This window comes from Varroa destructor, unplaced genomic scaffold (assembly GCF_002443255.2).
Source record: "Varroa destructor unplaced genomic scaffold, Vdes_3.0 BEIS01000005.1, whole genome shotgun sequence".
Taxonomy (NCBI): Eukaryota; Metazoa; Arthropoda; class Arachnida; order Mesostigmata; family Varroidae; genus Varroa; species Varroa destructor.
Window position 1 is genome coordinate 2,310,586 of NW_019211458.1, and position 72,089 is coordinate 2,382,674.

The 72,089-nt window shown below is 40.1% G+C and overlaps 3 protein-coding genes across 28 annotated transcripts; 2 read left to right on the plus strand and 1 right to left on the minus strand.

The window, feature by feature from the left end:
- Nucleotides 1-13,091: 13,091 nt before the first annotated feature.
- LOC111251946 (pregnancy zone protein-like) lies at nucleotides 13,092-58,939 on the minus strand. Of its 23 annotated transcripts, none has more exons than XM_022809105.2 (27): nucleotides 58,535-58,939; nucleotides 58,207-58,294; nucleotides 42,813-42,945; nucleotides 40,610-40,847; nucleotides 38,327-38,471; nucleotides 37,484-37,704; nucleotides 36,380-36,673; nucleotides 35,988-36,215; nucleotides 35,462-35,665; nucleotides 35,056-35,250; nucleotides 34,534-34,734; nucleotides 32,796-33,064; nucleotides 32,489-32,612; nucleotides 32,112-32,199; nucleotides 26,977-27,102; nucleotides 25,475-25,585; nucleotides 20,566-20,689; nucleotides 19,152-19,380; nucleotides 17,746-18,007; nucleotides 16,756-17,306; nucleotides 16,200-16,437; nucleotides 15,578-15,778; nucleotides 15,251-15,456; nucleotides 14,959-15,071; nucleotides 14,577-14,739; nucleotides 13,858-13,960; nucleotides 13,092-13,427 (listed from the first exon to the last, which is right to left on the minus strand). In XM_022809105.2, exons 3-27 carry the CDS (start codon nucleotides 42,893-42,895, stop codon nucleotides 13,366-13,368), a joined length of 4,779 nt encoding a protein of 1,592 aa, XP_022664840.1. In that variant the 5' UTR covers nucleotides 42,896-42,945; nucleotides 58,207-58,294; nucleotides 58,535-58,939; the 3' UTR covers nucleotides 13,092-13,365. The 23 variants fall into 23 exon arrangements, with proteins under 23 accessions (XP_022664840.1, XP_022664841.1, XP_022664845.1 ...); XM_022809106.2 differs by lacking the exon at nucleotides 58,535-58,939 and adding an exon at nucleotides 58,401-58,464; XM_022809110.2 differs by lacking the exon at nucleotides 58,535-58,939 and having other exon boundaries at nucleotides 26,977-27,072; nucleotides 58,207-58,496.
- LOC111251949 (uncharacterized) lies at nucleotides 51,246-55,663 on the plus strand. 3 transcript variants are annotated; one of them, XM_022809125.2, is made up of 4 exons: nucleotides 51,246-51,786; nucleotides 53,636-53,919; nucleotides 54,386-54,681; nucleotides 54,803-55,663. In XM_022809125.2, the coding sequence occupies exons 2-4, from the start codon at nucleotides 53,649-53,651 to the stop codon at nucleotides 55,406-55,408; spliced, it is 1,173 nt and encodes a 390-aa protein (XP_022664860.1). In that variant the 5' UTR covers nucleotides 51,246-51,786; nucleotides 53,636-53,648; the 3' UTR covers nucleotides 55,409-55,663. The 3 variants fall into 3 exon arrangements, with proteins under 3 accessions (XP_022664860.1, XP_022664859.1, XP_022664858.1); XM_022809124.2 differs by having other exon boundaries at nucleotides 51,246-51,756; XM_022809123.2 differs by lacking the exon at nucleotides 51,246-51,786 and adding an exon at nucleotides 51,796-51,989.
- Nucleotides 58,940-69,137: 10,198 nt separating the features above from the next.
- LOC111251948 (carboxypeptidase B-like) lies at nucleotides 69,138-71,167 on the plus strand. Of its 2 annotated transcripts, XM_086990284.1 has the most exons (3): nucleotides 69,138-69,702; nucleotides 69,841-69,906; nucleotides 70,036-71,167. In XM_086990284.1, the coding sequence occupies exons 1-3, from the start codon at nucleotides 69,138-69,140 to the stop codon at nucleotides 70,740-70,742; spliced, it is 1,338 nt and encodes a 445-aa protein (XP_086846410.1). In that variant the 3' UTR covers nucleotides 70,743-71,167. The 2 variants fall into 2 exon arrangements, with proteins under 2 accessions (XP_086846410.1, XP_022664856.1); XM_022809121.2 differs by having other exon boundaries at nucleotides 69,841-71,167.
- Nucleotides 71,168-72,089: the final 922 nt, after the last annotated feature.

The following is a 72,089-nucleotide window of genomic DNA, read 5'->3' on the forward strand; positions in this document are numbered from 1 at the left end:
ACTCGGAAAATTCGAAATTGTCATCATGACAGACATGACGCACATCACCCTGCCTCTATTTATATTCCTATTACGACAAATGATTAATAATCGGCCATACTAAGCATTGAGTCAAATACATTGTCAGATTACAGAACATACATTCTTGTCGGTGACTCACGTACTCGGGCTATTCCACACGTAGAGATCATTGGTCAGGAACCGTATTGATAGAACGCCCGACTCTTTTAGATAATGGCTAACCGATGACAGGAATTGTGAGGATCCATAGTATGCGTAAACCAAATTTCAGAGCACTCGAACGTGTGCTTTATACTTTATGAGCATTCTGAAACGAACGACTTTCACTTGCCGGCAAATGAAAATAGAGTATCAAAAGAGTATGGCCCTCCACGTTAAAGACGAAATCAGGCTTTTAGTGACCAGGCTATCTATGAGTAAATGCCGACCAATGATCTCGCGACCTTCTGAAGGCAACCCTCGTTCTGGGTAATATAACCGTGCGACTATGCAGCTTATATTGGAGGACCTCTAAATCCTGCAGACGAGGTGGACATTTCACGTGACTCATGTCATATAACTCTGAAGATTATTTTGAAGGGCATAAGGTTCAGAAGAGTCTGACCTTTGCCCAAGAAAACCTTAACGAACTCCAAAAGGAGCCGAAGTTGCTTCAGAGCATCGTTACAAGTGTGTATTTGATACAAGAGTGAACAATGGTGCATTCGATATTACAATAACAATACACTGGCTCACACGTGACCCTTTAAATTAATTTTTTTTCATGGAAAAGCTTTACGCCCTGTATTCATCTATTGTCTCATATATTTTTTTCTCTCTTCAAAGCTAAAGAAACACCGGAAAGGCAAGAGCTTTGCAGCGGTTGAAGAAGTCCAAGAAAAACGAGTGTTTCTACGACTGAGTGCGAGAGCCATTTTGAATGCTGTAGAGACGGTGGTATACCGACCGGTATTGATTTAGCAGAGACATATCTGAAGGCAGAACTGGAACGTGATTAACTGAGATATGCCAGTGGAAATTCTTAATACCTAATATACTCCTACTAGGCTTATACGTGTTAGTGTACGATAAAGAACATGCAATGCTTATAGCCTTTGTTGCCGGGCGGTTTGAGACGTCTGGGCGTAGTAACAGCGCTAACGACCTATCATGCTGAATAACATTTCATAAAATTCGATTAGTATCAGCGCAGAAAGTTTATTATTATTCGTTAATACGTCATTTGATATTATTTTCATTTTTTGTTGCTAATGCCATTGTGACACATATAGGTAAACCTGTGTGTTGTTACGTTTATGTTCAAACCATCAAAATTCCGATTAAACTGGAACTTGTTTGCCTTAGCTTTGATCTGATCTAAAAACTCGGATTGTTATTATTTGGATCCACCACTCGAATGATGGCTTTTCCATCCGTCCTTTATTTCTCCGCGTCAAGGATGAACAAGCCTTACAAGTTGACCTTGGCAATACATATACAAAGTTTGAACTTGCCTAACCACAAACAGAGACGATTGAAATGAAAATGAACTAATTTTATACTAAATATTTAATATAGAACAATAGCGTACACTGCACATAGTACACAGGTCCATTTTACTAAACTTACTTAAAAAATTACTTAACTAAGTAATTGTGTATGTGACGATTCCAGATCTTGTCTGTTTACGTTTGCTAAACAGAATAGATTGAACAGATAATCTATATGGAGCTATCGCACTTTATTCTTCTAAGCAACGTTATTTCTATGCAGATCTTTATCTAGAAGTACAGCGCTGTCTCTTCATTATTCTCTATTGCTGTCATCGCTGTTGGCTTGCTTTTAACAGGTCGCAAAGTACCCACCGCGTTAAAACTTTTTCATGTTACAATCATTAACTAGCTTATTGTAGTTAATAGCTAAATCCTAATCAAGTTTTAAAGAAAGAAAAGACGCACAGTACTTTCGATTTTCTTCGGTGTATCGTGGTCTTGTTGGTTCCGTCACAACCCATTTTTATTGAAATCGATGTAAAATATCACTATCTTAACGAATTATCCTCGATATAGGATGCGTCAGCTTTTAGCGTTTGTTTTAAGTGGCCAATTTTTCAAGGTGAGCTATTGAAGAAAACCCTTTAGGCTTAAGTTAGGTCAAGAGCAATTGTGAAAGCTGATGGTCCTTCAAACAGTAGGGTTGCACTTTAAGTGCTTACTTTGATTTGCATCCGAGGAATTAGGCTTGTTTCTGCACGCAAGTATACAAACTATTTTCCTACGTTTGTCATTTCGAACTAAAAATTAAAAAAGAACGTTTGCCCATACATACAGCAGTATACATACTAAAATAAAAGCACAACTCATATTTTGTAGATAACTAAATATATTGTGGGTGTTGACTTTGCCGTCTCGGTTATGATAAGATCCCTTATTTCTTAAAAAAAGAACTTGAAGCTTTAGAATTTCCCCGAAGGATATTTTCTAATATTAATTTAGTGGTGGCAAAATATATGCTAATAATGGTCGTTTAGATCACTGCAAGTATAATTCATGAATTCGCCTCCGCCTTTAGGCATTGGAATGAAGAAAAATATAATTCAACGTACTCTTAAATGAAAATAGTCTTCTACTGCTTAATCAAAAATAGGGTTAACATAGGGTTAAGTACTTCTGTGCACAAACCATTTTGCCCCTGCTTGCATGTATTAGGTAATCATTGATTGTCTAACTTTGACATTAATATAAATGTATCACATTTTGCTGACTGTGTGCCTTTTCACAAGCCCTGCACATACAGGCCCTATTACATGGCAAGTTACTATAAAAACGATAGATTCAGTTCGACTGACGTTCTTTTATATGCCGGCGGCTGCTGTTTAGTTACGAATAGTTTTCTGAAAACGTATGAAATTCAAGTTAGGGCAAAAGTGGACAGTTTTTTTGGGCTACACGCCATTATTTTCACTTGCTTGAAGTTCATTTTGATGCTATTTTTCATAATAAAAGCCAGCTGCTTGGTACATATACTATTTAGATGTATGTAGCAAGTTCTACAAATAAAAAAACCCAACTTATTTAAAGCAACTAGTTAAGTCGTTGATGATTTGTGATAGAATTTTTAGTTAAGTAAAAAGTTCGCAAACCGTTTCCTTTAATAATGGTAGTAAAGATGATTTACAGAACCAGTCTGTAGAGAGTAAATCACACGCTCTAAAAACGTTACATATGTGACGATTGTAAGGTAATTTTCGTTACCCTCATGCTAACTATATGCACTTAATATACAATATTCACAGTGACCCGTCATTGAGTCCACTCTTTCAACGCTGAACCTGTTATTAGGATGCTTATATTCTTCATTGCCGGTATTTTTATTAACAATTTGACTAGAATTTGTTATAATGTATCTTAAATCACAACAAACTCCTGTTACGAATATAACAATAAAAATATCAATATTTTTCCATAGTGATTTACATTTATCGATATATGGTGCATAAGCATCACCATTATTTATATATTAGCTGCCTATGAAAAGATGATTATTATCACCATTTCTGGCACGCATCTTTTCTTTATATTATAATTATATGGTCATAGGTTGTCTCGGACAAGCTGCTGATTGTGGCTTTTTAGTCAGCTAAAAAGGTCAGTTCACTTAACTGCAAAGTCAAATTGAAGACGGTTTTCGCTTAAATTTCCCACGATTCAAGGTGGAACTAAGCTGTCTAGAATTAAAGGGGCATATCACTAAGGCTTACGCGTTTCACGCTATTTGCCACAATCCCCCCCCCCCCCCCGTAGCCCATTTCAAAAGTAAATTCACCTGTTATAGCCAATTTTAGGAGCATGTTTCGTTGTCGGTCGCTGCTAATAAGGCCATCAGGTCGTTGTCGATCGCCTCGCTGTAGATCAGATACCTCCAACGTTTCTGTAAGAATCACCTGTCGTCCTGTCCTTGGGTCAGGCCAGCCAACTTCGCGTAGAGTACTTTGCGAGAGAAATGACACAACCTTTCACACGTAGCAGTTCCTAGTCTATACCCGCTAGGAGTCTGGAAGTCGTTAGTGTCAACGTTATTTGGCAACGTCAGACAGAAATGTCCCTTTGCATCTTGGTCGTTTGTTTTCGAGAACGAATCAGTTGACCCAAGTCTAATCTACGCAATGTTTCTACGCTTTTGTACTTGCCCTTCCCTCTAGGTTATCGGAGCAGGTCTTAAGAAGTAAGACGATGCAACGAAGTCGTCTAAAATGAATTCGAATGACCACGCCGTCTAGCCAAACTGGAAGGCTCACCTGTATTTATGATCGCTTAAGTCGACGTCAAGGTGCTCCCTTAAAAAAGTGGCATTTCGCCTTATTGATCACAGGCTTTCAAGGGACTAATGTTATGAGGAACAACTTAGCAAATATCACTTTTCTATAGATGCGGTATGTAACTTATTTAATGATATAAATACTGTAAAACTTAGTAAGGCTAATGATTGCAATACGGTACTTTTTAGTCTCGTAGACTAAACACTTCTTTAGTATAGGAACACAAACATTTTTCACTTTTTCAATGCAGCACAATCAAATTGTGAATTAGGTAGGTGAGACAATGCTTCCTCGCGCGCTTCCACAATAACCATCCGTTATACTTTTGAACTTCTATTTTTTTTTTAAAACACTGACAATAATTTTCGCACATTTAGGTCGCGTCCATCGATTACATGACGGCACTTAGCGTCGCTTGATTATAGCTCTGATTTGTTCGTCGTAGCTGTACATCAACGTAAAAACACACAGTCCGACATCTAAAAATGCAAATTTTAAAAATTCAATAATCAACCTTCTACGGTCCAGCCTCTCATTTCATCTATCGCTTTTGCCTCTCATACTATTTCAACTGCACGTTCGAAAAAGCAGGCCCTTGACAAAAGTCTCCAAATAGCGACTACAGATTATCTTTCATTAGAGAACATAGAACAATGCTTTTAAATTAATAAGAAAAACAACGAGGGGCAAAGTCAAATGTAGATATATTTCTAATGCATCTTTATAGCGCTTACTTAGGCCATTTCAATATTTTGATTTGAGCTGCTATCACTCTGATGCTCAGGTCTGCATGTTTTTTCCATCTAGTTGTGTATAAAATGCATAGTGTTGTTTTTTTTTTACAGTGGTTACTAGTTGTTAGACCAGAAATGTATGATTGCTAGGTACTATGCAAAGCTGATGTTGGGTTCGGTGCAAATTATAGGTGCTACTTTAACTGACATTATTTTCAGTCATCAAATATTACTTCTAGATGTATGTGGTCTTATAAACTATTCAAAGCACGGTAATAGTCTACTTAGATTATAAATTTAAGGACGATTTTATAAATCTTAAAACAATCGACGGGCATACGTTTTTTCATAACTAAAACTTCAGTATAGACTATTTATTTTTGTTTTGTTGTGCCGCTAGTTAGAGTGACAATTAAAATTTTAGTAACGGACAAAGTTACATATATGGGCTTCATTAATAAATCACATTTATATTCAATAAACGATTAATTAAACAAATTTATTATTCAAATAGAAAAAGTCGATACACGTCAGCAAAGGCGAAACTTACCTATGGAGGTTATAATGATTTTATACTAGTGAAATATAGGTTAATTTTTGGAAGGAAGGTACCTGCTTTGAATACAGTTAGAAAATAGTAATCACCATTTTTGGGTTGGTGTAACGCCTAAAGCACGATTTTACCGGCGAATATTGAACTACATATCCTGAACCTAGAAGAACGTTCAAACGGGTCCTACAAAAAAGTTATTTTTTGCTCTTTGATATACGAGGACAGTAGCTGAAACAGGCAAGATATTATGCGAGCATAATAGAATATGGCGAGATGAAAGGCTCGTTCCATGGTGGCTTCAACAACCCAACACAGTTTAGGTAAGTTACGAACCTTGTACATCATTCTATCTCGACAATGTATCTACCTAAAATTATGAGGTTTATCAAAATCCGGAATTGCTCTATCAAGCCATCGGTCTGATAAGCAAGTCTGATTTGGAAGGTGTTTTGGAAGGTAGGCAGTCCATTAGCGTATGGCTTCATTGTCTACAAATTTTATTTATTTGCTTGGCGTAACGTTTTTGTAGTAAGTGACTAATGGTCAATGGCCACTATAGTAAGCCCTTAGCACTGTCTCAGGTTTGTATTTACTATCATACCATAAGGCGAGTCGGCCGGTGCTAATCTCATAAATATTTCTTTATTGTCTGCTTCATTCAGTGATGTACCGCGTTTCTCATTATTGCTTTAGGCTGATTTACAATAGTTGTATCACAACTATTCCAAACAAGGGCACGCAAGTGAAGTCCTTTGATTGGTAACAGCCAGCTAGGGGCAACTTGCCAAGCTCAGACACACGGTTTGATCTAGAATCGAACAGACAGACTTCAGCAGTCAGCCGTCTGTTCGAACACCTAACGCCGATAGCGGACGTAAAACTCGGAACGTAGAAGGGCAGTCGCCACAGAGCGTAACATTGAAGTTCGTGCAAGCTAACTATTGTTTGTTAGAAAGTTGCCGCACACTTCTTAAGTCTGTCCGTCGTTATTGGTTGGGCAGAAATTATTCATCTGGCTGCAGTCTCTACCGACCTAAATCATCACCAATTAACCAAACATCGCACTGCGAGAGGTGACGTTTATACCCTATGGGAAGTGCTTCTGCAATTCCTAAAACCCTAAAAAAACCTCTTCCCTAGCCCGATGGTCTTGAGTTCACTCTAGATACGCCAAACCATCGGGAACGAGCGAGCAGACGATGCAAGCTATCATAAGTCAGTTGAATCGTTGTGTATAAGTACCGAGTGCTAGGGACACTATTACAGATATTCTAATACTTCTTGATGGCCCTGTTAGGAAACCAAGCATTCTAACTAGTCCCAAAAAACTGAATTTCTGTTTTTTCTAGAATCGTTATGGAGGTATGTTTACACAAGCTTTGTATGATCTACTTGACGAAAACCAATACATTCTACGACCTAATTTAAAAATTGTTGCAAACGTTTCGATGTGACTCTAGTCGGTGGCCTTGTGGTCGGGCAATGTTCCGGTGCTCTTATGCGATACCTTGGTGCGACAAATGAGAAACTCGAGTTATTTATACTTTTCTACATCGTTTGTACCCATGCCACGAATCACAGATCCGATAATCTTGTACTGTATTATAAATCCGGCATTTCAGAGCTTTCAAAAAAATTAATGTTATAGATAGCTTCGAACAGGTGCCTACTAGGCCTTCCGGTGGATGCATGGGGCTCATGTAAATCGAAAATAGAGTAAAGTCGTGATTGATCGAGAATAAGATTAAAGTTATTCTAAGTTTGTAATGTATATCGTCTTTGCTGAAAATGTGTGTGTTTGAATGATACATAGTGAAAGATGCACATCGAAACAAACACCGACATGTCTAAAGCAATAGAACAGAACTTGGTATAAATATTAAAAGAGTCTAGACTATAGCTTGATACCAAAGCTTCTAAGACTTCTTTAAAAAATCTAGTCGATTTTTTAGGCCAAAGAAACAGGTGATATATATATATATATATATATATATATGTATATATATATATATATATATATGCCGCCAGAAATATATATTATCCTATTAAGTGTATTTTTAATCTCAATAAGCGATGTATATACAATACCCAGACTCAACGTCACTGTTTCAATTTTTGCTAGTTACGACACAATTCAAGGACATATGGACGATCTAATCTTCCGCCTTGTAGAAAGTCTACGTCAAATCGGAAGGGTTAAAGTCTTGGCCTCTAACAGCAATCGTACTGCCAAGTGGTTAAACGACACGACATTCATAGCTACAAACCGCAGGTAGAAACAGACGCATAAAGCCGAATCTACATGGCTCGACTTTAGCATAGTGTGATAGAAGGGTCGAGGACGGAAAAGTTACACAAACGCTCAGAGGAGATAAGCTGCTCGGAAGAGTTTTCAAATGGTTAAAGATGGGAGCTGACGTCGAGGGCCTTTATCAAGGTTAGGCTGCATCTCATGTCAGCTCGGATGTTTCGACGAATCTGACCGTAAGGGACCTGGCGAAGCAGGGTGATGAATTTGGGCACATATTTGAAAAACTGCGTAAGCTGCCTGTAGAGTATCTCGTCAGTCACCTTTCCTTGTACACATTGCCGCGATGAGTCGCGTCGACGCACTGTAAAGAAAAAAACAACAGATGTTAGACGATTAAACCCTCCTCCAACTCGTGGGTTTCTTCTGTCGTTCTGATGAAGAAAATCGGTTTTTTTATTGCCATGGATCCATGATGCCTTGGACGTGTAGGAGGGGCCAGGTGTTGTCCACCTTATACATGACAAGTAGTTATTGGCAGATTCCCATGGAACTCGAAAAGCAGAAAACCCCGTGTTGTGAACCAAACGATCTATAAGGAATAAAACGTATACCTTGCGGGTTAGCAAATGCTCCGCAACGTTCCAGAGCTGATGAACTTCGGTATGGTATCAGATAGCATCACTTCATTTCAATGAGACTATCTTATTCTCTTTGGGGGCCGAGAAACATTTACACTCCCTCCAGAAAGTTCCGCTTTAGTGCCCCAGGTCTACACCTTAAGGCATTGTATTCCTCGTTTATACGCTCTGACAAGAAGTGATTTGTCTCGATCCAGAAAAAGTTGCCGTGGTAGACGTCTTAACGCCAAAACCGTTACTCAATTTGTCAAAAGAAAAAATCCCGTTTGATGGGTTCCGCCCCATTAGAAAGCATTTCTTGTTTTGAGAAGGTCATTACGAGCGGGCCTATGCTATAACATTTCCGGACGATCAAAATAGAAATAGACGCGGGTCACGCCGGCTTGAACCTAGTAAGGACATGGAGCAAGTGGTAGCCTATGCAAGAAAGCGTTTCGCGGTCCAAAGGCAAGATAGAATTCGTCAGAAGCGAAAGGTATGTCTGTTGTTTAAGTCGTAAAATGTTACCCTTACCGGTATAAATGACGGGTCATGGTGACCATTGACAGTAGTGCTTTACCTTTAGACAAAAGACTTTTGTCCCAAGCTGGCTTGGTTCGCCCCGGAGTTGTTTGAATGATTTCGACATGTCAAACCGTAACGTGAACGCGTTGTTGCGGCGTTATGTTAGGGCGCTCTGGGAAAGGATAGCTGCGTTTGTATCGTTTGCAGCATATCAGCTAGTGAGCTTTTTGCCACCACGGCCATTCAGGCAAAGGCTGCCCGCTAGCTGATATTTTCTTCGTTTTCGGAGTAAAGCGTCTGGGTAAGGATTCGGAAGCACGTTCTCAGCTCTGGCATTTGTCAGCAAAGCCACAAGTACCCTCTAATCTAAACGCATGTGGAATCCCCGATGCGCCCTTTCGGAAAAACAGGCTTGGTTTTCATTGATTTTGCGCTGAGAAGGCGTCTCTGTGAAAAGGAGTAAACTGTAGTGTCCACGCTGCAGTAAAAATCCTTTTCACTCTTCGAAGCTGGGACGCCATGAATGCAGAGTAAAAAAGTTACTTCGGGTCTGTATGTCCGGCAGTATCCAATGTATTCTAGCAGTCGCTATGTAAGGAGCGCCGTAACTCAGTTGTAAGCGAACGAAGTGGCGGAGCAAACGATCCACACGGTCACACAACGCCTGATGGCGGGACTGCTAGAAGCTGGCAATTCGCATATCTCTGCGTTGTTTCTTGTCGCTTTCGCGGTGAAAAAAACGGCCAGCGACTTCCTGGGCCCAACTCCATTACATTTACTTAACGGATTCCACCTCGTGCTGCATAAGGAAACGTCGGAGGCGTGGTCAGGCCAAACGCTTAGCCGTTTTTAAGCTCCAGAAAAGCTTACACTTGGCTTTGTCGGTGGAAGCAGATCCCCGCGACGGCATTTCCCTTCCACCTTTCCACCCTTTCAGGCCCGGAAAGTCCTTCATCATGTGCCTTTAATACCAGCGGTGCAATACGTTCCGGAAGCTGCTGCCGAAGTTTAACCTGGATGAAACTTCAACATGTTGGTATCGGTAAGCGGTACACCTATCGCTTACACAATCCAGTACAAGGGTCACCCCCCAATCTGCGAGACGTCAGAAAAAGTGTGCATCGGGATGGATATACTTGATAGTGGGATGAAATGTGTTATCGGTTCCGGCCGGTGATGGCTTTCAGCTGTTAAGTGCTAGTCGGTGGCGATCCAACCTCAATTGTTACTGCAATATTTATCTTGGACATAGAACAAGCTGACTAGGATATCGGTGTCCCGCCTCTAGCATTATGCTGATTCACCACAGCAGTAAAAATGACTTTAGTTCAAGTGAAACAACGACCCTTACTAACTTAGCATGCTGATAAGAACGCTTTTTTTTGCTATACGAGTGTAGCACCATTCGCGCGTAGCAGTTTTTTGTTGACAAGTGTACAAAGGTTGCTAAACGTAAAAAATCAAGAGGAACATGTACTACATATTGTGCTACAAATTGTATTCATGCTGTATTAGACAAATTTCTGCTCTGTGTTAACTTGTAGAAATTGTACTCATGCTTAAGTGAAATAAGCTGCTGGGTTTGCTTTTTGTCAATGCTAAAAGCCGAATAAGCTGTACGACCATGCCGAGGCGGTTAAAGACTGCCGCCATGTATCGAAGGATTAGTGAAACTCTCAAAGGATTTAGACGAAGTAAGGGGTAAGACCAACGCGGCACCAAATATCCTGGCAGCTTACAACTACCTGCCAACCCAACTAACTCCCACTAATAAAATAGGTTTATTAATTATCCTTAAAAAAACCTAGACCTCGTAGAACTTTGCAACGAAAAGAGAATGGTTCAGCGATTAGCTGTGCAAATACTTAATCACAAATTTATCATGAGCAGATTCAAGAAATGGAGAGAATACAAGAGTTTGACAAAATCATTAAAAACACAATCAAACCCTATTTCGGGAGCGTTAAATTCCAGTAGAATGATGCCTTGTTATGATCATCCGTAAGACACAAGTAACTAATGAAAGACGGTTCTTTGTGTTTGATCACGTTCGTCTATATGTTGCTATGAGTTGGGAGCCAAACTTAAGAGTGAAGATCTTAAAAAGAACGTCAAACAATAAATATCGTTGTTCGTAGTAATCAGATGCTACATAAATGCCTTATCTATGAGGTAACGCATTTTTATGCTAACAAATACTTACACAATTGGAAGTTATTCACCGGTGCGAGGCAAACCGGAGACAAGAACCTAACGCGTCTAGTTTCCTCTATCTACGTTAGTAAAGCTTTGAGGTACAAATTTGTCCGACTCCAATCGGTCGAAGGGCACAGGTCGGGCTGATTTGGCACAGAAAGTGTCCTCTTTGTCAAGCTCTTATAACACCTACGACAGTTTCTAGACACAACACTTTTTTGTGCGTCGCGATTTCGAGAGCATCTCGCTTACGAGAATGAGACCTGCTTATCTATGAAGCCTTTATAGTACGAAACGCTGTACGTTAGCGTTCCAGCCGCTGCGTGGTAGCTAAACACGCTTGAGTGATTAGTGCTAAGAGAAAACAGCGCGCTGACCTTGTGTTGTGTAACCTCTCTGTGATCGGGACTGAAGCCCTCTATAGGATGAAGTGATTACATTTTTACCCTATATGTGCAAAAAACAAAAAAACACAGGCCTTCGGCGTCGTAAAGCGAAGGGAGCTCGGAGAGCTGTAGACGAAGCAAAGGAGCTAAAAGATTGGGAGCGGTCACGCACTATAGAGGCCACATACCTCATGACCAAATCTGTAAATATTTGAGTGATCGATATTTACCGCACCGCAACTACCACAGCAGTTGGAACTAAGATGACGCGCACCCCAAACCAAACAATCACCTCACAATAGAATATTCATACAAGGTGTCGTCAGTGGGACTTCGGGCGGCACCTGGTTTCTGAATCACGCCAAACTACAGGCACAAACGTCACGAACCCCATCGAGTACGATACAGCCGACGCCTCGAATGGTTGCCGTTACGTTTCTGTGAACCTTGGCTACCGCACCGTTTTAACCATTGTCGGCATAATGGTACGTTCGTAGTTACTGTTATTGTTGAGCACACCTTTTTAAAGGTGAGATGGCACACTCTAAGCTCTATGGAAAAAAAAAAAACAAAATTACGTTATCTACAGATGCCCGCTAAATTGAACCGTTTATATACAAGCAACACAAATGTCGTGACCGCTTTCCGAAAATTGACCAGACTATGCATACAGAGGAAATCAAAAACAGGAGACCTACAACAACTGCCACGATAATACAACCAGCAAAAAACAATACTGTTTCAGAAAAACTAGAACCTAATACCCGTGTACAGTCGGGCACTATACGATTCCATATTCAACTATGAAAAACATGGCAAGGTGATAGCACTACGACAGCAGGGCCGTTAAACTATTTTAATGGGTCAGGGCAATCGCAACGTTATAGACATTGCTAGTAGGCCGACTGCATTAAAGTGTACAATTGTTGCGGCGCGTTACCTGCAGCACCACACGGGAACTGATGTTGTAAAAGAAATGGTGAACCGGGCTAATATAGGTACTCGGTCGTGTTAAAGGTTATGCCCAACGCTGTTTAGCAGGTATCACGCGGGATAACAGCAAAAAAAGGTCCACTTAGCGCAGTAGGAATGAAATAAGCCTGCTCAAGTCACAGAGTACGGGTTCGTCTTGGTGTAACGTCTTTGTATCAATCCTGTATGAACACATAAATTGTGCCCAAGATTGCTCGTTTCAGTGGGTCGCTGAAATACCATCCTGCTGGAGTGACCAGCGCGTGACATAAAACTGCTTGGATTCTTGTAATGCTAATTGGGATATGCGGACTGTTTTTACGCTTTGCGTAGCTGCTGTTTTTTGAGTAACATTTTTCAGCCCACTCATGACCATTTTTGACACTGATTTGCGGTGATGATTTTAGCCGATCACCTCTATGGTCTCCTACCAACCATCGTGAACATACATAATGTCTGACTTAACGAGGTAAAATCCCGTCAAATCATTCAAGAAGGTTCTAAGTGGCTAAAAATATAACTAGAAAAGACACATGGAGTTATCTTCGGGGTACTCCTTGCGACTATAATTAACCCAGTAGTTTATAGAATTGCGTTTTATTTATTACTGTTATGATTATGATTAACTGCTAAAACCCCTTGGACGGGCAGTAATAGCTGCACTTAACAAAATTCGGCTGGAAACGTTGATACACAATTTGCTCCATGACAAAGTAGCTGTTGAAGAGAATTAGGCCCCTCGTTTTGACCTGGTACAATGGTAAACGTTGAATCCTAGAAAATCTCGTTCGACGCCGCCGTACGATTTGACAGTCAAATGTTGTCAAGATCTGACTGGAGATCTCCGCGCGTATACTCGATCGATTTTTGTTTATCTGCAACGGGTACACAAAAAAACAGTCACGGACATGCACATTATTGTATGATTTAGCGTGTTGTCTGGAGAGCCTTCAACGCCGGCATCGGCCGAGTTCATCACGTGGCCGATATCAGCAACAACCAGCTTCTTCGTTGACTTTTAAAGAAACGCTCAGAAAAACTAGCCTTCACGAAAACAACGTTGGCATATGACGAGATGGATTTCTTTACGCAACATGATAGGGGAAAATAATTTTGCTTCAACCTTTATATAATAATAAAATAAGCCGTATGTTCAGAGGTAAGATATATGGCTGAAGTAAGATATATGGTCATTGTTCTCTTGCGTCGGGTCAACGCTACTTCCACTGGCAGATACGATTTATATTAGATATTATTACTCATCAATGTGTAAGGTGTTGCTATTGCTAATGTCAAATATCCTGCCTGTATCATAGTAGTCGTAAACCTTCGCGGTGGCCGGCTTTAGATTCTCCACGTCGAAGACACGCTCGAGCTGAATGATCGAGCAACTCGGTGTTGACGTAAACTGAAAAATCGTCATATAATTATTATGACTCCGCGATTATTGAGATTATCGATAGAACTAAATAATACGCCATTTGAGTACATCGTATATATAGGAGCGGTTAGCTTGTTAATGAAACACTCTAAAGTTTATACTTTTCCTTGTGGCAGCATTTAACTAAAGACGTTGCCCCTATCAACTGACGCTGGTGCAGAAAAAAGGAGTCAGCCCAAAAAAATCACGCGCTTCGTTGTTGTGGTTCACGGTAAATAGTAATAATGAAGAATACAAATAGTTGGATATTTTTGAGTCACTCGACGAGCGCCTGATGGAAATAGAACAAAGTTAGATTTGAGGTGTCATAAAACCGGAACTTTCCAGGCAGGGGAATAAATAATAAGAGTAGACAATTCTGATATGGTATTATAAGTTGTAGAATGTGGCATTTGTATCCAGATTGCCCACAGGCGAATCGAAAGGACAGTAGGATCGTTTAAAATGTGATAATATTCTAGATTTTAGAGATAAATAATAATTGAAAATTAGTGCTGCCGTCTCAGTGGGCACAATACATTGAGAAATTATGTGTTATATGAAGATTGACGTGCTCAGTAGTTCATCTAAAGGTAGAACGTACCTCCTGAAAGTAGATAATGACGTGCCCATTCTCGATATCAAACAGTCGAGCTTTGCCGGAATTGATTAGGGCCTGCAAAGACGATTTGTCGGCGTTGTATCCACTTAGAAGTTCTAGCTGTACGATTGCCATCGAGGAAGGTTGCCCGCCAACGCCTTCATACCTAAAGAGACCGTGTAAAACATTATTCATCGTGTGTTTGTTTTAGACTGAACTGATCTTCAGCTAAATAAAGCCCACCCGGCAAGCAAGAATTAATAATATATAATTATGATGATATTTGTACCAATTTGTAGATTAGATTAGAGAACGAAGAAAAATATCTTTGTCCTAACCATTCAGAATGTCCAAGTGTAGGTGGAAAGTCGTTCTAGAAACTTACGAGATGCATAGCTCAAGACTGGTATGCTCGACCGTTGATCCGGGGGCGACGGTAATATTGAAGTCAAATCCAGCTTCACTGGGTATTTTTGGTAGGTTGTACCGAATTTGAGACTAAAATAATGCTTTTGTTATTTATTATAGCCGAAACTAGTACATGGGTATATAAAGCGCGTTCGATTTAGCCCGCCAAACCGCCCCCAAGTTCGACAATCTACAGAACAACAGACATACATTATATATACTGTTCTGCCATGTATTCGTACATACATATATATATATGTATCGCTTACCGTGACAACTACACATCCTAAGCCAGTTCCTTCGACAGCAAGATCATTTGGAACCGTCTTGATAAGCCTGGTATCCCAGACAATGGCATTGTCTTTAGTGATCTTATATTTCTCATCAAAGTCGACGCCTTTGGCGATAAGATCGAAATGTATGCCCGCCTGCTTTCCGTACGTGAGAGCAGCGAACTTCGACATCGCTTTGAGACCTACGCATTACGAAAATAACAATTGCAACGTTTAAATCGAAATTACGTGTTTGCAACATGTACTGCACATCGTGTTAATATTAAGTTATCAAATAACAAGCCACTTTCTGACTGGGCTTACCGATAACGGTGTCTTGAGAGGACGTGAAGCCTCCATTCCGATTTTGCTTTTTCATGAGCCACCTCACAATAGGTTGTACTTCTTGGAGAGCAGCATCAGGCGAGTCTTTGTGGAGCTCTAACTGCGCCAGCACCGAATATGCGGCTGTTTCCACGGCGTTTGATGAGCACGTGTCATCCCTAGCGTAAAACTTCTGGTTCGCTGTAGACGTTACAATGACTCGTGATACATACCGTTAAGGTTATAGATACTGGCGTACTACTTACTGTTAGCTCTTATGCGCAAAATAGGCTCTCATTTTAAAGCTGCTATACGGATCCCTTGTTGACATCACCAAATGCTGGTGATTGCCACTTACAAACCTAGGTCACGGTGGTTCAATCTGACACTAATAGGAATATCGCACACAGTTGCATACGAATTGACCATAAGTTGAAAAGGTTTCATTTGTCACCTATTTTATAAAAAAAATAAATAAAATGGTATATATTTTCCGAAAAGCGCACGTCTGCTGTTATGGTCAGAATAATTTGTTCCATGAGATGTAATACACCCGTGCATAAGAAGTTGGAAAACTATTTAATTTAAAAACAAATGATAATAGACAAACTGTGGCTCTTACGAAACTTCGTGTTTTCGAAGGCCTTTAGGTCGCTGAGGTATTTCGTTGCCAGTTCGTTGTCCTCGTAGAGAGCTGCGGCGTACGCACTGAGAGCCAAGGCGTACGCATCCATGTTCTTCTGAGCTTGGATACAAAGGAGGCCTTTCATGATTCGCCGTTTGTCGGTAATTGCATCTCGGAGGACCGCCATCACGTAGGCTGTGTAGGAGCCACGAGTGTCGTCGGAAGACTCTGACCGCTGCGTACCCGGGTGCATAATAGTTTTTGCTGAATACGATTTTGTTAGGTGCCGCTTTTCTGCCAATCAATGCGCCAGGCACTGCTACAATAAGCTGGCGCTGAAAATCTACTTTTTGACTTAAATTCTCAGGCTAAATGTGACAACAGTAGTTTAGCTAAAGGACACTATATCACTAACGTAATTAAATGGCTTATAGAACAACTAGGCATATTCACTACAACTCATTGATAGATACAAGAACGAATAATAAAGTATGCAACGAACACATGTATAGTATAAGAAATACGTATCCATCGACGAAATTTTCCGTCTTACCCTGAGAGCCCAGCTGTAAATGCTGCCGATTCGGTTAAAACAGCCCGTGGTTGTATTCTGGGTATCGATGAGATATTTCAAAGTTGTTTCCTGACCGGCATCATCGATGAAGATATACTGCTTGGCATCCCGTAGTCCGCCGTATACCATGGCAGTAAGGAATGTCGAGGCCTGTCCCCAGTGTCCACCCCATACTGAATAGGATCCATCGCGGCCGCGGTACTTCAATTGGTTCTGATAGCCCGTTTTCAGGTTGTGAAGAATCTTGTTTTCTAGCTTAGGTTCAAGCTGTTTACTAGCTCGAAGATAATCGTTGACTGCGAGATTGGACATGAGCTTTGCCATATTTTGTTCTCCGCAACCGGTCGGCAGAATAATGAGATGGTCAAGATTCGAGGCCGCTTGACCCATCATGTCACCGCTGACCGAAAACAGCGAGCGTGCGGAACCCTTGACAGCATTATCGGGCACTTCAAGCTTGAATGTCGTCTCTACGCTTTTTTCTTTCTCTGGACAGAGCATACGGCTTTCCGAAACCTCCTGCATAAAACCTTTCAGAATATAAACATTTAACCCTCATTTACACGAGAGTGGTACATTATGCGTGCATAGCAGTACTGCTAAGGCCTTTCTGCAAGCCCCAAATCATTATCATAATATGTCTAAATTCCTCTTTTCGATTACAGACGCCAGAAGATAACGTGACTATTACAGTAACTTAGCTAGATTTTTCATACACACATTTTTGAACATTTGACTGTAACTATAAGTTGTATAAGTTGTAGCTATGGCAGATTTCTTCTGTTAAGTTCACGCAAGAGTTTACGCAAGAGTATACAAAGGACAGTCAACTTTCGAGTCTCAAGCTTTAAAATACATAATTACCTAGGAGAAGGATGTTGTCATTTTATATGTCTGCGTAGTACTACAATACAAACGTTTCATGATAGTAGCCATATTAGCGTAATTTCAATATTTTTAAATCCGTACCTTCGGGGATGATCTTTAAGGGGCGGGTGATTTTGTCTCTTGAAGCTACGGATAGAGCCTGTTTTCCTTCACACACGGACATATTCTCCGAATTAATCGTTGTCACTGTTACGTTGAGATCACCAATTAGGGCCTGATCGGTTACCTTTACACGTAGTTCGTAATGAAATGGAGAGGAATCCGGGCATATGCAGGCTTCTTTACTTAACGAGGTTTTGTCATCCACTTCGAGGCCAGGAAGTGGGTCAATGTCGATTGATACCTATTGAACGTGACGAGAGCCAACATTTAACTACCTTTGAAATGCACAGCAAATTTACAAGCTGAATCTCAAATAAAATCAGCGTCTTCTATTGCTACTTTGTATCTCACTAGTGTCAATTGTGACGCCGTCAAGTAACGGCACTAAACATGGTTATGCTAAGAGGAATCTCTAACATTTAAAATAAAAGCCAATTTTCTGGTTTTGTGCTTAATTCGTAAACGATACACACGCCCATCCCCTATCTTCGAATACAACACCTCTACCCAATAGCATTTCAAGCCCTCTTTATATGCTTTGATAAACTGGACTTAGGTTTACCGACTTCTGTCATAAAAAGTGCTCATTTTATGACGGGTTTCGAGCAAACGTTCTTTTAGGACAGCTATCTCTTGGTAGCCTTGCTTCGAACGGTAGACGCTTTCAATAAAAGATCAAATATGTTTACACCCTTTAAAACTACACCAACTTATGATACCGGCAGATAAGCAAACGTTATCATTGTATAATCAGTGGAGATTTGTAAATAACTTTAGGAAAAGGTAGTTTGAATCTTTTGTAATGTTCCACACACAACCTGGTTAGGTGTATTCCAATTTAATGCAGTTAGGACAGAGCTTTTTCGAGGTGTTAAAATGATTTATATTACAAAAGTAGAAGGCGCCATGCTGCGCGTGCGGATCCCATTGAGTACGTTAAGACGGTGACCATAACATGCTGCCATATTAGGTCAAATCTCAGCGTTATTGCCAGAGATTAATTGCCTAGAATATAGGGATCAGCATAAATAAAAGACTGAGCAAAAATGGGGAGTTAATATAGCTCGTAGCGTTCCATAGATCTGTTGTGCTCTAGATAAGATTAGATATGACCCGGTTAGACCAGTCAGAGAGCGCAAATCTTTGAAGCTACACCTAAACAGGGTGACTCGAAAAATTTGTTTACGAAAACGCTAGAAGTACCAAAGAGAACATTTTAGCAGAACAATGGTGATAGATATTTATGATAGCCCATTCCATATCTAACTCAACTAGAAATATCTTTTATATCTCCAACATGGCTATGCATGAAATATCCAGAACGTGTTCAGCGTACTTTAATTAGTCAAAACTTTCTATTGACGAAATAAATGACAATTACGAACCGGCATACAGTGCGGTAAATAGTTAAAGGTACTGATTATAATGGGGAGCTTCTCTCCACGTTTGACAGAATAAGGTAGCTTGACTTCGGTGAAGAACGCCTGATACGTTTTGACCTCCTTGGTTTCTGCAACTCCAAGTCCGTCGGCAAGATGAATGCACATAGCGTCGGCGTTCCATGTAGTCACCTGGTGTGGAGCAGTCAGATTCTTTGCCAACTTTCCTGTGTTACTGAAATTAATGAAAAAGGTAAATCTCATTGTTAGTGAAAATGGAGACGATTTGTAAAATATACTAGTTTGTAATTTGCCGATCTAATATGAACTAGGGAAGTATTTTGTTTGGCATAATTGCGGCTCGTTTCAAGTTTCCCTGATTTTTGCGTGTACGTGTTCATGAATACTTTATGACACCTATCGTGACCTATGCGATCTCGCTATACGTTGGTGTTTTCTCAAACACGCTCGAGACAGGTAAAAGGTGTAAGAAATTCAAAAAGGATCAACCCATCGAGCGCGTTCGTGTGGCCCTCCGTTCAAACTCTCCTCAATCACACTAAAATATCCACAAATTTTTTACATCAGTATTTTAAGGCCATTAGATGCGCAAAAAAAAATGCTGAGTTCTTTCATTGATTTTTTTGAGCCCTACTGTGTGTCCTCCGCGACTGAAGCCACGATGACGAAAACGGTCCACTTCGAAAAATCAGGAAGTTTTTTTTGCGTATGATATTTCAGAGGCAGATATTTTTTGCCAATAGCTGATGGTTTTTAGTCATAAAGCAAACATTTTTAGGTCCGCCAAATGTGGTCGTGATCTTGTGCTCGATGCACCATTAACTGCCGCTGTTTAGTGGCTGGCGCATCAGTTTAGCTTTAAAAGACGGCTAGCAACCTGAGCAAAAGGTATCTCAAATTTTTCCAGGTTTATTATTCAGGATATGAATCAGGTTTTGGTCCACCTAGTATTTTTGTTTTCTTTCTTTCACTCTGTGGTGATCGCCCACATCGCTCCCCTGAAAAAAGTATTTAATAGATGTCTAGTTCATTTTTAGCCATTTTGGTGATCCGGGAATCGCCCACGTTCCCGAATGGCTGAAACGACTCGTTTTATCGAATCGTTGATAACGGAGGTATTTATAAATGTTATGTTACGAAGTTTAGTACTTCAGCTTTTATCTATGCTAATTTCAGCTGGTCTAATGGAGACTTTTGATGGACTCGTATTAACGCGTTGTTGTGGGTCGTTCCAACATACCCACACTCGACGTCCCGAACATGCCTATCATTATGCTAATACCTCTTAAAAATGGCCTTCTGCAACGATGAGATTAGTGCATTAGAATGTGTTGCACAATATAACCATTCTGAAAATTTCCTAAGCTTTCAGCTAGATAGCTGGAAATGTCTGACTTACTCTATTGCGTTCAATTGGAAAAGCCACAATTCCGGGAAGTAATTACGGATGTCGACGACACTCTGGCTCGCTGTGGCAGAATCCACTCCGAAGTCATTGCCGATCCTCGAGGCGCTCGGTGTCGCTATAGTGAATGAGATGTCAGCAATATCATCGAGGGTCAAAGGTGTACTCAGCGCGGCTTGAGGTACCGCTGCGGAACAAACGGGCGAAGGAGACATGCGGCAACAGCAGCGCTGGAGCTCTGCCTTTTTAAGGCCACAACGGATAATCTTCGTTCCCACATATATCAGTTGATCGTCTTGTAGTTTAACTAATCAGCTAGCCTCAAAAAACCTAAGCTTTGACGATATAGGTGTTCATAGAAACACGTAAGGAGACTGACCCTTATCTGAAAGTATTGATCTGCAGGATGAACTAAATTTAATCGTGATACTGCCAACGGACATTTTCATAGAAGACTTCATGGTTTTTTTTGTTTTTTTCTATTTAATATTAAAAAGATGTAGGTTCTTATATACGTGTAGAGGTGTTGCCTAGTAGACGATTGATTATCCGTTGTGCCGAGCGATATATAAAATGATCAGGATGATTAGGAAAAGGCGTGTGCACGTATTTATTCAGGCTCGTGCGATGTCAAGGGGTTAGTTTCGTTCGCTTAGCTGACTGCCTCAGTTACATGCAATTACTACGCTAAAAGCCTTACTAGTTCCTGTTACTGCTCTTTATCAACTCGTAGCATACTGTTACCGATAAGCGTCAAGCACGACATACATGGCGTTAACCGGAATGACAATAATGCACATATTTCTCAATGTATGGAAGAACTGAGCTTCATTTGCTAAGCGAAAAGATCCCACATAGCAATTGAAAAATTGTGTCTTCTTTCTATGACAGTTAATACGACTGGCACGATGGTATGTTAACCAACAAATACAAAGAAGAGCGTTAATTCAAAGTGAACTAAAAATTGCTTTTCGCTCCGGCGGCCCCTGTTTTACAAAGTAAATAGCGTGACAATAGTGGCCAGTTTTCCTTGATGCCCCTAACGTCAAATGTAAACTCCCAAGTGTAATCAATAGGCTCATAGCTCGTCTCATTGTAGGTTTAATATGGAAAGGAACCAAGAATAACAGTGTATGTAATATAGGGCACTCACCAAAGGCCCCCTGATCCAGAGAGACGGGGCCCGCGGCTATTTTTAATGCTACCGCTACCGGTTGGTAGGAGCAAAGGGAGCAGGGAGGAGAAGAAGGATGTTGTGGAAGGGGACAGACACGTGACACATGTGTGGTACAATACGATCATAATAAGACGATAAATATTACCAATCATCATCAATACACAGAATAAAAACAAAGCAAAAATGAGTAACTCAACAAAAGGTAAGACGCTGCCTAATGGTACGACAGACGTCTGTCAACCGCGACAGATTTCAGTCGATAGCTTCTCATTTGACCTGAGAGATTATATACAATGCAATATTATTGAACTAATATACGTTGCAAAAGAGCTTCAGGCCCATTGAGCATAGCGTATTATTAGAGTGTTCTTTGCATGCGGTTTATTACCAACCTGCTCGTTGTATAACCACATTAAGACGTAAAAGGCTTTTGCACTACTTTTCTGAATAAAATAGCTAATTATGTTTGCCTTACTGAAACGTAAACAAAAACATACATATGCAGAACAGATAGATACGACTTGTTCCGAAAGCGGAAGGTGCCATTTATTGAAGACTTATCTTCTAAGTAGAAAGAACTAAGCTTTAGATGTGCAATAGAAAACTCAGCCTTTATCTGTCTTGGGATTTTAGTTATTTCGCAGGCTAAAATATCTGTACCACAACGGGGTCCGCGTAACGTTTGGAGGATGGTAAAAGACTAGTCGTACTAGCTGGTTCAAAAATTGACGAGGAAGACTTATTTGGGTTGCCGTAAAGTATTTCAATCCATTGCTATATCGTACAAATGCTAAGTCACACTAACAGTAATTTGCTTAATATTTATATGCTATTTCCGTGCAAATTCTTATTTTTGCAGTGCAGGACGACGTTTTAGAGCATTAGGATAGTAATATGCCGTTGGTGCTTTCTGCAATGTTTTTTAGTTGTGGCGAATGTTGCAATTTCGATTTTATGCCCCATCTTTCGAAACTTTGCATAGATCTGTTTATTTCAAGGTGTCTTGCTAAAGCAGCCAGATGTACCCCGACTATTCTGAATTCACTTACTGCGCACATAACTATAGTACACCCTTTGTGGAGACAATCGTCTGGTCTTCGTGATTCTCGTATCCGTTGCGGAAGTGTTGCCAAAGTACATTTGTTGTCCTCGACGCGAGAATCTTTTGTCAAGATGTCGAGCCACTAGAAGAATTATTCTCAAGGATATATTTTAAGATTTAACTGACGTATAATAGGGAGCTAGCGAAGACCCTCATCATATGTATATGATAATGCGAACACACAAAGATGTGGATCGGAGAAGTGGATAGAAGCTGTGAAAACTATGCGACTAAAAGTTCCACACAAGAATACAGCCATGCATAGTAATGGCTTGAACCTATACATTTTCGCTGCCTTCTTTTTTTTTTTAAATCTGAGCAACTTTTACTTACGAAATTCCCCAATAACTGCTTCAGTAATACAGAAAATCGATAATGTCACAAGGTTTAAACCAGATCTCACAGTTAAAGGGCAACTTTGTGGGGCCAGTTCTGTTTCAATGTAGACCCTAATAAAACCATTACAAAGAATAATCGAAAGGAATCATAATCTAATTGGATAAATTAGTAGTTGTTAATAGAGGAGGTAGCGTTGAAGCCCGAAGCGGCAAAACGTCCGATCGATTTTTGCAAAGCTAGCAAATTTGAGATTATCGGATATTGCTTCGTACCAGCGCTATATCCGAAGGCGTGAGCTGAATTCAGTGATTTAGCTGTTTCCATAAGGGCCATTGCTGTAATATTGGTAACAAATTCATATTCCCGTTTCATAATATATATATTGCTACATATATTTCTACAAAGAAGCTTTAAGAGTTACAGGTCTGATGTACCTAGCTTTTTGTCACCAACAATATAAGGCTCACCTTTTTTTTGCAAACGTCACAAATTCTAGCTTGTCATTATAAATTTTTTCTGTTCTATTTAGGTGTGAAGTTGTCATCAAAATGAACTTAATAAGATTTCAAAAACATACACGTATTTGCGACAACACAACAAACAATCCCAAAACAGCCATCTTCATACAGTCATACATAAGATCACTGAGGACAGAAAATGTTCAAGGACGTGCAATATGTAGCAGCTTCAATTGCTCTGCTTTGTAAATCTCTGAATTATGACACGTATCGACTAGAGTATATCTCACGGATCTTTAAAATGTCACAGTGGATAGATATAAAGTTGATGACTTGTATGGGTAATTGCTATTTAGGCCCTATCCACTTTACTATTGGACAATCATCCACGATGACGTGAAATCTCCCAAACGAGAAACAAAATGCCTAAATTAGATAAACTCGTTTACTGTTTTGTTTGTGTTTCGAACACATTTTGGTACACCTACGCGGTAGAATTCATATTCTTTGCGTCTAATTGGTAGCTGAATCCTGATCTAATATAACGTCAAAATACTCGCGGAGCGTTAGCTGACAGCCAGCTGATAATCCATTGCAGTACCAACACGATCAACTTGAAAATTCAAGAGCATATCAAGGGAGAATGAAGAATTTGGCCCGTATGAGTGCCGGACTTCAAAACAAATCGATGCAATAAGGACAAGACGCAGATGCGGCCATGGACATTTTAGGCTATACACTTCGTTTGCATATTCGCAGAAACCGTTAGTGGCTGTTGTAGAACTGGCGAATTCTGTCGCTGATATAGAAAAAAAACGTAGATCACTAACCTGGCGCTATAACTGCCAATAGGGTACATGCTCGTCCGCTCTCCGAAAAAAAAAAAAAAACGAGGAGAAGCATCTCCATAGACGTCATAGATTTGCTACTTAATTCTTAGACTCCTGAAAGTGGGGGTTGTCAAGGCACGATTAATTAAATGACAAAAATGAGTCAAGAATAGAGCTTATAGTCGGCATTAAAGCTACAATTTGCCGCGTGTTGAGAAAAAAAATCCTAAAACGATTCATTAAGACACGTACCAGAGGTGTTCATAGTTAGCATATGGTGTGCGCGTGGTCGATCCCTATTTAGCACTAGGAGCGAAGTACCGGTACATAGCCTACCGGTACATCATAATACTGTTACCGCTATGTACCCTACGCAACAGTGGAAGCTCACAGCGAGTGATTTGCTTTTTGAAATCGTCGAACACGAAATGCAGTGTATTGCAGTAAAAAGCAGGTCTAAAAAGTTGGTTATTTTTGAGCTATTTTAAAGCAGTGCACAGGCACCACTGGCACCTGGTTATATCCTTATTCTAGGTCTTATTTTTGTTAGATACATAGCCATATTAGTTGAAGTTTAAACAAACGCGACAGCATTTAATCACATACCCCCATGTACTCAACAACGTTGGATATTCATTGGTTCTCGCTTTCAAATTTATTCACACAGGGTCTAGTTAGGTTCTTGCCACAATCTGGAATACAAATGAATGTGTAGTGGTCGGAAAATAGATTATTTGATATTTTTTTTGTCCTTTGCGAGCGTCAGGAAAAGCACGTTCTGTGCTTTCGGTAGATTCGACACTAAGCAACAAGTAAGTACCAAGGTCAATATTAAGGCAAGTACGTAGTTATTTACAATAGAGCTCTAAAGTGTCTGACGACATCGAAGTCTTATTTAATTCATTGAGAGGGTTATATAAGCAGACCAAGTTATGCCGGCTGAGTTAATAATCCGCGGCAAGCGATACTGACTACTATTCCCTAGTGCAGCACTCACACAAAGAAAATGATCGTGGACGAACTCCTGCGATATCTAACTCCTGTGATTGGTATAGACTTGGCATAGCACCACCTCTGCCAGAGGGGTATCCTGCAATAATGTAGGCACCTTTTCAGATGAACACCTGTGATTAGGCAACTACGTAAATTGTCATTCTATGATACATTAATTATTTCACATTACTTTCGGAATAAGTAGTTCGGGTTAACTGTTATAAAGCTATCTGCGCGTCTCGGCCCGTTTTTACCGGTTTTCGGCTAAACGTTTCCCGCTGAGATACGGGCAGGCAACAATGTGAGATCGGTCGGGATTCGATCTGTTCGGAGAGCAGTCAGGTTGTCTCCCGCGTAAGTAACTGTGCAACTTAGTAATTGTCAGGTGGATTCGTGGCAGACGTACGTAACAAAGTCCGCTGGCATCTCGATGCTACTGTTCTTGCAATGTTCTGAGCAGGTATTTCCTGCTATATTTGCCATATTTTCTGCTGTAGTTTACTATGTGGCGCTGCATGTAACGGTATTGACAGACTCAATCACCGACCAACAGCCCGCTTGTGTAACAAAGTATTATTACCTAAACTTTAATTATAGAGGTTCCCTTAACATCTATGTATCACAAGAGTACAAGCATATATTCCGACGAGGTCAATAAAGATAAGGTAATATGATTTTAATAATAAGAAATAACATTCTACTTGTATTATTCGTCTTAAGAGTACTTCATCATGCACATACTTCTCTGTGAAGAAATTCTAGAGATGCAAACTAATCAATGTGCATATGAAGTCCAACATTGTATAGAAATACGCACACATTCATAGGAATGGAAATGCATTGAGTAGGTTTTTACATATTTTTTTTTTAAATTTTATGGCCTTTATAATGTTTCCGATATATAGCTTGCCGTAAAATCTCAAAGCTATTAACTAACCGAGTCATTCAGAGAGACACATCGATAACTTGACCTTCAAAGACCCGGGCACATTGTTGGGTTAGAAAGGAATAGTATTTACGTAGGTATTTACATAGGCGGTGTTAATGAGGGTTCCCGTAGCTTTGTATAACCAGTGGCTAGCCAAACATAGACGAGTACAATCATCCTGTGAGAACAATGATCCCATAATCCCAGATGACCCGTAGCAAGCTTTGTAGCACTGATGGATGACAAGAAAAGACCTTTCGTCCCGCCCGTTGACTTCAGAGTGAAATTCTTATCATGACTAAATATCAGCTAACGCTCAAATTGTAAGTTGGACACACTTGAGGTAACTTTGTATGATTTTTTTTTGTATAAAAATAGCGTCGCTGAACGATAGTCTATTGTCTATTTTAGCGCAATACTAATACGTCTTCGTCACGTCTCTTACGGGCATACTTAATTGCTGCTTGTGCCAACTCGGGTCACAGAGACGGTATCAATTGCAATAAAGAGCTGAATCGATACAATGTCGTTGGCGACAGTGGAACCGTGGTAGATATACAGTTTGAAGTTCAACTCACCAAGTGGAAGAGCAGGACGGAGTGGGGGCTGTCGAGATAATCCCAGACGGGATGAGAAAGTCCGAGGTCCGCTGGCCGCACCACCAGCAGATTGAGCTATCGTTAGAGCCCTTGTTAGCTGATTAACTTCAAAATACAATCCACCCCATTTTCATTCATTTGAAGCTTAATTTTTTACAATCTAATTGATTGTATCATTTTGTTTCATCGGTTTGGCTGCATTAGCCCGGTAACCGCACTACTTTATTTACGGGTACGAACAAGGGTTTCTACTGTCTGGTCTAATGAATTGATCGTCACTTCTGCTATAAAACCTAACAAGGAAAGAAATAAAATTAGACCAATTTTTGTCCGATAATATTGATCATGATGATAATTTGTATTGCTGGGAACGATTACGAAGGCGAACTATACGAGCTCGCCTACTAGACACTGCATACGTCGGCTAAAAAAATGTCTAACATTTGCGAAAAATTTAAGAGAGGATTCAATTGCATTAGACGAAATCCCGTGGAAGTAAGATCAGTGGTTTTCCATTTAATTCTCGAATCACGAGGTAAAAGCCTACTTTTTCCTTAGACTATTCGTGCGGCCTCGAACAGGCAAAACTCGAACAAGCTCGAATGTACGCGCGCATATGCTGAGGCCATTTTCCCAAAATTAAACTGCGAAATTAGCCCATCGAGTATAAGACGAAACCGATGGATTTAACAGCATGCTGGGAATGTTTAAGATCACTGTATAATATTTACAAATAAAAATATTCATTAATATTAATAATATATTACTATTCGGGTTCCTAAGTGCTTTGGGAACCAAAGTGCGAGGAACGTCAAACAGTATGAGCTGCATGATGGGGTCTCATAAACGTCGCTATGGCGACAATAGAATACTGATTATATGATAACTTACCTACATCGCATTGGCACAACGAATGGTTCTAAATGGAGATTGTGCACCACAGAAACTCAGTAAATATTATCAAAACAGACGTGATAGGCAAGCTTCCGCTTGATGCGATCTGACAACGCGGAGGGTAGCGGGACGACCTTAATTCTGCCAGGTGATCGACGCATAAATCATTTCAACTAGTGCGCTAGGTATGAGGCGCTATCTGGGCCCGTCACATCTGAGACACGTTTATTTCTTGTTAGTGGAACTATTTTCCTCCCATTCCGCTAAACCCCAGTGTAGTTCCCCACAACTAGATTTTGCAATGCTGAAATGGTCACACCGTCGAAAGAAACCTAGCATACACACCACCTCGAAAGCATACACACCACGAAACGTATTTCCCAGCAAAGCTATGAAGTTAGAGTATCAGAATATATATGTTAGTTAGCCAGAAGAAACCGCCCGGAAATTCTGAAGGGACAAACGCTCATGAACGCACTCGTAGTAGGAAAAAAGGACTCGTAGGACGAGACCACTACATACATATGATATATAATATTCCTCAGGAACTAGTATGTACCAGTGGGTGCAGCAGGGGGCGCCAGGGTCGGAGCTAGAAATGCAGCGGCTTGACGGCAGAACGCGTCACCTCCGAGAGGCGACGAAGGTTTCAAAGACGCTACAGCTGCAGGAAAAAAGCCATTTCGCTTCATAACAGCTGATGGCCACGTAGTAAAGTAATTTCAGTGTACCCGTGGTATTTAAGATCAACAGCACAGATTAGTCATATTACAACAACCACAAATCCTCCATTTATAGCAGTCGGTAGCACCTAAAAATTATGTTTCAAGTTTCTGTGAGCTTGAACCGTACAAAGTGTAGGCTTGTCGACCGCGTTTGCTAAACAATATACGTGATCTTCTAGCTGCTGATCACTGCACAAACATAACAAAGAGTAACTGAATCCTTGTGCAATGCTGTATGCTTTGAAAAACATTGCTACATGTTGAGATATTGCACTCATGGAAATCATCGTATTTAAGGTAGAAGTTAGAATCCGCTATTATATAGACAACTATTTTTTGTCAGTACTCGATGTTTTAGGTACAAGCGAAACTCTTTATCTAAAAAGTAGCGAATATTTTAAAATCGTATAAATAATGGTACTATCCTCCCCAATCTGCTCCTTCAAAGAGGGCATCTGAAATTAACTCATTTTCATAATGATAGGCCATAAGATCAACGTCCAATAAATTCGGGTAAATGTATCAGTATTTATACATTATTTACCGGTTACCCGCTGAAACACATTTTGATGGAAAAATATGCGACTTTGTGAAAACCTTGGTCGTGATCTATGAAAGATTTGAAAAACTTTTTTTTTTTTTTGTTTTTTGTGCGCCACCATACGACTGGCTCAAAAACTGTTGGCTTACGGGTCCCATGTAAAGCACCAGGATATGGCTATTGTACGTTTATTATTAGCCACAACATAGTACTCTAAACCATTAGGTATATGTTCTAAGGTCATACAACGAATTTGCCAAGCGAAGGCCGTAAAAGTGTACTAGAAAAAAAAATAGGCCAGTCTCTTAACTTAGTAGAATGAGCCAATCAGAACGGGTCAAGTTGTTCTCTTTTTTTGTAGACTAGACTTTGGTCACCTGTAGCTTCAATATACCGAATATAATAAATTATTTAAACATTAAAAATAGCTGCGTACACAGATGCAGAATTGAATTATTTTATCTGAAAGACGATTACGATGCCCTCCCAATGTCATGCTTTTGCGGAATGTGAAAGGCCCAAACAAAAGATTTGGCAATGACGGGCCATGCAGGGGTGCGAATCAGAGAGAAAGTACCAGTTCTGCGTCGCTTCGAGTTCCAGCAGACCTATAAAGCGGCTAGATTGAAGATGCATAGGTCGACGAGTCCTTGATAATGCGTTTCTGGTGCTGTTGGGCCCTTTTTGACATAGCGGCCTTATCATAAGACAGCGTTCCAACTTAAGAAGAAGCAACAGATTAAAGCGTTTCTAGAACACTGCGCACATCATAGAGAAGTCGTGCACATTTTATCCGCTTATCATACCTAACCACTAAAAGTATGCGATGAGGTAACTATACGTAGATATTAAGTTGAAATCAGAACGACTATTGCAAACGACTGCGCAGTCCGTACAACTACAAGAGGAAAAAGAACGAGGTGTAAAGAATAAATCGTCATTGACATCGCACCCCACCCATGAAGTCAAGGAAATTTTTTCTCGACGATTATGCGACGACCTGCGTTTTCACGACCTGGCCGACCCTTGGCCTCGAAAGCCTTATAACTTTCCGCCTCTTTGGATTTTGCTACCAGGCAAACCATGAGGTGCCCGTGCTCGGTCTCATAGTCATGCAGCATTCGTATACCCTTTCGGTAACAGTTTACATGTATATACGCACGCTTCTCCGGCGTGCTCATAATAGTATAGTTTGATATGACATAAACCGTCGAACTACCGTTGAAGATAGATATGTTGTCTCACTTCGAATGGGGAATTAAGGCTGTCACATTGTCTTTCGGCTGGCGACAATAGACGTGGTTTAAATAATCTATGCAAGATATCTATATAAGTTCTGAAAAAACGCAACATCTCTCGTGAATGATGTCGGCATTACCCTACGCCGGTGATACGTAGAGGCTCTCTCTGTGGAATACAATAGCTATGAACCTGAAAAATGACTGCTGCATAACTACACATCGAACAACAACAACAACAACAACAAAGTATTCTAAGTTCATAGAATTGGTTAAGTTCCGAGACGGATTAGATTCGTTCAAGTTCGACAAACTTTTCCATGTGGTCCACCTGGCGCACATACTCCTAGTTCTCTACATTGAATTAGACACTGAAGTTCTTTTCATCGTTCATTTTAAGGAAAATAGTGGGCGCAGTTCAAGTACGTTGAACAGATAACTTATTATAGATAAATGTACATAAAAGATGTCTTCCAATGCACTAACTAATCACACATAACAAGTCTAGAGCTAACTAAGTTATACTACTAGTGCTAAAACACTGTCGTATTATACTTTGCCGTGACTATGAAGGCTGTGGTAGCTAATGATGTGCAACAGGATTGCTTCGGGAGTTTAATTCGTTTCCAAATTATTCTATAGGATATTCGTGGAGCCAAAGCACCAACGTACGAATCTATCCTGCGAAAATATTCCCCTGATATGTAGCTGGAGTACAGCGAAAAAAATAAAAAAAAAAAAACAGGCAACTCGCCACCATATCTCGAAAGTATACTGTGTTCTTTGCAAAGTTTTCTGATTGAGCTGTGAACACCACTGCCCTTAGTCTGGATCTCCAATTGCGAATCCGAACTAAGAGCTTTTCGATACTGTTTGATTATTACATCGAAAAAAATACCGCTACTAGCGACAATTTTCTAATATAACTGATAAGGCTTGCAGGACTACACTATATGACAGAACTTTTTTACATAGATGAGAGGCGAGCTTAAAAGTATGCTCTTTTCTTGACTCAAAAATATCATCAGTCTTGTTTTGGTAACTTCGATTCTATTAATCGAAGTTACCAAAACAAGACTAGCTACAGAGTGCATGACGCCTATATAACATAAGTCGAAACATGTTATCAGACATAATGGTACAACGCAAGAAAATATATTACATGACCCAGCGATCAATGGTTTGTGACCTGATAATTCTAACTGTGAACTTAAGGATATGTTACTTTGTGGAATCTATTCCTAACCAAGTCGAAAAAGAGGAGCTTGCTATTATGTTGATAGGTGTTGTCCTTCAAGTGTGTATAACAGGTTAAATTACAACAGTAATACTATACACAAAACAACTGCGCCAAAAATGCTTCAAGTTGTTATATGAGTAATGGAAAAGCAGCTTAAAATATGGCAGATTATTTTCTAGACTATAATAAGTGTTTTTTTTTTGTCTATTCCACAGAAAATGACAGAATAAATCAACCTGGCTTCAAAAATTCATGTAACGGCTAAACATATCTCAAAGGATTTCTACTTGAACGGATACTATCGTTTAATTTTTTTTGCTTGTTAATAACCAGCTTTGGTTTCTAACCTATGATTGTGATTCTTAAAAATATATTATATCTTGAATGAATCGACCACGGATCTTCTTCAATATACTCGGCGATATTTGTCCGCCAAAACACGAAAAAAAGCAACATTATTTACAGCATACACTTACGTTCTGGTACCGGAGTTCCATCACGAGTTGAACGGCACGGGCGGATACTGAGCTTTATATTGTACTCGATAAGAGTCCAGCCGGGATTCTGGTTAAATTCATTCAAGTGGAAAATTAGGATAAAAACGGAAACGTAGTTCGCGACTATATCGAACTATCTATCTATGTACACTGCTCAACGCTGAGGGCTATTTAAGCATACTCCGAGTGGTCTTGAAATTCACAAAGCTCTCTGCGACGCCTTTCGCCATCGTGGCGCTATGTAAGACATATTGTAATGTCGGACCAGCTGTTGCTACTCATGTCGCTGTTATCGCGCTAGGTAAAGAAAAACAAAAAAAAAAAAAAAACAACTCTCTACGTGAAACAGTTCTTACCAGCATAACACTTTCAACATCGACGTAATCACTTTGTCCACCATTTTGTATGCAGTGCCGATAGTTGTCAGCTTGAGGATACTCCCACTGGCTAATTTCACGGTTCGGAAGAGCGTTGCGGTATCTATCGATACGAACACCGATATCACCCAATCGGACCCATTAGCATGCATATATTGCCTAACGGTAGAGTCTCGCACATCTATCAAAAAATGAACGTCCTAATCAATGAAACTGTTTCATTCACGATGGCGCGAATGATCAGCTGCAATCGAATATGAATAGTTTACGTATTAGAGATGTTTACTTGTAGAATGGATTCGGTTCATTGCCGCTAAGTAGCTTGACGCTACGATCCACAACTTCGTAGCCACACTGAGATTTCGGCGAGGCTGAGAGCATCAGGTTCACAAAGCCTCCTGGCTGAATGACCGTTTCGGAAAAACTGAGTTCAACTTTGTTAGAGGGGCAAACATCCCGGATGACTTTAATACTGTCCGCTATAACTTCAGTGCCATTGTGAATATAGTAGAGAAGGACGGTCAGCTGTGGCAACTGGGATGATTCTGGGTCAACCTAGAAACGAAGCCACGCACAGAGTTCGAATACAATGAAATTTAATTTATTTATTAATGTTTGCTGACAGTAGTCTAAAACCTCGTATATATATATATATATATATATATATATATATATATATATATATACACACAGGTGTAAAACACGATCAATATCAGAGACATTTATTATCGCTTGAAAAATCATCAACAAACAGTGCTTACGTTACTATGAGCCTTGTCGAGTTTATAAAATTACTTCAAGAAATATCTAGATGCTACAAAACGGTGCCAGAAAGTTCTGGAACATCTACATGTATCGTCAGGTTCGTGAAAACCTGGTTTTCCGCTAAGTTCGGTGTGGAACCCATGCATGGTAAAGCGGGCAACGACATATCGTCTCTCTCCACTCGCTGTTTTTAATCGCACCTTAAGCAAGCGAATTCCCGTCACACCGCTGGTCTTCCCCCCCCAAACACACATTTCTGGTCTTCTGGTTTCGACTGATTTCCTCAGCCCTCTTATTTGATCAGTAAGGCTCTCCGGCAAAATGAAGAGTATGTGTAAGTCTAGATTGTCTTCCTAAGCTAGACCAGTTATCTGTGCGAAGGACATGGGTGTGGCCACTCGGTTATTTTAGAATCGCAGCCAAATGGTTGAGCTTATTTATAGAGACAACGACTCAGATCAGTATGAGTGTAGCTTTGTCCCTGGACAAAAGCTTTCTTGAAACTGACAAGTCCCAGATTGCGCGCCGTGTCCAATGCTCGCGTAGCGTCGACCATCAGCATTCTATGGGTCGTTTTTGTAAAGTGTTTTCTTCGGAACCCACGTGCCTTCTTATAACAAATGCTTTTCTTTCGCCATGATGGCCACGCGATTAGATTCCACATTTTTCTGTGGCATTTCTCCAGTCGACCAAAAATGTATTACTATATAAACATTTAGTAAATAATGCTGTTCTGAACGATGGTGCATTTAAGACGTTTATTGCAGACCTTATCTAGATCGGGGAATTTTTCCTCGTATAGAAACTCAAAAACCACGCAGTAGTTTTCATACTGTAAAGGCTGGTTGAAATACATCGCGTCTTATTGAGATTCTTTCTTCCTATACTACAGCGCAAAAGGGCTTTACGCGTAGGATCATATTCCTTGACGTAAACATCTCAGAAAAATAATTTATCAGGATCGAGAACCTAATCGGTCTAGATCGTCAAGTTGCCGGGGTGTTTACCCGCTTGTACGGCTGGTTGAGGTCTGCACATGAGCTATATAGATGATAGCTCAATTATACGCTAAACTGACATGGATAAATCGCGTGATACAAATTTGGTTGCTGTCCTTTGCACAGCATAGCTCGACCTCGTATATTTTACAATACTAGCTTGTTTATTCATGCTGGTAATTTCATTATTTATTTTTATTATTATTTAAATATCGCCCCAACGTGTATTTATGTATGTACCTAGATTGTATTAAAACGTACCTCGAAATCAATACGTCCAATCTGCTTATCGTTCGTTTTCGCCACATCACTCCAAATCTGGGGGTAGTCCTCAGTTAATAACTCCGTTTCGTTAAGTTTTGCGGTCAGTTCTTGAGGTTTTTGAACGGTTATTGTCTTTGAAACTATGTTTCTCGCCCGTGCCAACACTACGTATTTGAATTGTATATTCTCATCTCCATCCTATAGATGGCAGTAGCGCAGCCAACATGAAAACAGCGAAAAAAAAAAAAAAGAATTAGCTACCTAATTCTGAGCCTCTGCTTCTATTGTCAGATTTGTTAAGAGTCAGCTGTGACAATCAAGCTAAACATACTTAAACATGGACAGGTAGTTGTGGATGGCTCACATATACCCGATAGGTAATGTGCTACATAGGTTCAGAACTTTCTTGATAATTGAACAAGGTAAGAGGTGTTTTTTTAATGTACATATTTTTTTTTCTTATGGATAATTCGAATTTGATTTGACTGGAATTGAATGGAAAACGACAAATGGACAAACCTCGAAGGTATAATATGCCGAAAGGTTTACAGGAGCATCACAAGGCTGGCTTTCAGCAGCAATGGGCTCAAATTGTAAGTAGCGCTCTGAGGTCGAGAAGAACGCTCGATAAAAGGTCGATGCGCGGGGCTGGTTAATGAGAATGCTGTAATCGTTTCCTGGATATTTTTTTGTAGGGTAGTTCAACGCCACAGCCTAAAATAAATACCAGCACTACTATGGTACCTTTTGACTGTTTTTACCAAGGTAAAAATTTTTTAAAATGTACGTGATTTCACCAAAAATCACTTATACTAAAACGGTTTAATTAATTTATATGCATTTGGCTGCTTCCAAGAGATTATTGTGTATCTTATGCAGCCTAGATATAAATGTATGCATATAACGAAATTAAAAGCCATCCCACCTCGATACCAAAGGATACCACTGAAGGCCTGTGAGGCGGTAAAACAAAGTTAATCATCCCTTGAGTGTCACTGGTATAATTCTTGCACATAAGGCGGTTATCGGTACGTTGATGATGGAACTCGTACACTTCGGATTTAGCAGTTAAGCACAATTCAACCGGTTCATTCGGAGCCGGAGTATCGTCAGGATTTGTTACCTTCAGCTAAGAAATTAAGCAAAAGTAAATCGCAAGAGATCATTATCGATGAGTGACAAAATGGACTCCGATCTGAAGTTATAGGCTTAACCTAGAGGGTAATAGTGAAGCTGTTAACGACAAGTGGACGTTACTGAGGCTCTTTTTGTTGTTTACGTACGTCATTTTCTACGACGCGCTTTCATTTTTGAGAAGTAGTGATTAGGTGCACTGTCTAGAGTAGAATCTTGTTCTGTGTACATATAGCTCAGAAAAGATAAAAAGGAGGAGCGTGCATCGAGGTCAAAACAATGATGCCTTAGTGACGTGCGCCCTTCTGTAACGTTACCTGTCCGTAGGTATTCATAAAGGGTCGGAAGTATTTTCCGTTTGTGTTGGGCTGGAAGGTCAGCTTCAACGGCTGGTTGGTGCGTGAAATAGTTGAAGTAGAGTTCCTTTGTTCTTGGGTTTTATCTTCGAACACGTTAGCCAGTACTTGAATTTTGCGGAACTCATATATCGAGTTCGTGAGATTCAGTGTTGACGTATCGATTGTTAGATCGTAACATCCATTAATCTGAAGCAATACCAATAAAGGTTTCGTTTAGTCTAATGGGAATATATAGTTCTATTTTTCTATCTACAGGCAAAATTTACTTATTATTTTTATTACTAACTCTTAATGGCGCAGAATAACGGAGGCCACATAGTGAGTAGATCAATTTTCAGTGACCAACTAACCTTGCCTTGTACAAAGTTTATTGGTACAGGCTGGATTTCCCAGTGGTAACGAGTGAGCGTCGTGTTGACCTTGAGCTTTCCAATAACAGGCTTGCCAAATGTATAGTTGGCACATATTTTGAACGAAACACTGCTCGCGTCCATCAGTACAAATGGCGGTGGTATAATTCGAACTTCGAACTTCGGTAACGTGTACTCGGAAACAACGAATGTACTTGTCACCAATTCCGATTCACTATTATACACAAATTGATCCTCAGGTGGCTCGTTCGTCGCGGAAGCCCTTGTATCAGCCTAGATCACGATAACAACACCAACAGCAGCGTAATCGCGCAAGACAGCTCAAAATGCGATAGCAGCGACACGCCGCCATTGCAGAAGAAGAAGAAATTTACTATTAGAATCGCAGGCCACCGAAGAAGCAATACTGATTAAAACAAATAATATGGTAAGTATCATATTTTACTTCAATCTAGATTGTTAGCAACGGCATAACTCATAATTTCTGTTTATCTATATTTCATTTTCTTAACAAAGAAATTTTTATACGGTAGCAGAAATAGTGCCGATGGAAAAAGGGCCGTGTACCTTTTCAACTATTTCTCCTAGGCAGCGATTCCGTATAATATCAATCGCGTTGACAACACGATATAAACGTTGTCTTACCGATGAAACTGCGCTTTCGGCAACGCTTACGTTCTCCGAAAAAAACGATCATAACCATAATATTCAAACCTTTCAATTTCGTACCTACGTCAGATATTTAGGTTGTTGGGTGGTACTAGTGGTTTTTTTTAAACGTGTATTTTGTTTGGAGAATGTTGGCCTCTCGAACAGTGGAATATGAGCAGAATGTATGATAGTCAATTCAGAACGATAATTTGTTTTTCGGTATATTGAAACGTAGAGCTGGCAATACGCGCAAAACACACAGAATTTTAGCTGAAACAAGTAGTTTACCTAGCTATTGTGGGCTAGTTTAGTAAGGTTGACTGTAAAAGGTTCAAAGGTTTGAAATAGTATGAAACTATGATATAACTAATAAAGTAAAATTCTAGCTAATAAGACAACTTAAAGGAGATCCTTTATTTGCTGGATACTGACCTGCAGCGAAGATCTTGTGCCATCGTATTTAACGTTAATATACCATGTTCCGATCGGAGGCTCGTCCGTTATTTGAAAATCAAATTGTACAACCATATTCATTAGGGGTACATCTTTCCAAATGGCCACCACGTTATTCAATGGGTCGGCGACCGACACAGTCACGTTGCCGTCTTTTCGAGGGCGGAGATTATAATCAAGAGGCATTGCTCGAATATAGACTGTTTGAGAAATATCACGACAAAAACAATACATACCATACGAATGTATAGTTACAAAACTTCACACACAAATAAAATACTCGATTGGATAATGAACTTCATTGTGGTTAGGAGAATCGTAATTTTTTAATGATTTTTCCCTTTGTTTTTTTCTTTTTCATATTTGTTATATTTTAAAACATTTGCTTAGTCTTTGCATCGATTCGTTTATTTCACTTTATATTGCTACGGCTTTGATATCTGTATATTTTTAGCTTAATTTAATATCAAAATAAGGAGTGGTATTGTAAAGTATGGTTTTTGTTGACTGAGGCAAAATCGTACATAACGTTTCGTAGCTTTGATCAAGATCTTGGTATGAGGCGATGTAACATAAGTAAATAACGGTGACTGAACATAAATGATGGATATTCCAGTTTCCTTCAAATAATCGGCATTATTAATACGGTTCGTGCATCGACAAGCGAATCCTCTCCGTAATGTGGTACCTCTTGATGTTTCTCCGAAGAGCAGTACGTGAGGACCATTACTGTATATTTTATAAAATATGAACGGACTTTTTTGCTACAACTTTCATCGGAGAAGCTGGTGCAAAGGTATGTTTTCGAGAGGCATAACGTACCTCTCTGTCCCGGTTTGTAGATCTTTTTGTCCGTTTGTACGAGCAGGAGTAGATCCGGCGGGTGTATTCGTATCGTCGTGTTCCGACTGACCTTCGTCTCCCCGAATTTAGCATCAAGCATTACTCGATATGTTTTTACGTAATGCTGGGAAGAAGGAAACCGTAAACGGAAGGGACAATTAATACGACGTTAAGTCTATAGTTACAGATCCGTTATTTCTATTAACATCCAATAAAAGGGTATGTGTCTTTCGTTAAGCCATAACCTGTAGGTAATTAGCGATGGCTAGCGGGGTGCAATGCAGTGCGATTCTCGTGGTTGCAAATGATGACGATAAATATTCAAGTTATTATCGGTCCGCGTACGTGACCCGAATCGCCTACGCAAAGTGGTCACTTGAAGCCCCTTCCGGGCTGGTGGGATTTCGTCTGGTGGGGTGAGCTGAGCCGAAGACTTTTTCGGTCGGTTGCCTATTGTTCGCACTGGGCAGTGTCCTTTCCACAGAACATAGTGCTCATTAAAGTAAGTTGCCAAGTTTCGCGCAATTCGTTCGGCAATGGTCGACTATTAGATGCCTAAGAAGACATAATGGGACAAAGATGATCTAAGAAGACGATACTTTCGCTTATAGCATAATTTAACCAGTTGCTGCTGAGCCAATCGCATGTTTGATCCGTGATAAATGTTTCTTGCATTGCTAATGTAGCACATTTCTACTGAAAAACTTGAAAATCAAACTAAATAACCATACGTTATAGTGGTATAGGTATGCAACAGGTTAACTGCAATGGGAGGTCATGATAGAAAGATTACAATTGAAGAATACGAGCGAGTGACCGGACTGTACGGTAGATGGTAGCTGTAACGGTTACGAGGCAACGCAATAGATCGACTGATGCAGAAGACGACTGATGCAGAAGACGAACTGCTGCAGCCGTTTAGGATACTTTATTGGGTTTAATCAATTACATATGTTTATACTCGAACAAGTGATGGAACCCAATTGTTGTTTCTGATAAGATAACGGTGAGATCAGTGAGAGAGCCGTAATCGTTTCAGAAGAAGAGCAATTTATTTACCAGGGTAATAAAATGATGGCAACAATCTCTCAGTAGATCTGCATCTAAGCAAGAGTTTGTGATTTCAATAAAAAAAAAAAAACAAAATTAACCACCTATAAGGCCGATGGTTTACTTTACATATACAGGTAGAGTAAAATTTTGTTCGAGTTCATATTGGCAATTATTTCTTTATTCAGCATGACACATGTAGCGCGGTGACTAATTGTTTGCGCTAAGGAATTTTCGGAGCACTTGAAACGGAAAAAGCGGGCAGGTTACTAATGTGCAGTTAGCTAATCGCCGGAGCAGAATACAAATAGGACAGCTGTGGCAAGCCTGCCACAGGATCAGTGAAACAAGGTAACAATTGGCCAGAGCGGGTATATACTACCAACAGGATAATATGGTTTGTATCACAGGGTTCCAGTAGGAATGCAGCCGGTAGACTACCAAATTGTACGTCAAGGGTCGCACTTCTAGCCCAAAGCCAATAGTCTTGAACCTCGTGTAACACCAATCCGATATGTTATGAACACGTCAATAAAGCAATTGTAGTAGGGCAGAATAAATATTTCAACATTCCCATCGAGGTATGAGATTGCTGTAGCTGGTAACTCACGACTCCAACACGATAACTGCTAAGATGTATTCAAGCTTACTATACTAGGCTGGGTGTGACATCAACAAATCAGGCCAATGGCAACTGTCGGAGGGAGCATGGCGAAGCCGGCAGGCCGGGGTACGATTACTACTGAATGCAGGTCTGATAACTGTGATGTCGTGACGAACAATTTGGACATCGGTATTGAAAGTGATCGTGTTGTATTATTGATAAGAACTCTCTATCTAAGTTCACTTGTGATCTCCTAGAGGTCAAACAGATGCTCCCAGATGATGCCAAAGCCGTTAGTTTTACAGGAATCTTCCCATAATGCATACAATCATATATACAGCTAAGGTCTGACTTAGTCACAGAGTAACGTCATGCTACTGATCGATACGATGTATTGAAGTGAAGGCCGTACATAGCCCAGCAGGATAGGTAATCGAAGTTAGAACAATTAGTTTAGTCTAAAATTGGCTCCTAAGTAAGTGCGAAACTAAAGTCTGAATCTTTTTCAAAATCATATACTTCGCTAACGAGTTATACGAATTATTTTTTGACATTTGGGAGTATAGTCCCCGTCAACTATTTCCTTATTAAAAATATTTTATTATTACCGTTTTTTCGGTGCGGGCGATCTTAATATCCGATACGTCGAGCTGGAATAGGTGTCCGTCAGCTTTCTTGAGCTCGTAGTCCTTAGTGTAATGTACCACACTGCTGTTGTCTTGATCTACCACTTTAATAGTGACATTTCCATCCTGGTCCTGGTTTTCCACATCAAGAATGAACATGTTTTTGTCTCCTTCATACATGACTTTCGGTAGAAGGCATATGAAGCTTACGCATCCATTGCTATGAATACATAGTACAACAAAAACATGGACTAACGAATTATAACGGATCGGAAAATATTTAATACACACAATATTTTATATAATATCACGTCACAGTCAGCTTTAATGGGTACTGTAATACACCCAATGCCAATTAGCTAGAAGAAGAATGATTATAATGTGTCGTCAACATGTCAACAGATAACAAGAATTTCTACGAAACCGGCATTTCTTTAGCTTGTCTAATTTATCAAACCATGCAACAGCTCAATATCGCATGAAATGACAGTTTTTTTTACCACATTACAAAAAATATATTGATCACATTCTTACCGCCTATATTTCGCTATTCGTTAAGTTCGATGGCGGAATCATGCCTAAAAACTACATTTTTAAACGCGCAGAGTATGGCGGCTCGTACCCTTTTCAGCAGGCCATACACTTACCCAATTCGAAGTTAGCACCTAGATTACGAAACAGTACATCTATGCGAATCTATGTTGCATGTATATACATACGCTGTGTAAAGCGCCAGCACTGACAACTGTGATTGATTATCGTATCGTATTGGAAAACTAGAGGTTGTACTTCGTCAGCTGTTAATTGTCTACCATAATCCTCTGAGCGTGAGGCCGAGCGTTGTCGTGCGGTAGAAGCGGTTTACCTTTTCTTAATTGCTCAATAAACCGTGTTTTTTTTCTCCATAATCTCCTCTAATCGTTGATCATACGCATCGACAAACCAGGTCTTACGATTCTCTTGTTACTATCACCAGCATTAGAAAGATGCTATAGGCTTTTGTAGTTAGTTGTGCTTTAAACTGCATATGTAACCACCCGTGATTAGTGTGGGGGATTTCTTTTTTCACTACAAGTACTAAAAAGGTGCAGGGATAGGTTACTTAAGGGCAAAAGGGAGGAAGCGTCTTGACAGCCTTGGTTTTTTCCGTAACTTTTAATTTTTCGTTCTTCGTCCTTGCAGAACCCATTTTCGAGTTAGCGTTTCTTTCCCGGAATTTTTTTTGAACCAACGGCTTACAGAGTTTCTTGTAGTAAAACTTTGACCGAATATGAGGTTTACACGGCGAGCTGTTTCGGCCGTTATGGTTTCGAGATAACTATATCACCTAAATTTTTAGAGTTGTCCACGTTTGTTACAACCTGCCTGCTAAAGGCCCGGGTTAGTTGGAATATCCAAGCAAGCGGTCTCAAATTTTATAGGATACAAGTTCATGTCAAAAATAAACGTCCAGAAATATTGCACCACTGCAACATAGCGCCATTTTCGTCGTTTCACCATTATGGATCATAATTGCGCCCGATAGCTTTTCTCCAAAAACAAAAAACAAAAATCAATTGCCATGCATGCTGAAATGTTTCACCTACTACAAACGGCTTTTGTGATAACAACTGTTCATTAAAATTTACCTTTGGTCCAATAGCCACACACATCTCTACTAGATGTAAAGTAAATTGTCAGAATATTTTAAAGAAGACTAAACATTTTCAAAATCGGTTTTTTCAAGAACTGTACCCTATGCTAACTTTGAAAATGGCGCTATAAATTATTCTATATAATTTTGTGGGCCTAACATGTTGTGAAACGACGTCGAAGACGACAGGTCTGGGGACATCAAATAGAGATAAGAACCCGCACATAAAATCTTAACGTTAATGCATTTCGCTGCAAAGATGGCAACATATTTATTTAGAGCAATTTCATTGCTGGTCAAGTTCGTTTTCACGAGCGGAACTTGCTAGCCGATCGCGATACTTATAAGTTAGTTATATATATTGCACAGGGCCTATCTTTCCATGGCAGAAGTAACATGCAGATAATGTGGTTTCATGTGCGGAAGCGGAACATTACATGAGTGATAAAAACAGCATAGAATAACTTCCTTCAATTATACGGGTTGCGTCGTAAACGCAAGGAGCAAAAGGAAAAAAAAATTGAAATAATTTATTATTATTGAAATACAAACCATTGGGCTAACGTCAAGGCTACAGCGACGGAAAGCAATAGCCCTCCTCGTAACAGTGCAGGAGGCCCACCGTGCATATCCATCCTGATTCTAAGCACGACGAGATATAGAGGCTACAGCATTCGAAAACTCTCTGAAATAAATGACAAATATAATTGTGTTATTGTTAAAACACAAATTTATATAGCTACTACCACTAGTAAGTACTTTTTTTAAAATGTTACTTAACTACATTTACTTTTTCCATGGTTGGAGCGAAACACACTGGTACACTCGACCCTATCTTCAGAGTTCCTGGATCACACCTCACCGTTTCAGGTTATGCAGTGTGGGCTGATGCTCAACTACGTGGTGTGATACGCATAGATAATTTGTCGACGACTGACCAGCTCTTTCAATGCTGGCAAATGGCTAAGATAAGTGCAAAATATACATAACACCACACTAAATCTGATGAAGGTTCCTCGTGACGCGCGATGTCTTTTGGCTTTTTTCTTGCCCGCTGCATTAGCCCCTCGCCATGGCGTAACCACTATGGAAAGATGCGCTGCACAGAGCAGCACTTGGCAAATGTAGCTGACTACCTACAAACGACTTTGAGCTCTATCTTACAGGATCCACACGAATTTGACAGATGTATAATGATAGTAGCTAGTAACAAAGCATTGGCCTCCAGAATACAACGCTTTACCAACAAAAGTAGGTCCTGTTGTATCGTGGCTTCTAACCATCTAACGTTTACAATAATTCGTACAACTATTCCCCGTAAAGGTAGGATCCACCATGCAGCAAATGGATCTCAAGAAGGTAAAATCTTTAGCAAAATGCTAAACGGGTGATAGCATTTTACGCTAATTTAGCTTCCTTTTGTTCACTTTTGTTACAAGTCCTCTGTGTTATAAAAAGGAAGACCTAAAGGGAAAGAGGAAAGATCCTCTAAAAACACCAAACATCGGTTGATAAATTTTCCAACTAGTTAAACTTCTTCTAACATGTTGAATTCAATACACACAAGATAAGCGTTTTTTGGCGTTTGAGAGTGGCTGTTTTTATTCCTACTTCATCTATTAAAAATTGCTATAAACATTAATTTTCACCAATGGATACTTTGCTCGCGAAGCTCCCCTTACGACACGAAGGAGCAGTACAAAACTGTTTTTAAACCAACAGAGTTAATAATAAGCTTACCTATATGTCTAGATAAATTCATAGCTTCATATTTATTAGGATACTTCTTGTAATGATGATATTACGAGGTAGAATGCTAGAAATTAAGGGAGTAAGTTTAGCCCTGTCAAAATATGGAATTCTCTTTTATATTCTATATGTATTGTAAAATTAATCAGATCACAAGATCTATAGAGAAATCCTTAATTTCTTTTTTGCTAACGTCAGTCTCTAGAGCATGTTTCAATCAATTTTCGAGATCGATCAAGTGTCCTAGTAACCTATCATTATAAATTGAATTTATTAAGCAGAAGGTTTCGGTAAGAAGTTAGTTGCTAGCTAACAGTCTATAGCAATGTCAATTGTCTGCATCTAACTAATTAGCTCTATTCATAGCTACGGCATACTCGATATAAGATATAGCTGAAAATCAATCTACGTTAAGAACTTTCTCGAGAGTTCGAAAATATTTACTGCGTAGGCTACATATCAGCTATAAAAATCATCGCTAGTATTTTTTTAAAGCCGCAGCATCTCCAAGACCCTGTCTTATCTGCAGTAGAGAACAGACACCAATTATTAGCGGGATTAGCTTAAATCATTACTTTTTTAGGAACGGGTTTACAAACCTTTTTGCACACGCCGTTCCAAAAACTAAGCTTACGTTTAGCGTGCCTGTCGTAGTAGTAGTAGTAGTAGTAGTAGTAGTAGTAGTAGTAGCAGCAGCAGCAGCAGCAACAACTATACAAATACTAGTCTAAATCGATCAAGCAATAATATATTCTCATGACACTCAATATCGTTATGTACTCGCAGAGTTTTACCGACGTTTTAGACACTGACTATTATTGAAAACGGAGAGAGATTTAATACCACTGTATGTTATCACATTTGGCAGTTCTTCTGACCACATGCTCAGCATCTCAGTAGTCCAAGAGGTTGTATGCGCACAATTTCTACATTTATTGGAGCACAAGTCTAAATCCCTTTAAGGCAGGCTTCGTGATTACGCTGGTTCAATGGCAGATCGTCGGTACACAGAAGCATAACTTGTTTTTGTTCAGGCTACGAAACCAAAACTTCCTCTGCTAGCTGCCGACCTGATAGCTTAAACATGGCTTGTGCACAGTAACTAGCCTCTTCCTAGGAATCATCTCAAACGGACTGATGTTAATACTTGCTATAATAACAATAATGAAGAGTTCTTTTTTGCCGTTAGAGAGCTCGACGGAGCAATCTTGTCTGGCCAACAACAAAATGTTGTATTTAACAATAGTTTACATTGTTTGACGAATACTCGTATGTGACTCGACAGATCAGAGCTGACAAAGACGAACGAGGCCTACACAGTCCAAGGAATAAATGTGCAGCCCAACTGATTGGGTAGTACCATATGTTTTTGTGTCCTTAGCTAGCAACAACTTTACGTCTAGCATGATTCTCGCTTCCGTAGAGTGAATGGGCATCGTTAGAAGATTTCTGAGTATACTTTCCGTAAATGATTAAATCAACTGCGCCATTGTATGGCTCTAAATGAGCTTCATTAACAGAAAAAAAAAAATAGCATTGACGAGCGGCATCGCCCGTTTTACATTCGTGTATGCGCCTGTAAACACATTGCGTAACTGTTATTGACTTACGCGAATAAGGGTGAGTGGCTATGAAGAAATAAAGCATCTGTAACCAACATAAATTATCAATCAAAGTGTACCACGGTTATGAGATAGGTTACAGCATATGATCTGTGCGTAGCGATCGCTTCCTAGGAGGGTTATCAGCTCTGAATTGGGAAGAGTGATTTATCAGAACAGACTGATGCACTTGAGTAAAGGTGTGAACGCTTTGTCTTGACGAATGACGATATGAAAATCAGATCAATTCGGTGGCGCGCAATTTGAACGAAAGTGTTTTAAGAAATTTTCATTTAAAAAATGAATTCATACAAGAGAATGAATGCTACCTTTTGCTAAAAATGTTAAAAAAATATTGTTAGTATTTTAAGTCAACAGTTGAAAATTGCGGATAGTCGTATGCTAGGACCCAAAGTAGGCAATAGGGGACAGCACATTATCGATTCCGTAATCGAGGTTTAAGGTTCAGTTTTTCATAAAGAGGCTACGTGCCGTCTTCCGAGTACCAGTATATCACTTTATTTACGCTTTGAACTGTCCAGTACACGTTATTCAGAAAGCAGCAGATCTCTATATCATCTCCGTATTCTAGATACTTGATTTTAGGAAGGATGTATATACGTCAAGTATAAAAACTATATATATTGGTAGGTTAATGCCACTTCTTTGTGGGACACCAAACAAGGCAGGTAGTGAAAGACTCAGAACATTGTCCACTTTCACGCGGAACAACCTGACGACCAGGCAAGCTCTGCAGGCCATAATGAAGTGGAAAAGCGGGTACTTCATTCACGTAGTCTTGCAAGTTCATTCTGTCGAAGGCACCGTTTTGATCGGAGCAAAGATAGTAATATGGCCTGCAACCATTTATGTATTTGAGCCAGTCTTGGACCATTTACAGAAATTGGACCACAAAGCTATGTTGGACTAAATGACAATATATATTATAAGAATGAAACTTGGCATGCTTTTAAAAAATTCAGCTATGGAAAACCGAACCGTAGTTGTCTTTATCCGTCTAACGATTAACAAATGTGGGGAGAAAGTTAAGAGTGAAAGAGGTTCAGAGCTACATTATCCTTATGTGATCCGACGAAACCGACGATCAGAGAAGCTCAGCAAGATTTCCTTAAATTATCGGTAGAATATTAGTTATTAAAAATTAGTTCCTCTCTTTTGTTGATACAGAAAACACATCTTGGGCTCAGAAAGATCGATCAGAGTAACCAGGAACTATAACTGTCTACTGCGAGGATCATTCATATGAAATGATGATTCTGAAACAGCTGATTGTGTGATAAGGCGAAGCGGTTGGCGGAAGTAATCGCTTTACCAGTTCAGTTGTACGTAGCAGAAGACGACGGTGACAGAGACCGAAGCGATTTGCGTAAAGGGTTCGCGTATCGGAAGAGTGAACAAGGGTCCCAAAGGTCAGATTATTAGATCTACACTCGTGCCATTAAACAAGAACGGAAGCGCGATGGAAAAGATCCTGTAGACATCAACGAGTCCATTTTCAAGCTCGAACCCTTTGTCTCGAAGAACTTCATTCTAAACGATTTGGACTGAGACAATTATGTTAGTGTGCCTCTAAAACTATTTTTATAATGCTAAACATTTGAGTGTTTTCTGATCAGACAAAAAAATCAAATTGGATTTTCAATAACTCAAATGCCTAAAATTCAACTAAGCAACTTCATCTGGTCAAAGCTGAAGCTTTTCAAACGTTTTGCACAGTAAAAATCCGTATAGAATATTAATAAAAGAAAGAATCAATAGGTTCTCTATATGTGCAAATATCAGTGTAATGAAATAAGTACGAGAGAAAAATCAAAATATCGTTTACACTGCTAATAGTAGACACCGCTTGGTAGCCTTTTTAGAGTTTTGACCTAACCTTGAGATGAACAGAGGGAATACCTCTTTCTGGCCGTACAGGTTCGCATATAAAAGAACCTGGTGACCTTTGATAGTAAATTAAAGATGTCATTTATTTTGTACACTAACGTCAGGCATCACATTCCATATTTGACAGGCATAAGAATTCAGATAAAATTCGATCTCGGAACGAAGAACAGTTACCCCCCGTTAGACTTCACTGTACCACAACGTACCACTGAAACAACGTCTAACTGACAAAGTATAGAAATAGGACAGATATATAACGTAAACGGCCAAAGGCAACGAGACATCCGTTGACAAAACGTTCTATCGTTTCCGTATAGCACTAGCTTCCTAATGGTACAACGATTGCAAATATTTCTTGATTCTCATCCCTATGACCGAACGATGTTGAGGAAATGACTTTTTGTCGGCGTGTAATTTGCGTTATGAAATTCTGCATTTTAGAAAAAGGTTACCCACTTTCCCCAACTGGTTAACATTTGATGCCCTGGCCTGAATGGCCTAAACGACGCCGCTCAAATTGGTCATTGACGCAGAAAAAGCAGGTAGACACCTAAAGATTAAAAACACTGGCCAAATAAGGCAACAAATAACAGGACGTACAAATCTCCTTTCGATGTTTCGAAAAGTTCGTGTATAGCAACGAGATAAGGGCTTAAATCGCTTTTATCTATCGATAATACAAAGATACTATATTATATTAGTCTAGTGTTTATGCTTTTTACATTGACAATCAATTAGCGATGCTACATTTAGACTATCTAATTAAGAAGCAGACGATCGTCTGACAGCGACCGCTTACAAAACTGCCATGTCCATACGACGGAGACCCGTGTACACGTTTAACGTAGACGTTTCCATGTGGCTTAAGCTTTAGCAGGATACACCTAAATATTCTATTTTTGCTTTATTTGATTTCATTGTGAACTTTAGTTCTACATTTCAGTATTGTAAGTTTCCCCAATAGAAAGATACCGGTGCAGCACGACCACGAACACAGTCACGCAGTGTAGGGCTAGCGATCTCTTTCTATATCTTACATATGTTTAAACCTATTTCAGTATTTTCCGAAGGAAAAGGCCCAGCCAATACAATCATTGTATTTAATCTGTTCATGAGAACGTCCTAATCTTTCTCGAGCTTCAAACAGAATTGAAAAAAGCTATATTAACAAGTAGTCACTCCGATTATACTTGTTAGCCCGATGAGAAGAGTTTCAGGCTTTACTGAAGAGAGTGAGATTCTCAAAGTTGAACATTTCTACTTAGTTGAATAGACTATTCAATGTATGGTATAAACACTTCCAGTCAGAGTTAGTGCCCATTATAAGCAACGATATTTTACCTAGAACTGATGGCCGATCGTATAAATGAGTGATAGCTTTTTGAAACATCAAAGTGATACATTACAGTTTTAATACAAAAAGTGTTTTTGTAGATTCATTCCGATATATTATCAATATTTTATATTACCACACAACTAACGCGACTCAAAGATCCGAAAGATCATCACACTTCAATTAGCACCGCAATGTGGCATTGTGGAATGTAGGAACCAACTATTGATCAAGCAAATATTGCATCGCACGGAGGAAGAAATAGGTTAAAATGAGGACTCCATAGGTACTGAAGAAGGTCTAAAAGGAAGGACAAAATACTCTCTAAAAGGACGATCTTTCTCTCCCTCGACGGGCTAAACCTTTCAAAACCATTATTAAAATACTGCATTGGAAGATGATTTCAGATTAGAACAGAAACCCTTAAGCAAGCTTCGAGAAGAAACAAATATCGACCCTTCGTTGGCCTCTCCTAGCGCGTTAAAGATGAAAAAAAAAAAAGAAAGTAACTTTGAAATGTGCAAATAATCTGCTTTAATGCTCTAACAATAAAATATTGTGACTCTTCTGTGACCAACGGGTCATGCTCCTCATGGCCCATTGGTTGACTGAGGGGCTAAGATTCGTATCTATCTACGTCGTTCGTCAAGCGGTTGAGCCTTTCGTATAATGGATTCATGAAAGACGAAGCCGTTTTACACTCAGTCCGCTTGCCGACCATCTTTCCAAATTAACACTCTGTTGGAAAAATGATATACAGAAAAAGAAATTGATTGTTCAATTAACGCGAAGCCTTAAGCGTAGACATTATGACTGATCACAGGTTATATTTAAATGAGCGCTGTAGGATAGTCTGGTCGAAACTTAAAAGAATAACGAAAGAAGAGATAACGCTATAGGTTACCGTACCGAACACAGTTCGTATTCTACGTACTTAGTTTCTTTGATATCCATGAAGTTGAGCTATAGATTATCTCTAAGTAGCTAAAAACTATTGCGAATGGAAGCGATAATGCTTTTTCTATGAATTGGCTATGAAATTACAGAGACATTGATGTACTATACGTGTGCAGCATTACCATGTCATCAAGATGAAGTTCCGCGTGTAAAGTACGTCTCCGTTGAAAATATGTCACAGAATATTGTACGTTTCCGAGTACGTTCTAGGCTACAGTGATCAATCGTCAACCCTTATGCAGTCTATATTTAAGGAACGTACAACGGAAAGAACGCTACGCTAAAAAAAAACCGGCTATTCTACGTGATGACCGTACTTTATTACTGCATCAAAAAGGTATAGATACTTCGCATTCATCGTCTTGAGGCCTAACCATGGAATGGGTTTGCCCGCCTGTCTGTTACTCACAAGCCGAAGCATTTAAGTATGTATGTACGTTGGATTTTGCAAGCAAATTAAGTTAAGTGACAATCGTCTACGGTTTGTTTTTTTTTTGAAACACTAGAACGAAATCGAGCGTCCGCAAGTGACAGTAGAGGTACCGAACACTTCTGGGAACCAGCCCGTGAGCCAGTACCCAGCGCACGAACGGTACCAACAAACACAACTGACACTTTTATTCATCTCTAAATTGAACATTCATTTCCAAGGTACCGTCATGGAGGGCGTTACCTCCATCGAACAAAGATTACATTCCATAGTTAAAATTAAAGCAAAATGCATATCTCGCCAAAAATAAGCACAACTTCTAATTTGTTGCAACTGAACTGAGATAATTGTATATGATAACTTACACGCTTCGTTATTGTAAGTTTTCGTATTATGTGTTCTGGGAGCTGCTAAAGAAAAAGCACGCTACATAAATGCGGAACGTGCGAAGATACATGGCGAACTTTCATCCTTTCAACATACGGGTGCGTTGCGGTTGTGATTATCCTGTTAGTACTAGTAACAGCAACAATATAGGTGAGCAACTTTTTTATGCCGTATCCATACGTAAGCGCATCTTCATCAACAAACGGGGCAACATACAAAACGCAGTAGGATCTAAACTCGCGACAATATCATCTTCATAAAGAACTGAACTCACCAAGTGGCAACAGTCGTGCGCTGCTACCTGACGATGCTAATCCTAGTGCGCACTACCCCACACTGACAATGGGGTAGAGGAGACGAGCGAAACAAAACGGGAGAACAAAATAAATTTTCTACCCCCGTGTTGCTTACGTACACGTTCTGTGGCCGCTAAGCGACAGCCAAGCGCGGGAAACGGAAGCAAAGATCGGCGACCCCGTCGGACCAACCAGTGGAAGCTGATCGAAGATGCTCGCCACTGCACCAGAAGTGGAAGCACGAACCGTGCCAATAGCGTCGCTACGGCGGCACCACAGACAACAAAAAAATCACCCGCTGGCAATCGAACACCTTCTCGCCACCTCGACAACATTACCGGCATCAAGGCTTAATAGATCCTTTTTGTTAGGTGCGCCCCAACGGTAACCGGCGCACCGCTATTGCTCGCCATTACTACTGCCATCAACAGCAGCAGCAGCAGCAGCAGCAGCAGCAGCACGGCCACTACGGCCCTGTACGGCTTCCTTTACTACCGCCACTGCTGCTGCTGGTACGACTCCCCCGTCTGCATGAAACGAGAGAAAAAGAGAGAGGACATGTAGCGAGGAACAGGGACGAAACTCCGTTCGTCTATGAGATACTTTTCTGGTGCTACCGTATCGTGGCGCTGTGTTCTTTGCGCGCCATAACAATCAGCTGTTTACACCGGCTGTTGCTGTTGTTGTTGTTGCTGACAACCACAGGAGTGGTGCTGTGAAGAGCGCACAGGGAAATATTGGATATCATGAAACACCTAAGTGCTTTTGTCACATGTGCAGAAGGCGCATCGCAGGCGACTTGCGCGCTTTGAGTTCGTCTTCGAATGTTTATCAAGTAAGAGCTAGCGGACGTCGTCTATCAAAGGTAAAGACACTGCCTTTTGTTGTGGCTGCTGGAGACGAAAACTTGGAAGTCAACTCTTACATTTACCTCACTCAGCTTTCTGGCTTATCTACAAACCATCAGCTTTAAAAATGACGACGACAGTTACGAATCGCACATAGCCGAACAAAATGTGAACATTTCCTGGACGAACCACATAGTGCAATGCGTGTTTCGTCCAACTGGTACTCAAGCCTTGATGGTTTAAACAATGGCTAGAGCTAAATTTACTTTTTTAAACCCTCGTATACTGGAAAATATCCGAAACTAAATAGTTTTTAAAAACGTTTACCGCTCCAACTGTCACCTCCATATATACCTATTGATAGCCTAGCGGACTAATGTTCGCTTTAATACACCTAATTACAATGGCAAATGTAGTTCTCGTCAGGATTTTTTACGGCAGCGTATTTTCTAGCCACTCAAAGGGAATATCCACTGTTTTATTAGGGGATAAAGTGCAAACCTAAAAATTCTCTCTACTTCAATTTTGCCACGTTACATAAAATTCTGAACATACGCAACAATGGCCATATTTAAATCTGTAGTGTCTTTGCTGGCCTTTATGCTCTACAATAACGCGTAAAAAACCTATACATTTGTATCACCCGAAGGTCGAAAAGATGAAACACGCAACAGTTCTAAATTCAGTTATTTTGAAACTCTTATTTAGCTATATACTGCTTAAAAGTACGTAAGAAGCTATTCAGCACATACGTTATAAGACTGTTATGTGAAGGCCTGAACTGTTGGACTGTTCTGGATACATGTTTATTTTTTGGGAAGCGCGAATCTCTGAACGTAACGATTTGACTTATATTTTTGTACATTGACGTGTTAATTGATGAGTAACGGAATTGAATACATCAGTCGAGCTACAGTTCTAAGCCAACGTCACGGCTTATTCGAATCCACATGACGAGGTTCTATTTCAGCGTTCTATTTGCTCGAAAACTTGAAACAAAAATAAGCAAGCTTATTATCTCAGTATCTCTCTTCCTTTTCTTTTTGTGCGTAGAAACAAGGATGTTTTTGCGTATGCGTAGACGGAGGGAAGGCTGCTTGCAGTCGATTTTAGCAGTTTCGCCTATATCGTTGGACTCAAGATAAATGTACTATCAAGTGCTTTAAGCCATCTATGATTGTAACCATCATGATTAAATCCAGAATCTGTTAAAACCAGCTCACAGTTCCGCCATGTACCCCTACGTGGAACGGTAAACGTTCCGTATTCTCATTTTATTATCTGAAATGTGCCAAAAGCAACATCTCGATAGAAACAGAGATAGGGTCACTCAAAGAGATTCATGTGGAAGCATTTCAACGAAATCTTGGCTCTTTTATATCGGTGCCTTTTGTGGGGTGGATGCCCATAGCTTTTTCACCAACCAGTGGCTCTTTATAGGAGATTTACTACATTCTTTCTATAAACGCTATTGATCTATGTTGTGAGACTCGCTGCTAGGTGCCGTTTGATCGGACCTATGGCACAGATACCATGCAATCTACTTAGAGACCGCTGTTTGTAGCTAGTCGTAACCATTGCTGACCGTTCGCGTTAAACCAACAACTGACCAATATATAATTAAGTTAGATTGGCGCCCATCATGGCGTCGACTAAACGAGAAGGACCATTTAAACAAATCATCTGAACAAATTAAATGTCCTTGCCGATGAACCGCGTGTCTCCCATGACATTTATAGGAATACAATGTCTACACATAATTTCGCATTCATTCAAGTATGGTTAAACATTGCACCCCCAGTTTAATCATATCTGCATACTGCACTTTCAAATACAAACGCATTTTTTTCCGTTTTCACTCTTCAGCCAAACTGTAGAAATGAATATACCGAATTTTCCCCCGAGAAAATCAAGTGGTTTTCGCGCCATTACATCGCATTGTGAAATTGTAGCGAAGTATATTGATGTTATGCAAGGAAGGCGAGAGTCTAGTCTGAAGGAGCGTGTCAATCTACTTCACTCCATTGTGAACGAAAGCAGCAACGGCAACCGATTCTGTTTCTACACACCCGGTGAACTGAAGCCAGAATTCACCATTGAGGAGCGTAATTCGGATCTATTAGATATGAGCGATGATGAAATTCTACTTGGTAAGTACGCTATCTGGCCGGTTATCATTTGCCGACGAGTATCACCAACAAAATGCAAGTAGGTACGCGTTTGATGTATTAAACTGACCTTGAAAAATTGTCATAGCGTCCTGAACCACTGTATTTGCCGCAAAACTTTTGGCAGTCCAGAGCATCACGCTAAATAGAAGTGTCCTAGAAAGGATGATTACGCATGAGAAATCGCAGCTTCTTGTTCTAGCTCTGAACAGACAACTAGAACCCTAAACGTGTGTAGATCTGCCATAGTCGTTGACAAAAACACCACGCCATATAAATGGCTTGGGGTTGGGCGAAATACAGATGATGGAGCAAAGGAACTTTATTTGATGTTCTAAAGTTATGAGCACTATTACGCTATGAGTAACAAACTGTGCCGTTTCCGAAAATATTAATAACGTGCCATAAATTAAAATAGTGGCACCTATCAATTTAATCGTGTTTACAGCGGTTCCGGATGCACATTACACTGCCATCGACGAGCTAGTTGAGAAGTCCAATGATGATGATAACAAGAACGAGGCCGATAAGGTTGAGCCCGCAGCTCCGCTGCTGTCTGTCGAAGATTTAGGAGATCAGACACAATCCGATTTACTTGATCTAAAAGCTGCTCTTCATCAGGAAAATAGTGAAATTGACGTTGGTATATTATTTTTGGAGGGGCCGACCGCTTCAGATCGGCTGGCATGTGTAGCTGACGATTTATCCAGATTGCCCACAAAGCAAGTGACAAAACTGTTAAAGGTACGGCGAATTTGTCTATTCGTTAACTAAAGAAAAAGTGGCTTATCTTATACGAGTCTAGGCAATAACAAGATATTTATTTGAGTGCTATTACTAAGATTGTTCATGTCCACCCTTCCAGTCGTTTATGGCATCAGACACTACTCGAATGCTCCAACAGGATTTGGCTCTTATTGGACGTCACCTATTATTTACCCATCTAAAGCATCTTGAAGCTTTCCCTGGAACCCTATTGATTTCGTGTCTTTCCGAATTCGCATCGAAATGGCCGCAGGTGTTTATGGAATCGGTACTTCAACCGACACTCATGGACCTTGATCGAGATCCTCTTGTACAAACCTTGAATAAGGTTCTTAAGACGTTCGGTTGCAGTCAATCATTATGGACATTGGAGCTACTTCTCAAGAATCTCGTCAAGCTAGTTCGAAAAGATGACATTCAAGATTTACAGAAGCTAAAAATGATTAATACCGTTCTCGGCTTTATGGAAATACTTCTGAGCAATACAACTGTTATTCCAACGGAAGTATTAAATCACCTGCGCTTACTATATAATGACCACCAGTTGGAATTAAACAAAAGTCGTCTTTTTGCAAAGGTTATTTTAGACAGTGTTAAACGTGTTTCAAAATTAGGTAACCTGAAGGCGTTTATTTCAGATTTGGTCTCCGCCATGGACCACCCGATGAAGAATGTAATAAGGAAGGTGGCAACAAGCAAACCTTAAAAAATCTCTAAGAGTAATCTATTTCCTTACATGCATGCATATTTCAATATAAACCTAACGTGCAACAAATATGAACGAACTAACTAGTAACAAAATACAGAGTGCATACGAGATACAACTGTGTGTGCCAATTTTTGAGTGACCAAGGTAGGCCCTGCTGTGGCTTTCAAAGCACTGGCCAGACATGTAAAACAAAACTTATCATAATTCTGAGTTTCCGATGTTTTTATCAAATAAATCCGATTCTAGAATCTAGCATTGCAACTTCTTCCTCAAAAGTTCTCTTAACAATTTGGTCCAAATAACGCTTTGTGTAAGACAAACAAAATGCACGACATTTACATAATAGTACTCAAGCAATCTACAATCTACTTTATTACCTAAAGTTAGGAAAGGTTTACATGTATTGGAACATTCACCCCTGGAAAATTTATATATATATATATATATATATAGGTATATATCCTGACCAGCTTTCTTATAGAAAGTGTACTGAAGTGCTTCAAATTGCTTGCTTCAAATTTACCACTAATTATCATTTACTGACATTACAAGATCTTTCAGCAAGTGCCGTATTCTATGACAAAATACACAATGGATAGATACTAAAAGGCTAAACTTCCAGATTAGGTTAACAGGAAAATTTGTAGAAATTCTTAGACTGTCAAAGGTCGTAAGGTTCCCGACAAGTCTCAAACGGAAACGCCTTAAAGGTCGTAATTGCAAGGGCCGAAAGCCCAGTATAACCAAGTAATATATAAATATACAACCAAGTATACGTATAGTATGTTTATGGAGTTTTAACCATCTTTACAAAAGCGAACCGATTCAGCGGCCTGCCTTTAAAATGAATAATAACTGCAAAAAATCCTCAAGCTGTTCTCTGAAACTTGAACATCCGCAACTATGAATGTACCATTATCATATATCTTCATGCTACGTTTCGTATCTTCGTAGCTCACCTTGCCATCTAAGCTCTTCAGATGTGCTCAAAGACTGGCTGGTAAGTGCTGCTTTGTGTTTTCCGTCATTACTAGAACCTTTCAAATAGCCCAGTAGTGTTTATTTGCCTTTTCTGCTTTAGCAGTCTTGCACTGATAATAGAATCACTATGATAATTGCTTCTGGGAGATATTTCTGCGAGCCACAGTTTACCTCTGTTTATCCCGCATTCTAAGTATCTCCATACTCCGACTGATCACTGAACCTTCGGAAGTCGGCCCGATGTGTTTCTGTAAACACTGTCAGTTGATTATGCATCAAACCTCTCGCCCTTAGAGCGCGTTACGCTTTCTCAGTAAATGTGCTAGCTACCGAGCAATGCGTATATACAAAGAGGACAATTCCTTACTTCAAACGTTAATCAAAATTATTTTTTCTACGAGTGCCCCCCCCCCCCCCCCGCCGCTGTTCTTCAATAAGCTCGACATACCTTTAGTGCAGAGGCGTTACTTGCGAAAAGCTCAGTGAAGTATGCGTGTGATCCACGCTCTGCGAAACTCATTAAAATTAATAAGGGAAAAAATGTTTATCTAGTGTACTACGGTAACATTTTCCATTGCAAGCACAAAAATATTGTCATTGTGGGGAAAAATGCTAATGGGCTGTTTTGTTGAGGAGCTAATATACTGGATGTGCCTGCTAGGAAACGATGCCTTTAGCAAGTGCGCTTCGACCTGCATGAGATTTATCATCTCCGATTTTTTCTGATGTAATAGTCGTATCACAAAACGTTTGTGTTGTAATTAAAGTTGATCCTGCAAAAGGATAGCGTCTTTAAGGGACACAATTGCAGCACGGACATGATGACCCAGTGCTCAAAGCGGATCATTAAAGCGCGGTTGTTTTTCATTGTAGGGTGCCGCTCTCACCTCGTAAAATACGCGTCAATATAATGGTGCGCTTATGGAGTCATGCTTCGGTGCGTACGTGGTATCAATAAAGCCTCATGACGACGCCATGAAGTGGCCAGAGTTGGTTTCTGCAAATTGGTAAGCCGCAGAAGCTCGACAACTTGGATCCGAAGTTTGGATCGAATGATTAATTTTAATCACTGGTTAACGTGAATATCTAATTCCAATTAAAAAGCAATTAGCTTCGTGTAAGCGACATGAAAGGATGACATACAGGCTAGTTTTCGAAGAGTTCTACGCCCCTTTTCATACCAGCAGTAGCTATTTTATACCCACAAAGTGAACACAAATGTGTATTGCCTATGTACCTCCGTGATCACAAATTGAACATGTGCCTCGCAGCTACATTACGCACTAATGTGATGGCTATATTATAAGGTTGACTTGAAACGTTTTCAATGTGAGAAACGCCGTTCGTTCTCGAATAGTCGGATTATCTAGCCGTTGCCGGTTACTACAGCGGGTCTGAAACAGATTAGCACGATCCGAAACTATATACATCTTCGTGCGTATCTATATACTTAACTTTCCATCAGTAATTTCGTTTCTGCTTTGCACCGCGGTGAGTAGAGTTAACCGCGCTGCTTTTGAAACACAACATCCTTCTGCTAGGAAAAATTCTAATTGGCGAACACAGGCAATTTGTAGAGTCATTGTTTCCCGTTAAAGTCGCGTCTGTGTACCTCGCTACTTTGAACTGGAGACAAGGATATCTGAGTCGCGCTTGCTGTAGCCATTTGGATTTCGGACATTTTAGCACTATATAGTCGTAATTTTAATGGCTTTCTTGAATCGGTAAACTATAGCCACTTTGATTTTGCCTGCCGAAAATTATTTGTCAAATCCCCTTAGGTATATACCTACAATAATAACGATACTACTAACGTTTGTTCACCCGAACGAATGGTGATGAGATGCGACGTCGCTTCTTCACGGCAAATGCACGCTCAAACAGATACTAGGTCGCAGATACCTTGAAGTCACAACAGCAAGTTCACTCAATACAAATAACACGTATATATTATTTCATCGATGAGCCTGATTTTCCTTGTGACAATCAATTTCCGCTTATTTCTTACCGATCTAGGTATAGACTCTGAGGCTTTGGCGTACGACAAGGGTAAACTGCCTTTGTGTTTGCCTGCTTTCTGATTTCTTTTTTTATATTTTTGTGGATCTGTACTATGAATCATAAACGGATCGTATTGCTTACTCCTGGTAGTCGTATCTCGAAAAGGATGATGACGCCAATGATATGGAGAGTGCGAGCGGGACCGATGATGACTGACCGACAGGCACTGCTACGACGGGGAGAATTAAAGAACAAGATGAAAAAGAAAAGGGAGGAAACCACTTCCATCAGCAGCAGTATCACCTCCTCCGTCTGCTATCCGTTGTCTGTTTTAGTCGCAAAAACCTTCATTGCTGCAGCCTGTTCGTCACCCTGCCAGTACTATCAGATCTGCACACTGTCGCTTCGTGCGTTTAGCGTCGCCTATACTTACGGCTAGTACTATTTGTCGCGCTGTCTTCGGAGTGGTTCATATATTCCGTTCTCTGTACTTCCCATTGTCCCTATTTCGCCAGCGAGCTAAACTAAGCTAGTTACAGCCACAGAGGGATAGGACAGGCGAGTCGCGCCTTGCTGCTGAGTTAGCACTATGACGTTTGTAATAGTAGAAGTAGTAACAGTAGGCGTGAAAGCATTGATGATGCCCATGACGACGGATAGCGATCGTCTTTCGTGCGTGATTCTCCGACAAAGAAGGAGAAATCGTGAGAGCGGATGCCGCAAACGGCTAAACAAACGTTATGCAGCGCCCTCTGGTGCCATACTTTATGTCAGCATTTACATTGACAACGGGCATCCATGTTACTAAATGTCTACATTATTGCGTTAGCGGCTACGACAACTACTATAGCTGCTACTGGAGCTGTCGCTGGGGGAGGTGTAGAACGCCCGCGGTGATGTTGACATGGCCGTTGCTGCCGCTGCTGCTGTTCGAGGACAGCTTGGCAAGATGAAGGCGGTGGCGGCGGCGGCGGCGGCGGCGGCGGCGGCGGCGGCGGCTGTGATGTAGGCGGTAGCTGTGATATCATCAAGTAGCCGCTTATCAATGGCGCGTTTTTTCACGGTTTTATGTTTGTCGACGACATTTCCATCGTGAAGGTACAGCCGGCTCCGGCAATAGAGGTCGTGGCAACGACAGCGTCAATTTCGCCGCCTGTCAACGACATCAACAGCGCTCTGTTGTTTGACAATTTAACAAGAGACATTGTCTCCACGGCGATATGGCCAGTATCAATGACAACATCCACCACGGCCACGTTGACCACGCACCTTTACCTTCATGGAATCGGCTCTCTGATGGAATTTCCAAAGGAACAGATGGTAGCGAGCAGTGATAGCGACATCGGCGCTTACATTCGGTTTTACACTCGGACAGTTCTACGAAGGCTACTTCTGACGCGTATTCAACGAATCCAATGCAACACTACGTTGCACGAATACACCTATATAGACACACAAAAACGTCCGTCATATGTTATTGCCTGTCCCTTATTTTCCTATGTGTCTCATTTTGTCAATTCATCTGGGAGCTGATCAAAAGTTGGTTGAGCCGTTTGATTACGTAAGATATCATCAACATTGCTGCAGGTTGCCTAAAATCGTTGTTTTCTCAGAAACATCCAAAAAAAGCTCTATACTATTATTTACTACTGTTTATTAAACCCCACTTTTTCCCACTCTAATCAGAAAGGTGGACTTCTCAAATAGTGACTGAAGGTACGGTGATTTGGGTATCACCCAGTAACTAATGATGCCTCTAAAAAATCGTCATACCACATCCTCTTACGTTAATTTGCTATTAATCAGGAATAGATACATGAATATATATATATAATAATATTTATACATGTATATAAAGTCCGTGCTTTTTTAGGTATGGTACTCTAGCTCTACGAAGCTTTTAATGTGTGTTGCACACTGCGCTAACATTGGTCGCCTGCTGTTCAAAATGATAAACATCTATTTTCAATAAACCTAGAAACAACGTAGTGTTTACATTTACTAAATATTTGGTCTCAATTGAATGGCATGGCGAAAAATAGATTAACTAACTTTATAAAGAAGTTAATACTAACCTCAAATTACCTCAAAAAAAATATATATACATATATACAGTTTTATTTTATTTGTGTCATGTTTTCTAGAAATAAAAAAGTTGAATATTTTATTAATAAGGAACTGAACTTGAGCATTTGAGTGCTTGTCTCGTAGTTGATCAGTTCTATTAGCTGCTTAGGTGTTGCATTCATTTTTCCGGCGTACTTGTTGCTTGATGGTGGACAAGTATATTAACACTACAACATTTCTCGTGACTCTGATAGTGATAAACTATTTTTTATGTTGTTTTTACCTTAAGTTTGACCAGTCCCCTGCACCTACGATCAAGCCACGTTCACAACATGAAAAGATCTCGTACTTCATTAATTTCCGTCTGTCCTTATATAAAAATTCATTTCACTCGCTCACGCTATCCGGCGGTGTGCCTATATCCAGTGGCCAATCTTACCGGATATCCTGTAGGTAGGCATACATGTACTACGCGATTAGTTCTGCACAACCCTATCCTGGCTCAAGCTTGAGCAACAGCTTCTGGGACGTGAGGAGACACCGGCGTGCGTCGCATGGAAGAGTTATCTTTCCGAAAATCCGCCTCCACCAGCGAAGCCGTGCATGATTTTCGTTCTTAACTTGGATGCCGGCCGACCTTGCTCTTGAACTGACCGCGACTCTGGCGGCTATTTTGCCACCAAGAAGACCCGGACTTAACGAAAACCGCTCATTGATTGACGTCGCTACTTCCGGAGCATGTATCCGGAGGCACGTCCGCAATTGAGGCATTTGTCACAGGAGCAAATTCGAGCGACGAGCGTGATACACAGTCGTCATTCTGCTCGGTCTATTGCGGAAGGACCGGCCAAACACCACGCGGTCTAGAATAATACAGCGTAGCTTCTCGTAGCAAGAATCATATATGGTGATCACCAAAACCCAATGCGGGCTCCTCAGCTTTGCGTTACGCACAACTCAGGACTGACACCGTAACCTCGCCTTATTTTGCCTTTTTGAATGAGGAATGTCGCTCCTTTAGCGACTTTAAAAGTATCAACTGGCTTTTATTAGTTGTCAGTGGATGAGAACGACTTAGCACGCACTGAGTCATCGCGCCTGGTTTATTGTTCACATCACAGATCTAACGTGTTTTGGCTGGCGATTGGCCGCACCTTATACCCGTCGTGCAGCATGTTACGCCAGCCGTCCCGGATAAACGCACAAAATCGTGTGAGCTGCTGGAGCGAAATCTGCAAACGTAATCGGCTTCGTTCTTTTAAATTGCACAGGAAGGTCACATAGTGGTATGTGAATTTGGCTCATCCCAGAGAGCGCGCTTGACCTCCTCCCTTTTTTTACCCACTGGAAAAACTCTTTCGGCATGTCGATCCTATCTCGGAAAAAATGCTTGTTAAATTTCTGTCTAGGAACTCTCCAACGGTCCATCATCCTATGGCTAGGCCACGAAGATACGGCCTCCTTGACGAGGACACGTTGTATCATTTGTTTTGATGAACATTGTCAGCCTGTAGTTAAGTGCGTTATCTCTTCCAACTATATATATTTGAAAATAAAAAAAAGTACTACTATGTACAACATACAGGCTAAGCTGGACGATGGTGCTCCGTGGATAACTCATTTGATGGAGGATGCTCATGGCAATTTTGACATGACGGTAGCTCCATTTGAGAGAGTTTAGTGGTTTATGAAACGTCTGTGTTAGTTGTTAGTTTCAACTATTAGTCTAGATGGCGCAAACTTGCTTTTCTTTTATAACAAGATCCATACTGTGTCACATGGTGAATTGCACCTTTATATTTTTGGTTAGCAGCTTCTAAAAGTTGCACCCTGAATATCCGTGTAATTATAATTTATAAAGAGCTCCGCCCCGATATTGCCGTAGGTGCTTGCGGATCATCCGTAACATAGATTCTGCCTCAGACGTCTGAAAATTTCAGAGTTACTGATTATTGCTCTCAGAGGATTGTTTTTGGCGCTTAATATGATGGCGTGTTGCTATGACAGGCTACATAAAGGACAAATTCTATAATGGCATCTGCATCATTTGCACCAATTTAATATGGCTGGGTATGAGCAACTAATCCTCAGAGGTTTATTGCTCTTTGTCGATAAAGGGGACTCATTCCAGAAGGTGGGTGGAAGCAGCTAGACGACTGCAGCATCAATGTAATTCGTATTCGGAAAGGCGGAAAGCACTTAGACGAAAGCTGAGATAACTAAAATCTGGCGTAGTCTTTCTTTTATCGGTGGAAATCGATTAGAAAAAATACCACCACATTTGAAATAAACCTTACAAGAATGACAAACAAACCATTTCTAGGGCAGCAAAAAACATCGGACTTCAAAAACTATATCAAATATTTACAATGAAATCTCGCGGACCTTCGAATCTGCAAATGACGGGAGCCTAAGAGTTAGCGGAAGTTGAGAACTTTTAATTTGATTCCGCATTATAAAAGAACACTCTATCGATAAGTGCCACAATTTCCTACTTTATCGGGAAAACTGACTTTGGTGTTCTACCCAGACCAACGTTTGAATATTTAGATTTATTTGAATTTAACCACATTCGTTGTATGTGTATCATTCCCTTCCAAACGTATTACTTCAAACTCTTGCCAATTATCAAACTTAATCCAGCTCATAAAGTAACAATTTTCCCAGGATTTTGATAAGTTTTTGCTTTTTGCCTCAGTCTGTATACTTACATATGATCTACTGTGTTTCTCATCCTGCGGCCTGCTGTCTAATAATCATTTCATGTCATGATAATACCTGTAGGCGATAGTATATCACAAGTTTTTTTTTTTGCAGAAGATACTGCTCACCGCGTTCTACAAATCGATTTCGCTTAGTCCTTTTTTATTTGAATGATTCATTTTTCGCAGTGTTCTGATGCCGTGGTAAGAGTCTGTTGCTAGTAGAGGGCAAACTGTTGCCAAGACGACAATAGTACTATCCGTACAGTACAGCTTGTCACATATCATGAAGCCTAAATGCAGCCGACTTACCACGCAGCCCTCAGGCGTATATAACAAATCTAAAACCTGCATTAACCGAGATTAATAATTCAAAACGAATTATATATAACTAGCACGTTTAAAACTTATGAATCGTGCAATATTTCGTGCATAACAAGTATACAAATAAAAAAAGAACAGGTTACGGTAACAAATGACTTATGTTGTCCAAAAGAATTTCGTCTCTTGTTATATTTACAGTTGTTTTCTTAATTAAGCGTTTTCAAGAAATTGGTATTCTTGGTAAAACAGTGCACAGTTGACATTGCTCCTTGCCATAACGATGGCAAAACGGCCCCCTCTCGTTTCTTATATTGTGAAGGACAGATTTTGGTAGAGTTGAACGTTTAAAAATGATAGGTCCTAATAATAATAAATAGAATCGGTGTAGAAGCATTATTGTTAGCAATCTGGTTAGAAGGGATCCGGTAAAGTCAAAAAGTTTGAGTCTTGTATGTCCAGGAATAGTCTGTGATAACTCGTCCACGATACAAGCAATACAGAACTGATTAACATTAGAGGTTTATGTGGTCCGGCGTCTTACAATACATAATGCCAATGAAACATAAGCAGGCAATACGTTTGCGGTCATACACAGCGGCTCATCTAGAGTTACTGGTATTACGGAACCTTGTGCGCATATCGCGCGTTTAGTTCTGCCATAACGTTTGACACTATCATTCGTAAGTATATAATCTACGTCCATGAGGGTTCCAAATTCGTCGTAGCTAGCCTTCCCAAAGCGAAATCTGGAAGAGTAACGCAAAGTAAGGCTAGGGATCGTATAATTCCAGTTGTGCTGGCATGTAGGTTTTGTCCTACTCCAGTTAGCGCGTCACTTTGCGCAGTAGTTTTCGATCATCGAACCAATAAATTCTATCAATTTGCAACATTATACAACTGAGTATGCCAATTTTCTTATAATAGAATGCTAGCGAGTTCGCTAGAAAGGATTTTTTTCAAGAACCACGGTGCCGCCCTGATTTGATGTCCTAATGATTATGTGCATGGTTGACGTAGGCCTTATTTCTGCTAGCATGCAATATGCACAGCTTCAGCTGCCTATCGCCAGGTGACAGATTCGACGATAGCCTACCCGAATGGACAACTTAGAATCCTGAAGAGTTTCGACACCTCGAGACTTGAAAAAATGGTCAAGTTAAATCTAAAAGGTTCCAATTCCCAAGTTTACGATACACTGTAGCAGAAGTCCTGCAGATAACTTGTAGGTAGTTCCGATAGCAATGTCTGGGCTTTTCCTCTGTTTAACGGTGCTTTATATACTTTTTTATCGATTGCGATTGGCTTCAATGAGGCTAATTGGTGCGTCAGATCTTTTTAAAAACTCTTCTTTTCCTTTTTGAAACCGATCCAAGTCCTCTTAATGACAAAATGCACCAATGTTAAACCTAGTGCGTTCCGTCGTTAATCCTGTAAAAAGAACTATTCCAAATCCATATATCTACCAAGTATTCTTCAGGCCTAAGTAAGAGTAAACCTGTCATAGCTGTTACATGCATATATGCTAATATGGAAATTAGACCGTAGCACTCGATACACGAGAAACACTGAGAATTCTCTTAAGCGCTTCTAAAGTGCTTACTTATTTAAAACTCAACTTAGATTAAACAAATCGGTACTTCTAGAAACTAGTCGACATTTCTTTAACCCCTAAAATGCTTTTTGGTCTGTAAAAATTTAATCTTCTAAGCTTGTCGGTGCTGCTGATGCGTTACTTCGAAATACGTGCGAATAGATAATTCAAGCTTTCTATTAATGAGTCGAACTTTTCGAAAGCTAGCTCTGTTTAGTTACCAATGATCTATATGCAACATTACGGAAGGTTTAACATATGCAAGGAAACAACTCGCATTACAATTTAGATATTATCCTCTAACTCAGTGTACAAAAAGTATCTTTAGATATGACATTGTAGGAGTACTAAAGCTGAAAATATCGCATAGGCGTTCAAGTATACGCCCAAATTTTTTCGTAATACAAATAAGGACAAATGTAGGCTTCTAGAATAGAAAAGACAGAATTTTTTAGTACCCGTAGTAGTTTCTTCTGATCAGTTCACTGATGTGCCAAGTAATAACCTACTGTGACTTTACAGAAATGACAGCTTTAGCAGGCATCGGTGTCCCTGATCTATTATGTGTGTGAAACGATGATAGTTGATCTAAAGTGCTTGGTGTACTGGAAACTGCTATAAAATTAGGATTCAGGACTTCCAAATTGCTAAGTTATACATCTTCGAACCCCTAGTGTGCGGAAGCGCTGCCTGAATTTAAAGAGTTACGTGGGTCGGGTTGAGGCGGTAGTGGGGCAGGTCTTGTCATGTGACACTGCCGGCTATGGCTGCTGGGTCGACGCCTATTGTTGCTCATGTAGCGTTTTGAGCGCCATTAATGAACTAGCGCACACTGTAGAACAGGAATTCTGACGCCGCGCCAATGCGCTACTATGGGTATTGATGTGGCTAAGTACACATTCCACCTATGACCAGAAAGCGTACACTTTATTACATTTCTTCCTGCGAGCAATACGCCTATTGTCGGTTCATTTTGTTGTCTTCAAACCTGTTCCACATGCAATTCTTCGCCGTCAGGAAAAAGTTCTTCTCCAGGGAAAATGAGAAATATTACGGACAATAAGTCACAACGTTGATGTCTATGTGAACATATATCATAACGACCACTGTCACTTTATTTAACATTCTATTATTAAGCGTAGCTAGACGGTATCGATACATTTACCTAAGGTATTTTTCTTCCAACAATGAACCCCACCTTTCCGGAGAATGCTAATATACTGAGATTTTTCAACACAATCTGCCTCTGGTTTTTGCGCACTCTAGTAAAATGCGACATTTAAGTGATGCGTACGATTTTCAATGGAGAGAGATGTGTCGGTCGGGTTTTTAAGTGTTCCTTTTGGAGACAATTTCCCACACTAAAACTGTTTGTCCAGCGTATCCAGTCTTTACTCCCTTTTTGTTGTTACACTTTTCTAGGCGGTAGCAGGCCGGAGTGTTGCATCTTATATAGCAACTCAATCAGTGAATACATAGGTGTGTATGGTAACGACGCGAAATCGGTGTAGCATAGACGTAAGATGCGCTGTTCTAGATATGTGGTTACTACATCATAGCCATGCGCTCAAAGTAGTACAAAGTATACTTGGTAAAACTTCGATTTCGCTGTATAGCTATGTAAGAACCGTGAGAATAACTGTTGTATGTTTCGAGATAACGACCACTGAGCGACATAACGAACATAAACATGAGCCGTTAGTGTTTCGCTTCGTTTAGAATTTTTACCAAAACATTCAGACTCACCGCATAGCGCCCAACGTGCAAGGCCTTTAAACACGTGCAGAAGACCGCTTTGCTTCCAGCGGCTGCTCACGATAAGAGCATATGTCACAAAGTAGTTCATAAGCTGCGAAGGGATTATTTGTAATACTCAGCCGTCGACGAAATATCGCGAATTGGATATCGCTGCTTGAACAATAAAATCTGAGATCATCTGCTCAAGCGAAGTGATCATCAGTGACGCTGAACTATTTAGAAAACAATTGTTTTCATTTACTAAAATTGTTCTTGTGTAGCAGTAATCAAGAACTAGAGATAATATCCGGCTGCAGATCTTCCCGTTTATCTTAGAGGACCCTGAAACTGATCTAAAGAATACTGCGAAGGATGCCGCAAAAACTACCTTATGCCGGATATTGATATTTACGTCGTTCGGCACATCGCAGGGTTTGGTCCCTCGCTGTTAAGTCACAAGAATTTGTCCATGATTTCTCGTAGACGAAAATTACGGAAATCCATTTCAGCTTTGACAATGAGCTTGTCGATTCATTTAGCCACTGCCATTTGGTCGATAAGAATAACTTCAAGGAGAAACTATTGCGGCATAGTCGACCGTCCAGACTGGGCGAAACAGAGTAAATCTTTGAGTAACGAACATAGCCCCTGAAAGTACTCCAAATTTCGAGTGTTTGCCCGGACTATCCTTTACCCACCACAATAAGCATCTATATTGATTACGCTATCTTAGAGCAAATACATGAGAAGACCCTTGTATGGTTAAACGTGACTCACGCTATCGATACGCCGATTTACGACAACTATGGGAATAAATTGAAACCGGTTTAGCAATGTACCGTATGTTTATATTCTAAAGTTGTCGATTCAAGTGGGAAATGCTTAAATGAAACTTACCTTTACAAAACCGCGAATATTCCAACTGCTTTCAACTACTATTCGTAGAAATGAAAACGTCATTTTTATTATTCATTATATTTATCATTATTTGACAAAACCTCACAGTGTAAACATAACCAGATGATTTGGGTTTATATTAAAAATTTGAAAACTGGTCCTTTTTGTGACATTGATTACAAAAATTGAAATAATACTTCGAAACTGTTGATGAATCCTTAAAAAACGCTTTCTCTCTGTTCTGAACAAAATCACCCTCTGTCAACCTATCACGGTAAGTAAAGAACAACAAAAAAAAAAAGGGGTATGAGAAGACACTGACTGTTCCGGCACCAGCATCGCGCATCGTATATGCCAAGTTCTTCTGTAACTAATTACACTTCCAACTGCTAGCAATAATTCATATAAGCGGTTGCCTGTCTTAACAAAATCAAATGTCGAACCTAACTACATTGAAGGCCCTTTTGCCTAACTAGATTGAGCTAGTAGTAAGCGAGTAACTGATATTTATAAAATATTCCAAAAGTAACACTACCACATTTACCGGAAGCTAGCACAAGCCAAAAGAAATGGTGTCGATTTTCTCAATAAAAATTGATTAAATAAAACGGTTATATTTTTAGGTTCTTAAGAAAAACGGAGCTTAGGATGTTCACCGTTGCTCGTTTACTATATATTATCCGATAATTTTTTTTTACCAAACGTACAATCCGTTTAGTATCTATTTGGCACATCTCTAAATAGATCGAGAAACTATTCACTTACGTAGCAGTAGATGCTTTATGTTTCTACATAGATGAACTGCGCGACGCTCCGGCGGCATCCTTCTTAAGGATCTTGAACCAATTCAAGATAACTATCAAATGGTCTTGCGTTAGGTACACAGTATATTGATACCGTCTACGTTACAGTATCGCACCGTACAAACGTTTTCATCCTAAAATTATGTACTTAATGAGCAAATATATTAAATTTCGTGGTTTCAAACGACCAAAAAAAACGCTAACATTCAAAAGCCGTGCATACACTGAGTACCCGTAAATACGGAGTTAACATATATATATATATATATATATATATCTAGTCTAGCGCTATATATACATACGCTCCAATTGTTATATGGGCTTACTTTCCATATAACATTGTGATAGTGAATATTATATCGTTATATTTGGCGACGCTATACCGTAGTTTTCCCGTCATCGCTGCATTATCTATTCAGGAAATCTTCAGAAGATAACAAACGCGGTTCAGGCCATCGGGAAGTAAACAGGAAAAGGGCTCGATCCCCCGGCGCTATGTAGCTTGCCTCTCCGAAGGTGAGTGTACGATATGATAATCCGTCTGTCAGTTAAACGGGGTATATAAAGACACGCTGCCATCTTGCACCAGTGCACTGAGTGAATTTGTAGCTAAAATACAGAAAATGTCCGTTAGACTTGCACTTACATTTGTAGCCTGCCGTTTGGCTATTATGCAAATGGGAGCAGTGCGTATTGACAGTATCCCTAAAGTTGTTCCGTATGATGAAGCTAGTATCGGCTACGCAGGTGATGGCGACCAAAGAAAAAATTATACTAACCATCATCTGTTCGTGGCGAGAATAGAAAGTGAGCATCAAAAAGAGGGTCTAGAACACCTGAAAGAGCAATTCTCTTCGTTAGATTTTTGGAACCCAGTGTTTGTGATGAGAAACGTGTCCATTCGTGTGCCGCCGGAGTTTACTGACCCAGTGAAGGAAATTTTGAAAAAACATAAAGTGGCGTATACCGTCGCATCCAAAAATCTTCAAGCGTGGATAGATCACGAGAAAATCGAAAACCCTCAACAAAATCTGTTTCTTTTAGGAAGTGACCCTTCCCGATTTAATCTAAATCAGTACCATTCGTACGATGAAATTTCAGCCTATATTGATGCCATAGCTAACAGATACTCGGACGTCGCGCAGGTCAGTAACATCGGATCCACGTACGAGGGGCGACAGATTAAAGGTGAATAAAATAAATATAGATGATATATGCATCGTACATTGTATCGTTATTATCAACATTCGTTTCGTAAAAGAAGTTGCAGTATTTTTCTCAGACAAACGAAAATTAAAGTATAGGTTGCACTTTTTTTTCTAACAGGTCTGAAGATCAGTTCTGGGGGGAAGGACAAGCCTGTGATCTGGATTGATTCCGGAATACATGCACGTGAGTGGATATCACCGGCTACAAGCCTCTACATAATTAACAAACTCGTAACTGGTGCAAAATCAGACCCCACAGCTCGTGCTTTGGTTTCTTTATATGATTTTCATATCTATCCGTTACTAAATGCAGACGGTTATGCGAGAACATGGAGCGGTGATAGGATGTGGCGGAAGAATCGCGTACGCTTTCAGGGATACAGCTGCCAGGGCGTAGACCCAAACCGTAATTTCGGTTACGATTTTGCTGGTACTGGTAGCAATGGCGACGTCTGCTCGGACTCCTATCGTGGACCACAAGCCTTCTCCGAACTTGAGTCACAAGCCATTAGAAATGGAATTCAATCCCTAGATAAACAGGTCAAGATGTTCTTTACGTTGCACTCGTACGGCCAGCTAATAATGCTTCCATACGGTAGTGGGCCTCGCATCCAATCACGTTTCTACAACGATCAACTTCAGATAGCCCGAGCAGGGCAAAGAGCGATCAGCGCCTTTTCTGGTGTGCATTACGAAGTTGGCACCATTCAACAGTTATTGTTGGCTGCTGCGGGAGGGGCCGCCGATTGGGCTCATGAAAGCGGTGGTATAAAGTATGCATATGCAATCGAACTTCGGGATAAAGGACGATTCGGTTTCATGCTGCCCGCTAGTCAGATCGCACTAACAAGTGAGGAGTGCTACAGCGCTGTAATCGCTATGGTTGACGAGATGGCTCGCAAGGAAACTGGTCGGCCCGTGCTACCTGCAGGTCAGATGGCAAAAGGAAATGGTCAGGGAGGTGCCAACCAAATCCCCCAAACACTTACTACACTAAAATGGCCGCCTCAGTGGAGCTAAGTAAATATGAAATTGTATTTATTTTAAAACAAATTCCTGTCGCACTATTGACGACTCGAAGTAGTCCACAGAGGTTTGTTATTTATTGTCGACATAAACAACATTTTTACAAAAACGAAACAGAGCTAGAATATATATATATATACCTAAAATTTACAGTCCCAAGACTATTACGCGCGATTCACCGTAGATGCTGTAAATTATTTAAAAGTTCAACCAAGATTATCAGCTACAATATATGGCATTGTGGTTTGTTAACGTCGACGCAAAACAAAAAGGCATATACCTGCGCGAAGCGCTTGCACAAACGTTATGCCATGCTTACTTGGTAGGTTAGTAGGGCCCATAGAACGCAGTATGAATACAGAACAACATGTTAAGACACGTAAATAATAATCAAGCCAACTTTGGGCGAGTTCTATTACTATTCCGTCTTTTTTTTTTTTTAATTAGATTAGCATATAAGTAAACGCTGCTTTTTAAGTGCTTTTGTCCTACCACCGCCCCATTACGTGTTCATTTTTTTTATACCATTCGAAAGTGGTGACTCCTTTCTTTCATCGTTTAATAAAATTACGGAATTTTACATTAGTTCAGGCATTAAAATGAAGTGAAAAGTGCATTTCCTTATCCTTTTGTCGTGGTGTATGTACAGCGAGGAGTTTTTAAATGAGACTGAGGGTTTGCTCCAGGGCTCAAACATGAGACTTATGTTAGATCGAATTTTCATCCCAAAAAATCGATGGCAAAAATGTGAGAGTTATAAAGTTAACGTATCCACCATATGATCCACAATTACACTTCATTGGCGTATAAAATTAGTAAATGTACATTTGACACTGTAGAAGTCATCAAAACCTGCCTGAACGATTTTCTTTACCACCGGACATAAATTTCTAATAAGAAGGACAAAAAATGGGCGCTGAGTGTAACGGCAAGTAAATAATAGATTAATTTCTTGCTAGGATTGGAATAAAACGTTAGGCTTTTGTTATGTAAAAGAGCATCTTTACTTATTTACCAACCTATCGTATAATTCTACAATGTATTTGAATTATTTTATTTTCTAAGTCAACGAAAAGTTTAGAATCTCACTATGATTTTTCCGACAAATCTTTTTTTATCGTGTTTGGCTGTGACCTTTATTTAGTTCTCGACCAATTTATTTACTCCTTCTCGTCAAAAGTCTTCGGTTGAAAAGCTCGTCTAGCCGGTCTTTGAGACCCTCTTCGTTGCCCATTCGTCAATGGTCGGATAAGAATGTAATCGGTCGGCACCAAGTCCGTCGAATATGATGGCTGCGAAAGATCGTCGTTTGTAGAGTAGCTTAAAGGACCTCTACTATGT

What these genes read in the sequence shown, in the direction of transcription:
- LOC111251946 (XM_022809105.2), bottom strand. Translation starts at nt 42,895, where the DNA reads ATGGATATGCACGGTGGGCCTCCTGCACTGTTACGAGGAGGGCTATTG. An exon ending in TTATGAATACCTACGGACAG is followed by an intron (nt 35,666 to 35,987) that starts GTAACGTTACAG and finishes TTAATTTCTTAG; the next exon opens with CTGAAGGTAACAAATCCTGA. An exon ending in ATGTTGAAAGTGTTATGCTG is followed by an intron (nt 32,200 to 32,488) that starts GTAAGAACTGTT and finishes GAATTTAACCAG; the next exon opens with AATCCCGGCTGGACTCTTAT.
- LOC111251949 (XM_022809123.2), top strand. Translation starts at nt 51,970, where the DNA reads ATGCGTGTTTCGTCCAACTG. An exon ending in ATGCGTGTTTCGTCCAACTG is followed by an intron (nt 51,990 to 53,635) that starts GTACTCAAGCCT and finishes TTCACTCTTCAG; the next exon opens with CCAAACTGTAGAAATGAATA. An exon ending in AAGTGACAAAACTGTTAAAG is followed by an intron (nt 54,682 to 54,802) that starts GTACGGCGAATT and finishes CCACCCTTCCAG; the next exon opens with TCGTTTATGGCATCAGACAC.
- LOC111251948 (XM_022809121.2), top strand. Translation starts at nt 69,138, where the DNA reads ATGTCCGTTAGACTTGCACTTACATTTGTAGCCTGCCGTTTGGCTATT. An exon ending in CGAGGGGCGACAGATTAAAG is followed by an intron (nt 69,703 to 69,840) that starts GTGAATAAAATA and finishes TTTTTCTAACAG; the next exon opens with GTCTGAAGATCAGTTCTGGG.